This window comes from Syngnathus leptorhynchus, chromosome 1 (assembly GCF_054491065.1).
Source record: "Syngnathus leptorhynchus isolate UIUO chromosome 1, UIUO_Slep, whole genome shotgun sequence".
Taxonomy (NCBI): domain Eukaryota; kingdom Metazoa; phylum Chordata; class Actinopteri; order Syngnathiformes; family Syngnathidae; genus Syngnathus; species Syngnathus leptorhynchus.
Window position 1 is genome coordinate 18,595,779 of NC_141195.1, and position 60,948 is coordinate 18,656,726.

The window sequence follows — 60,948 nt, forward strand, 5'->3', positions numbered from 1 at the left end:
GAGAAATGACAGCTTGCTGTGAAGTGAGTTGAGTTGCGTTAACTGCCACCACACAGTGCTTATGTCACAAGTAAATGCTTCTGAGTCAAAGCAACAACAATAAAAATAGATACAGAGAGGGCTGGTGTCTTGAAACCCCCCCTGTCAATTTATTCGTATCCATCAGTAAGTAAAAATCCTGGCGGTGAAATTTAGTGTCTGGTGTTGTTGATACGCTGCACAATTCAGGCTGTATGCAACTGCAAAAGAAGAAAAGCCGCTATGAACAGTGGCAGTGAAGCTGCTATTCAAAAATCGATGCATAGTTGACATTTATTGAAGTGCAATGGGAAGAAAATAGGAAACATTTGTCACAAAAGGCTTTAAAAAACTATTGTCATTCCTACACCCTTCCCCTGATAAATACCGTCACATTTAAGAGTCTGCAGTTAAAGCAAATCTTATGTCTGTGTCTCAATATTTATGGCCCTGACTGTAGAGTTGCAGCAGATGAGCTCCTCCGCGCAGCTCTATTTGTCTTCCACTGACCTTACCTGAGAGAAAACTTCGAAACATTGTCCTTAATCTGCTGAGATGAGCAATGGGATTACCCGACTTTGGGACCGGTTCTCCGGCTGCAGGAAAAGTCCATTAGCATTACTAATCTTTAAATGAAAAGGAGGTGGACAGCGAGCGTGCGTATTTGCCTCTCACCGTCGAGTGTCTCTGATTAGTATGCTCGGGCCATGAGGCAACACTGACAGTGGGGCCTGTGAGAGCTGCAGCACCATGAATTCTTTAACATGGGCTCGACTGTACTGTCGCGCGTTTCATCACGCCTGAGAGGACAGTCAGAAGAAGAAATACGTGCAAGGTCATTCAGCGCAAACAAGGCCTGCCTGCCTGACTGTCGGTTGGTCTGACCTGAAAGAATTAGCTTTGGTATGATCTCATCAGTACGCCAACACATTTCTTTGTGACTCCCGGATGAGCAGTCAAACATACCTATGCACACGCACGCACAATCTGAGGGAATTTTCGATCTCTTTTGCTCGCCTTCTGCCTGTGGAGAACACTGGCGGGGGATCAGTGAGAGAGGAGCACGGTTGCTTGGCAACAGGTTGTGGTTGCTATGGTGAATTTAAGTGGAACAGCTGGTCCAATCAGCATAAAGTGCGGCGGGCGGGGCCAGAGCCAACGAGCTTCATGCCAACACAGACAGACAGGAAGGAGAAGCTGCTGAGGCATGCAGGACCAGAAAAGGAAGAGGAAGAGGAGGGGAAAGTAGGCTAATTGGGCAAAATAAAAGGAGAGAGTTGAGGGAAAACTGGAAGACAGGAATAGGTTGGATGAGAAAGCATGGGGCTATTTCAAGACATCCTCATCAATATAAGACACGCGTGCCATTGATGTGTCTGGCCCATCCCGAAATTGGATGAACCTCAGCACCCCTATTTTTGTAAGATTATTTGTTTTCTATTATGCGTCCTTTTTAAACAAGATGGAAAAGTGTACGGTATAACCATACAGCATTGATCGTAACCCCGCCATGCATCAAAAATGGTTTGTTCAGCCCAGGCCCGCCCACCGAACCCCGACTGGGATCTGCACAAGCCATCTGCACAGGGTCATTTGCTACCTTCTAGTGATCCACAGTCAAGGTTGAAGTACCTGGCTCAAACCAGGTTATGTGGAACATTTTCTTAACGTCTACCAATCGATGCCAACATATGAAATTCCTCATTTTAGCTGCATGTAATCATAGTGCACTGTTCAGGTTTGTTGGTGTTAGCTGACACTTTTTTTTTCCACGCTAGAAAATTTCTCAGGTAATCAGACACGCACTACTGTTCCGTCCTCTGTTTGAATTGGAATGAGAGAAGCCACTTGTGTCATGCTGTGTTAATAATAAAACCAAGATGCTGCCGACAAGCTAACTGACTGGATGCTAATTAACATTATGACCTCTATCAGAACGCATTTTATATATTGGAATTCAAAGTATTCCTGAAAGTCCATTTTGCAGAGCATAATTTGCAGTCGACGACCAAAATATTGTCGTCCTGATTACGCTTACGTGGCTCCTACGCCTGCTTGGATGTTATATGTCGAGCCGGTAAAGTGGTATCGGTGTGCAGTATCGGAGCATTTTTTCCGAGTACTGATGCAAAGCTTTGGCACAAATATGTGCATCCCGAAATATAATCGTTGACAGGACGTGGAACATTCTCAAATAGCAAAGTAAGATGACAGATGTCCTACTTTTGAGAACCCTTAGATGTGTTTGTAGGAAAAGCGGAACATACGATACAATATTTACACCAAGAGCACTTTATCATTCCTCTGACTAATTTAGTGTCAAATTCTAAGTGGAAAAGCTAATCACACAGACACACGCACACACTTACAGCGGCCAAGATGTCTTGTGCGAAGAGGACATACTCTTCGAGTGTCTCGCATGAGCAAGCACAGAGGGGAGCGAGATGAACACAGGCTGCCATTGCTGTCAGCAATCAATGGCAGCCACTTATCCTTCAACAGAGAACACAATTGTTTCGCTGCTGCACTCTCATACTTGCTTCATTTTTGCTTCGGGAACATAAATTGAAACACGGGAGAGACACTATAATCACATCTTTCACTCTTTGCTCTCCCTGTTGACAGAGCTGACTCGCATCGCGTGGAAAATGTTTCTGTGCAAACGATAACACTGAAATTGTTTGAGGCGAATTGAATCGTGATATGACACGCTGGTAAAATTCGGAGCCACCCGCGAATACGAGCTGGTCCATTTGGCCGAGATGTCCGTTTACACAAAGCTCTCCCTTCCGTCACACCTTCCCCTGTCACTCACACTGAGCATGATGGGAGGCAATGGTTGCCAGGGCGACCGAGAGGCACCTTGCCTTGACAACGCTTCATAATGTGGAGCTGAAGGACAATAGCATTGACACCTCAGGTGGGGCTTAATCACAAACAGAACAAAAAAGGTGCCGCACAGTTTGGTGTGCAGCACATCAGAACTTTCATTAAATCTGAATACAAGTGGCAAATTGTTCCTTAAATGAACGTTGCGTGTGATTGTTTGTACTGAAACGTGCTGGTTACTGGTAAATAAAGTATGTCGCTACACATATAGAGTGATAATTAAAATTACACACACACACTCTCAAAAAGAAAAACACCCTCACTTGCTGTCTTAATCATACAGTCACATATTTCCAAAAGAGTTATCTATCTGCTAAACACATTTTACAAACGCACGCTTCGACACAGACAAGTCAGTGGCAACAAGAAAGACCATAGTCAGACCAGCGCACACAGATCAATGCACAAAACAGTGAGGAGCATGAAGAGGCAGCAACAGCGTGTCGGATAACCCACGGGCTGCACCAGGGAGGCCGGCCCGCACTCGTAAGTCCATCTCGGGGGGGGCAGGGGGCACCAGCGGAGCGAGCGGGCAGGAAATTTTCGCCTATCTGCCAGTTAGGAGATGAAGCGCATGGAGAATTGAATGCACTGGGTCGTGTTTCCCCCTTGGCGAAGGCATGAACAAGCCGATAATGGAGCCTCTTAAAAAGCCAACTAGGATCTCCTCCAAAACTAACTGATGCCGAGTGGCCGGGGCCCCCGTGGGCAGTGGCCAAGTCCCCCCAAGGTCCCTCCCCAGCACAGGCAGACACAACCCCGGTGGCAGGCGCCACAGACACATATTGTGTTTGTCCAGTGAACCACAAGCGATAGCAGTTTATAACACAATAAAACACTACGAGGAGGCATTAATTGGATATAATAGCCGGGGACTAATGTAGATGATTGAACACCTTTTTTCCGCAACCACTAAATAAAAGTGGGAGGAAAGAAGAAGAGGGATAAAGAGGAATTAGTGACAGAGTCACACTATGTAGTGCTGACCTTCGCTTCAAATGTTTCACCCGTTTACACACATACTGAGTAGACATGGAGCACTCGATTGGATTTTTTGGTTTTCTGTCCTTTTTTTGAATTTGAGCGAGAAGCATATCTGCTTTGTCCATAAATATAGAAATAGCTGAATCACTTCAGAGCGTCAAAGAACTGCAACATCGATGTCCACATCTAGCCCTTTCATTTGACTACTAATTTCCTCTGTGAGACTTAGTAGCAAAAAAAAATCCAAATTAATAAAATAGACTTGTTTTTTGCTGGAACAAGGAAACCGCCATAAATAAATTTCTGATGCCGTGTTTGGTTTCCCTAGATGGTAAAAATTATTTTCCTAAGAAAGTCTTTTTCACCACATCATCATCTGACAATGCTCATCATATCCGGGGGATTCCTCTGCTCTTCAGTTTTGTGGAATCACGTTGGATCACGTGACGGGGTTTGGCATGTCTTGAGTATTGGCAGCTGAAACTTTTGACGCTAACACCTATGTTTACTAGAATCAGTCTATCACTAACGAGATACAACACACTAACCGAGCATCTTTATTACATCAACCTTTTTTCTAGCAATGTTTAATTGAAAAATATGAGGACCTGGAAACTAACAAACTCTTTAGCTGCAAATTCTCTCAGAGAGCTCCTCGCTAACCCGACAAAAACTCAGTCACCATCCTCCCTTTCTTTTGCCGCCTTGTCGCTCCCCCGTGGTGCGGAAAGGGAGCGGGTTCTTGCATGTGTGTGTATGTAATTGGCACTTTACTGTCATATCAAATTGATATCAGTGCAGAGTTGAGGCTTGGGAAGAACAATGAGAGTCAGACAAAAGCGAGGCTCGGTGCTCCGACAGCCGCCCTGATAACCGCGGTGCAGGCCAGTCAATAAAAGCAATCATCTCTAATCTTCTTATGGGGGACTAAACAGCTCCCCCAGACACTCTACAATGGCCACTGGGCAGCAGACAGTACAAATAGAGAAAAAGCCAAAACAATATTTGACACATGACACATCAGCCTTAACCACAGCCACATTATTGTCATTTCAAATCGAGCTCTTTGGGGAGGAGAAGGTCAAAAGATGTGCATGTACATAAAATGAGAAACAAACACATGATATATTGAAAGAGAGCAAGAGCAAGGGTTGACCCAAAAATGATAGTGTACCAACTCCTCTATGTGTCGACAGTAAACAACCCCCACCCCCAAAATTGAAATGCTACCTGTTTCGATTCTTCTTTGAAATTGACTGTTTCAAAGAAAATAGTGTGCCCCTATTTAGTGGCCAACAGTGGAATTACACACAAAATAAACAGGAGGCATAAGAAAATAGAATTGTAAAGGGCAAAAACAAAATGGCAAAATAGTGGGATTATGAATCAGCAATGGGGGAAAACTGAATGTCTTCTGATAATGATTTTGTGGAATTAGAAATAAAGGAATTCATCAAGCTTCAACCATTTCAGAGGGTCACCATGTAGACCAATGCTGTCATCTGCTATCGACCAAAATTAACATCACAATTACAATAACTAGTGTTACAATAGCTAATACTAACTGTAACAATAACTAACAACTACGAGTTGAGTGAATGAACGAAACTTTTGCAAGTTCGAGTTCAAGCTGGGGGGTGACTTGGACAATTTCTTTTGTCTTAATACAGATAGAGGTGAGCTTCCGACCCTCACCGATGGATGGCGCTAATGTTGATTTAGCAGTATCAGTAGGTGGCAGTATGTGCCTTAAAGCTGTAGCAACCAGGACAAGGAAGGATAAGACACAAGGTACTGAAGTGTTTTGTGCAATAATTTTGCACGTTTCCAGGTGTTTTTATACAGTACAATATTGTTGAGTGTGATTTTTCTTTTGCATGTTTTAGATTTTTTTTTTTTTTAATCAAGTTGTGTGAGGAGGGGGGGATTGCATCAGATCCATTGCATTACCATTCATTTCCAGGCATAAGGATGACTTGAGATACCAGCAGTCATGAAAATAGTTCAACTCGCATCTCAAGGCATCACTGCAAGTATATATTTCAGCACAGTTTAGTAGTTTATTTTGGAAAAGCAGTACTAGTAAGTATTAGTATTTTATCTTTAAAAACGACTTTTAACCATTTAAGTGCATTTTTTTTCACTTTTAATTTCATTTAATGGATTATTTTATCATTTTTACTATGTTATTTTTATTCTTTATATTATTTATTATTGATTTAAGATCCTTTTTTTTTCTTTCCGATTATTTGTGCAGTGTATACAATGTTACAAAGTCTTACAATACTAAATACAGCAATTAGTAATAAAACTTTTACATTTCATGTATTTAAAAGTTAACGCCATCCAGGTTTTGATTCCTAGGTAATTTGTAAGGATTTTTTGTGCTTCTGATATATATATATATATATATATAATATATAATATATATATATATATATATATATATATATATATATATATATATATATATATATATATATATATATATATATATATATATATATATATATATATATATATATATATATAATATATAATATATATATATATATATATATATCAGAAGCACAAAAAATCCTATAATGATAATGCCATCAATAATATATATACATATAGTGACAGTTTCTATTATATCATACTCTCAACCCACAGAGAAACCATGAGAGAATCGATAATGGGATCAGATCCATAAGCAATATCGATAATGAAATCGGAACCATGATATTTGCAGCTGAACATTTTTGGAGGTATTTCTTGTAAAATGTTTGAGACTAAACCTCTCAACGAAACAAAGGTGTTCTGCTGTGTGAGTTTTTTGTTTTGCTATTCAAACCTAGCGTTTAAACCATTTGTTTGGCTTGTAGCCATTGCATTGCTGCACAAAAAAACACCTTATCTTCTCTACACAAAGATGATGGTTGGCCAGCATCCCGTGTTTTAATTTTGAGACATTAACTGGATGAATTTGAACATTTTAAATGAACAAGTCCCCCATACAGACTTGAATTCAGTTGTCTGCAAAACATCTGATACTCCAACACCCAAAAACCTCTTGACCTGGGCCATTGCAATCCGCTCTGAAAAAAAAAAGAAAAAAATCATGGTGGGTGTGTGAGGCAGAGGTCCCAAGGTTGATGCAATATGGAGCATATGGCTTAATCACTCACAATTTTCCATTTCAAAAGGTAAATATGGCTTATATAATTGGTGCATTACAACAGTTACACTGAATCAAAATCAGACAATAATTCTAAAATATTATTTGGAGCTGCAGGTTAATTGCAGGTTAACTGGTGTCGTCGTGGAGCAGCGTGCACAGAATATGAGACCAAAGACTCACTTGGTTACAGAAAGGCTGCACATACACATGTGTGTGTGTGTGTGTGTGTGTGTGTGTGTGTGTGTGTGTGTGTGTGTGTGTGTGTGTGTGTGTGTGTGTGTGTGTGTGTGTGTGCGTGCGTGCGTGCGTGAGTTTAAAAATATTTTAAAAGAGTTTAAAAAGATTACAAATTTAAAAACATGATGGTGAACGTTTGCTTCCATAAAAAAAAACATATTATACACAACGAGTTATGAAAATGGTTGTTGTTGTTTGTTTTTTTTGCCTTCCTATATGATGTTCAATAGTAAACCCGTTGAATCCAACGCACTGGCATAGTGGAATTGTGCTGCTAATGAGTCAGCAACAGATCAATGGTGGCAGCTTATGACATTTATCAGGCGGCCTCAAGGACCTCCATATTAGCACTGATGCTCACCGTTGTTCAAGTGCCTCAGCATTATTGATATGAGTCGTGTGTGTGTGTGTGTGCATGCGTGTGAGCGTGCGTTCAAATCCATAAATGCCGAAGAGAAATGTGTGCTATTTTGAAATGTGCTATTTGATGACCCATTTTTCATCAGCATATGTATCCCTTACCTGTGACCACGTTAGCGTGTGCTGAGGCTTTTAGAAAACATGATCCTGCAAGTAGAGGAGCACGACATTTCATCCAGAACACAGCAAACGTAGCTTCCGTGCATTATATATGCTTGAAGTGACTGCACCTCAGTGAGGTCCATTTGCAAGCTTCCTAAGCAAGCCCGCTGCTCGGTCCAACCCAGTTGCTTGCTATATACGTATATGTGCATTTCTCCTTGGAGGGGCCCCTTGCATTGAAATCAGCGGCCCGCAGACTGATCGTGGAGGACAGCTTACCAGGCCCCTTGGATTGTTCCAAGGAACAATAGATTCCTTTGTCGACGTGTTTCTCTTTCTCCGCGCGCACAATGCTAAAGGGTCCTTCTGGCTCTTTGCACTTACAAAATGTTTACATCTCTTTATGTACCTCTCAAAACAAATAACAGTGCCAGTAGAAAAGTGTGGGAGGTTTAGAGGGGCAAACGCAGACAGCGGAAATTTTGTTTCTTTTCTTGTCTTACTTTAATATCCTTTTGCACCAAATACCCTGCATTTAACATGCTTCTAAAGAGCAACGGGGCCCCTTGATCACAATTTATTTGTCTGGTTAAGTCCAAATCGCATTTTGCTTAATAAATACTCTGTAAATAGGAAAATGCTCAAGGAGCCTAACTCATATAATCATATAATCTCATATAATCTAATTTGATTGGCGAAACACTCAAATTGATTTTACTAACATTTCATAACTTTTAGTTATAGTTAGTTATGTTATTAATGAACACAGTGAGTTAAAAGGGAAAACCAAGCTCCCCTTTTCTGGACGTCCAGGTAACCATCAAGGTGTGTTGGGTGTGTTTGAACAAGAATAGAAAGAAACAAATATAGAATACGATGTGCATCTGCGTAACGAGCTGCAGGGTCGCAGCTCCTCGTGACCTCTCCCTACTCCCGATGAATAGAAGCAGAAGCAGATGCCCAGCTGTGCCTACTCGGGCCTTCAACTGCATTTGCAAAATCGCAGTGATGTTCCTGGGATACCACAAATAGTCCACCCTTGTACGGCCATCCTGCCTCTTTATAATAATACAAATAATAATAATAATAATACAAATAATAATAATAATAATAATAATAATAAACTAACATTAATAATAATAATAATTATTATTATTGTAGAAATTGTATATATATATATATATATATATATATATATATATATATATATATATATATATATATATATATATATATATATATATATATATATATATATATAATTTGTAGCAGTAGTAGTAGTATACTAGTAATACTTTATATATTTAGATTAGATTTATATTGTAATATTTATATTGTTTAATCAGTATCATTACTATAACATTATTGCTACCAAGAAATAAATAGATTCACATCTAATAAAATCAAATAAGATAAATTCTAGATGAACAGAGTCATCTCTGTTTTTAAAAGACAAATAACAACAATAAAGAAAACTTTGATCAAGGTCCAGGAAGAGACAAAAAGAATAAAACAATAATAACAATTCAAAATAATAAGCATAAGAATTCAGATATAGTGTTGCAGAATGTAATTTGAATTTTGGGGATTTTTGTGTGATGTTGGCATAAAATGGCTAGAGCGCAGTTAGCTATTGCGCGCGCACATTTTGCGCCCGGATGGCCAATGTTTCCCCTCGCGTTTATTCAACATGATTTTTTTCCCTTTTTTTTTTTTTTTTTTATTCTCGCGATTTTCGATCGGTCATCAAGCTGCACCCCTTCGTTTGGTCCATATCGAGAGTTGACTAGATTTCCCCCTGCATGCAGCACACTTCACAAGTCCAGGGGCCACTGCTCGCACAACTGGGGCCGACTCGCCTCTCTCTTTTGTTGGGCCATTGTGGGGGTCTGCGTATTGGGATTGGGGGAGTGGATGAGGGGGGGGGGGGGTGTACTAAGGGGGCTACGACCCCCCGATGGGGGTGCATTTGCTGTCCAAAGACCGTTAGACAGCAGCAGCAGCTGAATGAATGGGGGCCTACGTGTCATTGTAATGCACGGGGACAACTCCCCCTTCTTTGAGCGGTCGAAGAGGAGGCCGCTGAAGAAAAGCTGCACTCCAGCTCACCCACTCATGCCTCTGACGAGTTGCTTTGCGTACACGGCCAGATCGCTTAACGGATATTGTTGGGCTGAAATGACGGCGCATTGCTGTTGCGTGTTGAAGAGCTTTGGTTTTGCGCAACAACAAAAAAACTAAAAAAAGGAGAAGACGAACGCCAGCCTAAACGTATACGTGTGGACGAGGATGCACCTGATGTGACGAGAGCGAGAACTGCACGAACAAAGGACTTCGGCCTAGGATTTTTCCTTTTCTTTTTTTTTTTTACGAGACGCGTTTTCGTGTGGGAGGCTGTTTTTCTGCGTTATTTTGAGTTTTGCAAATGGGGGACAGGCCTTGCATCAAATGTAGACATGGTTTTAAGCTATTGGGAAGGAGGCGGCCAAGAGGAATGCTTTTTAAAATAGTTAATCATTGCCTTTGCCCGAGCTATAATGACGGCATTTGCGATTCTATAGGCTCAAGAATGAGGAGTAAATAGCAGCCAAGCGCTGCTGTAGGTTGGTCCTCTTCACCTCTTTGTTCGTACACCGTGGGAGGTGGACACAAGCTAGAAGACAGCGGGGAGGAAAAAAAAAAAAAACATTTGAAAATCGAATTCCTTCTTCTTCCGGGGCATAAATTTATGTAGTCCTGCATTTGTAGGCGCTTTGTATAGCGACAACTAAAAAAATGACAATGACTAATTCAATTGAGTGAGCTAAAATATATTAGAAAAATGTGATACACTTGACCATTGCACCATTCACTTTTGGTGGAAATATAAAGACCAAGAATGCATGCTTTTATTAAATTGGAATATTTTACTTCATGCAGGTCGTTCCACGGCATGCAAATAAGTAGCCATCAATAAACCCAATACAAAATAATCAGCTCCAAAGTCTTTTGTAATCATAGTGCGTATTTTATATTCGTATTCATTTAGATTCAGGCTTCTTCACGAAGGCTGACGTTCCAGTCCGCCCTCATCTATGTCATAGACGTAATGTGCCGTTTTGTCAATTTATTTCGATGCTTTACGACGTGCGTGTGATCATATCTTCAGCTTTTATCACAAGGCTGCAACATACGGGACGCGTGCACCTGCTCGTGCAGGACGTGGACCCTCTTGTGGTTGGGGGTGTGGGTGCGGGGGGTGTCGACACCGATAGGGACAGGGTCATGTTAAATTTAGACAATCCGAACGTGGAGCAACGGTACGCATCTTGCACGTATGCAAGCGTGACTTATGGGCAGAATGTCACGCACTTTTCAAGGACGTTCTCGGGGTTGATGAGGATTTGCTTTTAATGGAGGGGAGGTGAAGAGGAGGAAGAGGGAAGGGAGAGGCTGGGCCGGGGTGCATGACGTCACTTTGTGCCCATGTAATCCTTTTGCGCTGAAACCCAATCAGCATGAGACTCGCGGTTGTCTAGAGCGCGGCGCTCTTCTCCGGGAGACGGTGGATCACACAGCCCGATGTACTGAGAGGGGAACACGAGACAAGTGGAGGACAAGACAAGGCAATGGACAGCATCCGTGCAGGACCGGAGCCCCCCCAAATGGGTCGCGATTGCATCCGAAAGGATCCACTCGAGTTTTGATGAGGAAAAGGAGGACATGACGCCAGCATCTTCTTCCCGCTCTATTCAGTTTATGTTCCCCCAAAAAAGTAGCCTTCAGATAAGGAGGCATCTTATGCAGTGGACCCATCACGGAACATTCGAGCCAAATTGAATGGGACGTACAGTAAGCTTCGCAGTGGGACGGATTATGACTTTTGAATAGAAACAACATCGTGCTGCTCTGCCGCCAACTCTCACTTTTGATTGTGTGTGTGTGTTGGGGGGGGGGGGGGGGGAGATTTGGAAGCGGGACAATGCAGAAGTGTTGCGTAAAATGGCGCAGATGTGAATTCACCTTATGTTTCTTTTATATAAGCGCAGTTTGCCCAATACAAATGTCAAGCGGCTTCAGCGCCGAGTGATGGCGCAGTTGCACCTACGTAGCTTTGCGTTAAATCCAAAGTGGCGCATTATTTGCCAGTGCGGGTTGTAAATCGGCTTTCGAATTGCTTGCATGTATACGTTCGTGCTGTGAGCGCCAGATTGGAATGCCAAATCGGCTTTCGACGATGTGCGTGTGTCATGCTAATGTGCCTGCATCCTTTTGGCGGGCAGAAGCTGCATGGTCGAGTTTGGATCGAGGCTGACGTTTTTCCTTTTTCCACCCCCGAAAGGCTTTTTTTTTTCTTGTCTACTAAGAAATGGTTATCACTCTGCGTGTTCACAGCGGACCTTGATTTAATGTCCAAACAATTAAGGCACGCGGTGAATGCCAAGAGAGGAATCAACATGGCTTCGTATGTTATATGTGTCGAGGAGGTTTACGCTCCCTCACTTTGACCTCTTTCAACTTGGTCTTGGGGGGGGGGTCGTCTCTGTGTGCTGTCACTGGGTGCGCGACGCGCGTTGCTTTGGCGTTCCAACGGTGCAATGCGTATTATACGTGCAGTTGTTTGGGAATGAGGTCACTGCGTCGCCGCTGATGTTATGTTTCATCGTGTTTGCATCAAAATTGGCCGCAAAGAGGAAAAGAGGTGAATTTGTACGTCACGAAATGTTCTATGATTGAAGAGGTGTGATGTGAAACTTGATTACTGCTTTAAATCTGCGTTTGAAGCCTGCATTAATCCGAATAGCCTAAAAGAAAAAAAAATACAGGCGTCCTTTAGCTCTTTTTTTTTTTTAAAGAAGTGTATTGTGTGGCTGCAGAGCTCAGGGAGGTGTAGGTACAACATGAACTTGAAAGGATTCAAAGTGACGACTGCATTGGTAGAGACGCACTGGAATCGGTGCAGAGAGAACCAAAATCCTTCGACGTCATCTAGTGGCCTCTTCCTGTCAATGCACACAAGAAAGGGATTGGAGATTCTCTTCAAACTAAATAGTCCTAAATTCGTTTATTCTGAGGCAGAGCATGATAAAAATGGTGATTTGGTCGAGTGTACAATTTGAACAGTGATGACATTATCAATACGTTCCGTCTAAATCACAGGAATATATTTCAGTTTTATTCGGGTGTAACTTGTTTCTATTTTGTTTGATCCTTTGCATTTGAAAAATAAAGTCTTGAGCTGCACCGAATCTTCTGTATGTTGTTATTTATACATAAAAAACACATAATGTTCAACGTGCGGAATATGTCAAATATAAAAACTTGGCATGCCTAGGATTTTGAAAGCAACTTTTTCAATTGGCTGACAATTGCCGAGGAGACGACTAGTTAGTTTCATGACACCTGCATAAGTAGGACAGCAGTCGTTCAGCACCACGGATAGCGCCAAGCAAGGCCCACTCTCGTCAACGGGGAGAATCGTGAACAATAAAATAGGATCACGAATTCAGATAGAAAGACAAAACGATCCAACAACTACTCTTCTAACTTCTTTACCCTCTGAGTGAGAAACGCCATAGATGAAAAGTATTTTTTTTAATCGTCTTGATTAAACTATTTTGGATGATTTAAGACTTTAGTTTTATGATTTGCAGTAGCAACGCAAAAGGAAATACAGAAACTGTGAGGTTAGTCGAGGTTAAGGCTTGACACAGAACACAAGAGCTCTAGAGCGAAACATTTCTGAATGGACAGTTTATTAAGGCTTGATTTCTTCTACCAAGAAAAGAAAAGAAAAAAACAAGACACATTTGTTGAACAATATTTCTATTACTACTGTGGTCTAGAAGAGAATTTTCATTTTAGATTTGTCATTCATCTCTGATACATCCGTTCATGGCTAATCCCGCTCCTCTGCCATTCCCCGTTGACGTGCAAGTCAATCCTACATCAACACAAGCATCTACTGACCTTGGTGATTGACCCCCTTCCAGTAGGTTAAAACCAAAACAACATCCCTCACCTTTCCCACTACTCGAATGGAGACAAGCAAAGCTATTCATTATGCAGCTCGGTCAAGCAACCTGACGACAGGATGGAGGCGTGGGAGGGATGCCAAGAGGTCAGTTCCCAAGGAAACCAGACTTGACAGATACAATTATGTTGCAGAGTCACTAGTCAAGTCCACAGACACGCGCGCACACACACACACACACACACACACACACACACACACACACACACACACACACACACACACACACACACACACACACACACACACACACACACACACACACGATCATAAAGTGGCTAAGTTTTCCATCATCTCCGTCAAACCGAGGGTGAAATCAGATGGCAAACGTGTGTCTTATTTAAAGGAGAATTCAAGGCAAGTATTTTCTTTATGATCCATGTGTCCTGACTATGGTCTAAACACGGTGCGCAGAACGATATTGCATCTGTGAAACAAGAATAGATAATCCATCCGTTTTCATTACTCTCCTGCATTTTGTCAATTGTTTGTCATACATGAGGGAATTTTCCCCAAAGACAAAAATAACGTGAAAACAGCTCAGAGAAATGATTGTATTCAAGTATGACTGGCTTAGCAATTGGCAACGTAAGATGGCCGCCGGTAACGTCATTCCATGTTAGTTCTTATGACATCCTTGCTTTGGGCTCGCATTGCAAACGTCACATGACCAAATTCAGAAAATTGGTGAGCCATGACATTCACAACACGACCCTGAGAGCACTTGGACTAAATGGCAGCGTCCTGAGATGGATAACTTCAACTGCTTAACTCATAGCCCACAAATGCAATATTGACCAGAATTCTGTGTTTAGACTAGTAGGGGTACACGACACACATTATTACAAAGCAAATATTTGATTTCCACCTTAAGGTGCAATTGCATTTGGAGCTGCTATTAAATGTGCATGGAGTTTGAGTCACAGTCCAAATGAGAAGTCTGGAATGCACTTCACATGTAGATGGCTCAGAGCTGCGACCAATCGTTGCACATTTTTCCATCACCAGCCTACTGAACGGCACACTGGCCATATGCCAGTTTGACATGCATGAAGACATTTTTGAAGATGGGGCATTTAAGTTTTGTCATCAGAATAAGTACACATGTCATGTGCACAAGCAGACAATGATTTCAGGCTCCTAAACTCAAAAAAAAAAAAAAAAAAAAAAAAAAAAAAAAAAAAGAAGACACAAACCACTTTGCATTCATTTTTTCTCTTACTAAATAGTAAATCAGTTACAGTTATTATTAGGTTATACATTTTTAGGCTTTCTCCATGAATATATATATAGGCTTCTACGTTAAAGCTTAGCATGACCATCAACATGAGAATTGGCAAACTCGGGGGTGGTTGGATGGGGAAGTGGCCAAAAATGCATGAGGATTAAGACAGAACGGTGACAAACAGAGCGAGCCCTCCCCCCGACTTCTTGGAGCAAAACACAAAGCAACATCACAACAACATTTTGATTGTAAAAATGGAAAAAAGCGCAGCATGAGAAACACCGGCACCCTTGGAGACAAACATCCAAAGAACACAAGAGATGTGAACGATGTGGAGCGTACATTTTGATGTTTTCTTGTTTGTTTGTTAAAAGATAGGTCAATGGTTCTATTTTTTCCCCCCCAGAATCCTCCTTTGAAATGTCTTGTGTGATGTCACACGATCCCTGATTTCTACAGCAGTGTCACTGTGTTTGCAGTTCAATTAGTGGGGAGGGGGGGGGGGGGAACCCAACACTAAGGCTTCAGAAAACAATCATCAAAGTTGTCAGTAGTATGCCCCCCAAAAAATAGAGATTTTATCAATGTGCATGAAAAACAAATCACTGAAGTTTCATTATCGCACCGTTTCAAATTGCCTTTCGGATGCTCCAACACTGTTGGCACAGTTAGACCTCTACAACTTGGCAGTTCTGCCCCCACATGGACAAATAGGGGTAAGACATGGCCATTCCTGATTGTACGGAAATATAAAGTGGCTGGCAGATTTATTCTGGAGGATACAGTCAAACCCTGATGCAGCTGAGGAGATCAGACGAGAGGAGATAGTGGGCACAGGAAACAACTTAACCAGTGTGGCGAGATGTTAGGAAAATATTTGTAAGATTTTTTTAACAAACAGTGAATTTAAAGTGGCATAATACACAAAATCAACTCAATCCCTGCACAAGTGTTGCCTGTGGAGTAGAGGGAAGATGGGGGGAAAAAGAACGACAAATTCTTTGATGGCAGAAAATTCCCAGACTTGAAAATGAAAACATGAAGGGTCCATTTGCATTTCGTATTCTTCTGTCTCTTAAATCAATCGTGTCCTAGTGTAACTTGATCAAGCCAAAAATAAACGTCCTCTATTGTTTATTCCTGTTTGGGTAAAGATGACAAACAACAAAAACACAAAATGCTGTTAGTTTCGAGGTACAAGTCAATGACACTAACAGTAGAGAGAAAATGTCTGACCTGATCCAAGCGAGAGCGGCTCTGAATTTGAGCAGGTTCAAACGTCTATGAAGGGGGGGGAGGGAAAAAAAAAAAAAAAGAAGGAAATGAGCAGAAACGGGAACCAAAATGTTTGTTTCATTCCAAAACAACAGCAGGCAAACAATCAATCACTTTTGGGCAACTTCAGATATAAGCTGTGAATCACTTCATTTATTGTAAACTACTGTATGGTAGAAATTTATAGAGTGCTATTTTTCTCGTGAAAAACTTGACAGAAAAGAAATTGGTTGTTTTTAGCTTTGTATTCAGTTCATAGGGATTTTTTTTTTATGTTGTGGCGAATGATTTTCTTGCTGATAGATTCTGTGTTGGCGTGTTGCTGCCAACTTTTTTCCATCCTAAAATATCCTTCCCCATGTAAACGAAAAAGGCGCAGGCTTGGTAAGATGGGCTAACAAGGTGCTTGTGTTTACTGCATTTTGTTACCGTTTGTTCACTAAAGTGATTCAAGCGTGCACCAGCAATTATGTCCATCTTCTCTCAAGTTCAAGTTATTTTGTGAGTTTCCAAACCATAGAGATGAAAATGATTCACTGAATAAGAAATAGTTTCCAAACCATTGAGATGAAAATTATTTGATGAATTTTAAGCTTTACTCATGCTTTTAAACAGCCAGTCATTGTTTCAAACACAAACGTACATCCCAAAAATGTTGGATTCTGAGGTATGTGCACCCACCTTGCGCACCTCCTCCTCTTCTTCCTGTCTCTTCTCATAGTGCGAAAAGTCATCAAAGATGGAGGTGGTGTGTTTGTAGGTGGTGATGATCTTAAGCACCTGCTTGGCCTTCTCCAGAGGAACCTCCTGCGTGTCGCGGGAGTTGGTCACCGGCTTGTTGTCGTTGTTCTCCAGGCGAATGTGACGCAACTGGCTGTTAGGCACGTCCTTCACAAACAACCAGTCCACATCAAACTTGCCCTTCCACTTGTCCTGCGCCCAAACGCCGGCGCTGGTGCCGTAGTCCACGGGTGAACGCATCTCGGCCACGCCGCAAAAATGGCCGCTGCCATTGACGCTGAAGAGCAGGTACACGGGGCCTTTGCCGTTCATGGTGCGAAAGGCAGAGTCCAGTCGCTTATTGCCGTGCTCTGTGCTGCACCAAATGGAGTACTTGATGGAGCGATGGATATCGTCCTCGGAGTAGCTCTTGATGATGAACACGCGGCCGTTCTTCAGGTTCCATTCAAAGTCCTTGGGATTATAACTGTGGGAGGCACGGAGCTTCTCTAGCACTGGGTGGGACTCGCTGCCAGGTCCTTGGCTGGTGTAAGTTGGGGGGCTGCAGTTTGCGCTACCGAGCATACCCATCATCACGCTACCGTCGTGGCCGGGACCTCCCTGCCCGTAGGCTTGGTTGCGGTTGCGCGGGGCTACCCAACGGGTTTGGGTCTGCGGTGGCTGGGTGTGGTTTTGGTAGGGCTGGGGGGGTGGCGGGTGGTGCTGGTGGTGGGGCGGTTGGTGCTGTAAGGCCATGGGCTGCATCTGAGGCTGCACCAGAGACTGAGGATGGGGAGGCTGCATGGGGGCCTGATGGGAAATGGCGTGAGGAACACCGTGCTGCTGCTGCTGGTGGTGGTGGTGCTGCAGCGTGGCCACTTTGGTCACAGGTCCTTTTTCCCAAGTGCCAATGTTCATATTGTGTTTAATGGGCGGCGGGGGAAGAGCCATCCCTGGGTTGGCCAGCCCCGGCTTCAGCTTAGCTTTCAGCTGCTGCGGCTTGGCAGGCTTGCTAGCGATGGCTGCCCAGGAGGCGGGTTTGGGCGGGGGCATTCCAATGGGCGTGGCGCCATTCCCCGCGGCCGCCACTCCGGCGCCGCCAATCACCGAGCCCACAGCCTTGACCGCGGACGCCTGGTTGGTGACGTCCGCGCCGATCTTCAAACCCACCATGCCCTGCTCTAGGCTGTTCATACCAGGTGCTTTGTTGAGTGTGTCGCTGTGAAAGCCCGTCTGACCGTCAGGCACGATCGTACCTCCGAGAGAGCTGGGCGGGTAGCTGTAGCTGCCGCCGTAGGCTGAGCTTTGAGTCTGCTGACCCCGAGATCCGCTTGTCCCCCAAGTGGAGAAGGCGGGGTTTTCGGGGAAAAAATTAAACCTGTGAGGGTAAATGCTGCTTCCCAGGCCACCCGGCTGGCCGAACACCGTGTCCGGCATGAAATGATGGTCGCCATTGCTCAAGGGTCCGTAGGGGGTAAGGTAAGGAATTGGGGGATCCCCGCCTGTGGACCAAGGAGCCTCACTGAGTGGGTACGGAAAGCCGATGGAAGGAGCGTAGTAACTGGACAGGTAAGGATCGGTGATGGACTGGTAGCTGTTGTTCTTGATGCGCGACAGAAGCAATGTTAGAACATAATATTACGGGACATTTGTTTGAGTGTGATTTACCTGAGTTGATTGACCAGTGAGGTATGGCTCAAAGTCATTGTCATGGACAGTCTCCTTCGGATGCAGTGAACCATTTTGCACTGAAACAAAACAACGTTGTTAATACATGTGGCGATAAAGCAGCCAAGACTCACAGATTTGCATGCTTTAAAATATATATTTTTGTTTTAACAAGATTTTCACACATTTTCTCAGTTTTCACAGATAGTGAATGTTGATTGGCATTTTTGGAAGACATTTTACAAGTACACTTAAATCTCAATTTTACGCTCATTGGATAGAAAGTATTTTTTCTTTTTTTAAGAAAGGGATGTTTTTAGGTAGCCGAAGGGGTCTTTTGTTACATTAATTTAGGTCAGGCATGTTGTTAGGCACCCAAAAGGATCCGTTTGCCGTTCGCCACCCACACACATTAAAGTCTGTGAACATTTTATTAAAAGAGAAGTAATACGCAGATGATAATATCAGACAGATTGAGTAAGTCATTTTGATGCTATGTGGATTGGACGGAAGAGAGAATAAAGCAGCCACTTATTCTACCACTGTGTCCGGCCACGCTCTTTGACTTGTGACTGTGTGGATGACGTTCTTCCGCAAACGTCCCCCTTTCCGAATCATAAACCATCATAGCTATCTGTAACACTGTAATAATGCAGTCATAAAGCTCAAATAGCCCGACTTCTTATTCTTATCTTTAAATTAGTCACGGAAATTCAGCGAATCACTAGCTCTAAGGTTTAAGCACTAGTCATTTAGCTTTGTACAGTACTTATATCATCCATTTAAAATACAACTTGAAAATGTATTTATGACAAAAAAATTGGGGTCAATGACCAAACCGCATTACAAAGCCGCGTAGGATCGAAGCAAGTAAAATCAAGATTTAGGTGCATTAGTTTGAATATCTTATCCCCTAAACAAATTTCAATGGACATCAATAAAATGATTTTTTTCCCTATTCACAGGCCACCCAGTCTCTATCCAACATGAATAGCAGGGGTTAACTGTATGTCATATTGAGTATTTATTTTATTTCTTAAAAAATAACATGTTTTGTTTAAACAAGTCCAGTGGCCTGCACACATTTATGTTGGATACTGTTTGCTTTCCAATCAATGCACAGGTAGCGGTTCTAAGACACTACATGCAGAACTCACCTTTAGAAGCTTGTCCCTTTGATCGCTGGAGTCACATCAGAAGAAAGAGTGGGGGGGGGGGAGTGGACAAAGTAGAAAAGTTATCATTACAATCATCCAAGAGTGTACTCTTTAACCATAACCAATCACTATCCAGTTAGTGACAGGTAGAGCAAGAAAAAAAGTTCTTCTGCTTGAGGGAATATGCACCCTGTGCCTGTTGCCTTCTAAACATCCACAACTGTTCTAGCCAGATGGGCTCTGATTTCATAATCCGTCAATTCATAAGTAAATTCACACATGATCATAAGAATTTCATCATGGATATAGAATTGTTTGCAACATTTTCCTTTGATGGTGTGCCGTGTGATTTTTTTTTATGTACCTTGGCTTAATAAAGGCCGGGACACGCTGACCTATGCTCCGATAATAAGATACTGATACCACCAACACGTTCCGAGTAGAATTGTTAACCTAATGCTGGAGATACTTTAAGGCAGCGGTATCAAACTTGTGGCTCCAGGGTCACTTGCAGCCCACAGAATGATATTTTGTGGGCTCCTACTTATTTGCCATGTCATTGCTCTGCGTGTTTTTTTAATCACCTATGGGCTGTTGAATCCTCAGAGAAATTTGGGGTGTTCAAGAAATGAAGCCTAACTACTGAACTAGACATGCCAAAGAGTATGCAAAGTATCATGGGTGAGTACCGATACGGCAGCCTTATTTCAAAGTATCAGTACTCGTGACGGCAACCAATATCAGGATTGGTTGATCTCTTGAGGATGTTTTACGATCAGGAAGTAGAAATATGGCAGTCTTTCTTTAAAATTACATGCCATTGATTTTCTTTTTAATTAACAGTACCAGTTGTTTTGTATTGTATCGGTGACTACTGAGTACTTGTCAATTTAATTGTCAGTTTTACTGGTTTTCTTGTATAATTGTGATTTTAATATTGAACAAAATAATGGTGATTATGATTTTATCCACAATCAAGCAGCCTAACATTTTGCTCTATTTAATGTTTGATGCTGGGTTGTTATTTTTCCAATTACTATGAAAAGAAAAATCTAGGATTCAGTATTTGATGGATATATTTTCTCTGGTAATATTTAAACTTTAGTCGTGTCATTTAGTATTAAACAGTATCACAATTTCATACATATTTTTTTCTCTCATAATTTTATGACTTCATGCACAAGTTCGTTTAAAGTTTTCGATTCAGTCTTTTTTTTCTTTCTTTCATCATTACAACTGCTGTCTTATTTTGGATCAATATGTAGGCCTGCTCCGCGCCTTTATTTTAATATTGTCCATTCTATAGATACCTGGTAGGGGGGTCAAATTTGTTTTTTGGGGTACGACTTGGTGTCAAAAAGTTGGAATAGCACTGTGCTTCATCGTGACTGATACGCTGCGATTTAGCAGCGTTCTGCTGGTTAGCTTTAGCGTTCAGGGAAGTCGCTGGTCTTCACGTTGATGGAATAGAGATAGTAGTATGTCGGGTGGGACAAGTAATTCTTGCATTTATCATTTCAGTGACACGATTTGCGTGAACCGCTTCCGACTTGCTTGTGATGTCTATCGCTTCCCGGGAGCAGGCAGCAGCAATGGCCCCCCACTATAGCCTCGTCGCTCGCTAAGTAGCAAGCGGCTAGCTCGCCAGCTCTCCACAGGCGAGGCGATTTGGCGTGTCCTACCTGAGGGTCAATGCTTGTGGCAGACATAATTCATGAAGCAAGTCCCTGGATTCAATCAGAGCCCGGCCCGCTGACTGGATTTCAAGGTCCGGATGTGGAAAAACGAGTTGGCAGCTGCCGGGCTTGTAGTTGCCACTTCTGCTGCACTGTTAGCTGTGTGGCTAGTAGCTCAGCTGTGGTGCTCTTTTCCGCTGTGCGCTTTTCCTCAACTTGCACGTTTTTCCCCCCAGCAGGACAAAAACTCTTTTAGGGAGTTTTTAAGTTCCGGCGACGAGTCAAAGAAGGGATCTCCTGCCGCGACAATGTCTTTCCTCGTCGCTTTTTTTTTTACTTCGACGATTTGATCCCAGGGAGCGAGAGAGACCCCTTGTGCAACGTTAAAGCCCAGCACGGTACAAGACTTCCCCAATGGCTGCTCCACTCCATCCGGGCTTCGAAACCTTCGAGCATCCGTCAAGGCTGCACTTCCCCTCGTTCGCACTGGGGGCGAAAGTTTTCCTCATCAAATTGACATACCCCGTTCATCTCGCTGGTTACGCACCACACCACCCCCGCAATATAAAAGTAGCCTTTTGAAATACATCATCACATTATTTTTCAACATATTTAAAAAATACAAACACATCTTAAGTAATGAAAGGGAGCAAGAGCAATAAATAATGCAAAAAGATATTAGGGTGGGGATTTGGAATATTTGTATTCAGATGAAGGTGAGCATGGTGTTAGAATTGCCCATTGGGGATATTGTAAAATAGATTAAATTGTTTGTTGTAATCATAAGAGAATGAGTTGGTCTATTTTATTTTCTGTTATTCTAATTACCACTATCTAATAACTCATCCTAATTAAATCGCTCGACCACAATTAATTGAAATGTGCACATGAACAATTGTTTGATTACATCACGATAAATCAATCATCAATTATTTAATGAGATGAATGAATAACAGCAACTGAAGCGTTAGTCACACCATTCACACAGTCACCAGCAGGGAGCACCAATTATCCTTAGACAATCTATAATCACTGCTCTTATACATTTCATTTGGATTTAACTTTTTATGACGATACATTTTTTATTGAATCTGCATAATTTTAGTCTAAAACTGTTTGTTTTAAACTTGGAATACAAAAAGGGGTATGTGACCTTAAATAACAAAAGCAAATGCAAAAGTACTTTTAAGTGCAATACATTTTAGTTGACATTTTACTTCTGTATAGCTTTTTTAATGATGGTACTTGGAGACCAAAGTATTATTTTGGAAAAAAAAAATGCAAAAGACCGCTTTATCATTACAGTGGTAATTACAGAGCCATGAATTTTTTTGGTGGGGGTGGTGTCAAAAGCTTAAGAGCCACTGCCCGATGAGATGTCAAGTGTAGTATCTTTTCTGAAATGTTTGCCATTATTTGCCTTGGAGGCGGAGCAACATGGCATGTTTCGCCAGTCATTCAGTGAGAGGCCAATGAGAAAACATTCCACCATTGGGTGTTTTTTTTTTTTTTTCTTCTTCCAGAATGTAGGTTCCCATAGTCCACCTTGCAGGCCCCCACAAACATCAAATTTCAACGGCTGTGTTCCACTTGCTTTGAGTGTGCACTTCACTATGGACCACAGAAGGGATGCGGGCCACAGCAGAAACACGGACAGGAATTCCCTCCGGCTCCACCATGACAGATGACAGAAGCACTATGCTGTGCATCCTCGAGGAGCCTCAAATGCGGCGAGAAGGCGAGAGGCTTCGAACATTTCACAGCTGGCCGCCAGACGCTCCCGTCACATGCGGGGACCTGGCCAAGGCGGGATTTTTTTTTTTAGGTCCAGGAGATAAAGTCCAGTGTTTCTGTTGCGGCGGCGTTCTGAGATGCTGGGTTCAAGGGGACAGCCCGGCTGCCGAGCACAAGCGGCATTTCCCCACGTGCAGCTTCATTCTGGGCCACGCCGTGGGAAACATTCCGCTGCTGAGCGGATCGCCGGACTCTGTGGACGGACAGCTGCTGAGTCAACTCCAAAGGATGACGATGGACGACCAGGGCACGGCGGGACAAGCCGTCTACCCCGAGATGGAGGCGGAGGATTCACGGCTCACCACTTTCCACAACTGGCCCACAGAGGCCTCAGTCCAGCCAGATGTTCTCGCCAGGGCTGGATTTTTCTACACAGGTGCTCATTGTCCATCATTTCTTTACCTACTATATTCTACTCCAAGCAAGATTTGCATATCCACATTATGGTTGAGGTATTTAGCTTTGACCTAGTTGGTGCTAGAGTGACCTTTCATTGTGAGAGTTGATAATTGTCTTGCTGAGTCATTATGCTGTGAAGAGAACATCCTGGACTCAGCTGGGGCTACTAAAGCAACAGGGACGCTGTACTACATTTTTTTTTTCGCACTCAGACCTACACCAAGACAAAATAATTCTAATTTGCACAAGCGACATATCAGGGGTCATAGGGGGTCACCAACTGTAAAGTCTCCAGCTGAAAGATGCTCAGAATCTTTTACTGATGCTTCACAAAGTCTTCATTCCAGTTTAATCATACTATGAATATATTTGAACGTATTCATGTAACCATCCTTCTACCGTCGGTGAAGGTTTGCGAGTGTATGCTAAGATAGCAAACACGTCAGGGTTCATTCAACGCCATAAGCGGCCACAAGGATGTCCATCAGTTTGAATGGGCACATAAATAATTTTTCTTACTACCAAGATAATTAATGCAAAGGTTGTCCCTCAATGTTCACAGCATCATAAATTGTTGCGATCCTACCTATAACGTGGATTATGGATTACATCGTGGGATTTACCTGTACTTAATTTACCAAATAGATTGCTACTGCAGAGCAATGGGCACTATTGCCAGGAGGAAAGATTCCAAAAAAAGACCCAATTATCATTAATGATAGAGAATGTTGAAAGTTTGGTTCAAGTGAAATGTGCTCATTGCAAAGCACAACTGGCTTAAATCAAGAAACTGCACGTCTAGGATAAAGTAAACAACATGGCCTCGTCTGTCTTTTAGAGGTTGGCAAATAACTTTTGATGCATTGCTGCCACATTCTGAAAAGAAATGTGGGGCTGCAAATACATTTCAAAACGTCCTAAGTTCTAAACATGCAAATTGCAATTTAAAACTTAACTGTCACGAACTTCCTTGTACAAGTTTCTCGTGTTCCTCCCAGACTAACTGGTAAATCTCTTTTAGATCCATACCGCCACCTACTGAATTTATACCGTCAATGCAGTCTACTCAAGCAAACCTGTTAATAATAAACACTCGAGACAGGCGAGGACGTGTTTATGTCACAGAAAATCCATTTGCGTCAGTGCTAATCTGTGATTTTTTTTAAAAGACTGCAAAATCAAATTGAACATAGTCCCTGCTATTTCGAAATTCTATTCCATAACTTGCATGTTTTTTTATTTGAATAGTTTTGGTCTTAAATGCACACTCGTCAAATTGTGATTAATTGCTCAAATCCCCCCCCCTTACCACCACCACTTGCTGTCAGGTCATGGCGACAACGTCAAGTGCTTCTACTGTGATGGGGGTCTAAGGAACTGGGAGCCAGGAGACGACCCTTGGCAGGAACACGCTAAGTGGTTTCCACGGTAACGACACAGGCAATATGACGTCATCTGGATGATTGATCTACATAATACAAAAACCTTTGTGTATTCACAGCAAGTAAAAGGGGACTGTTGTGTTCTTTTCCAGTTGTGAATTTTTAATTCAGTCAAGAGGACAAGAATATATTAGCAACATCCAGGATGCTCATTTCCATTTGGGCGACACTGTTGTGAGGCTCTTTAACTTCCTATTTGGATTACTGTGATTATTATCATCATTATTAATCACTTGGCAACACGACTGAATGGTGATTAGCAGTCAATTATTCAATTTGAAACCTATTCAACTCTCCAGGGCGGCTCACAGACATCCACGGGCAGAGAAATTGGCTCCAGAAATGGTATAAAATGCAATCATTTTTAACCTGACTGTACCTCAAAGTTCAAACAAATTTTGTTGAATTCCGTTTTCCGTCACCTCCCAGATGTGGTTGGCAGCCTGACAGCGTCGTCAGTGATGCTCTCGCCGGTGGTGCAGACGGTGCTCCAAATGGGCTTTGAAGCCAGCCTGGTGGAGAGTCTGGTCCAGACCAAGTACCTTTTGACAGGCCAACAGTACTCGCACGTGTCGAGCCTGGTCAGTGATGTGCTGCAAGCTGAGGAGGAGGACAGGCAGAGAAGGCCGCAGAGCCGAGGTAACGTCTGGGAGATGAAAATAGTAGGCCCATGCACATTGGGGTCTTATTTTTATTATTTCATTCAATTGGTCCAAAAAGTATTATTTACAGTATTGAATTTAGAATTTAAATACATGACTTTATATTATCAGAACCTGACCAGAGGCAAAGATCTGATGCTGCGGACATGAGGACGCTATCACCACTAAGAGACAAAGGTCACAAAAGTCTTTCATGTGACTTAACTTGAACCATGCTTTTTTTTTTCTGAACTAACTTTCTGACATAATGTATCTAGTCTCGGGAGTGAGGGAACCCAGTCCTGAAGAGCTCCTGAGGCAGTTGCAGGAAGAGCGGACTTGCAAGGTCTGCATGGACAAACTGGTGTCCATCGTGTTTATCCCGTGCGGTCATCTGGTGGTGTGTGGCGACTGCGCGGCAAGCCTGCGATACTGCCCCATCTGCAGAGCCGTAATCAGAGGCAGCGTTCGGGCTTTCATGTCCTGAGAAGACATAATCCAGCGTCCACCTGACAAATGTGCATTTTCACTTGCGGGTTGCTACTTTTGTCAGCAGTTAGTACATTAACGAATGACTGAAATGTACAATAAATATTTTAGGCTGCTCAGAATTTCAGATTGAGTTGATTTTCGTGATAGGAAGCTGGGGGGGGGGCACTTTCACAATTTCAGTCAACAACAGACAAAATGAGTGCCCACTTGCAAAGAAAAAAAAATGCTTCAAGATCTACTTTAAAATGACACACCACTACTGAAAGAGAATCATTTGTTTTAATATTATTTACATGAACGTAAAGAATACATATGGAAAAGGGATGAGCGCATTTGGTTAGGGGACAAATTGAAAGAGAAAATAGAAAACAATTTCTATATAAATATTAACAAGGATGTGTTATCTCTTCAGTAGATGGAACAGTTTTAAGAAGTTATATTACAACAAGAGTAAGATGGAAGATTTACTAACATTTTTTTTTTAATACTGATTAAGACACAAAGAGACGCATGCGCACACGCAAACACACACATTACAGTATTGATTCTTAACCAGAGTGCGATGGCAAACTGTCCCGTTTGACCTCATTTGTCTTCAAATGATTGATCAATTACAAACATACATTTGCCAGCAACATACAGTGGAAGATCATCTGTCATCATTATTTCGCTATTTTGATTTTTTCCAACATGTTTCGTGGAGGCCCAATATTTTGCTCATGAAAAATGGCTAAAAAAAAAAATAGGTTGGGAAATACAGTGTGTGTAACTGTACATAAATAAAGACATATTTGTATTTGCATCACACTCAATGCAGTTCATTGTATGGTGAAAAAGCAGCACTGGGCTGGGTTCTTTTGTGAACACCCGGCAGTGAGAATATTACAGCAATCTGATAAGAGCTATTTTCAGCTTCCTAGAAACAACACAAAGGTCAGTGAATAGAACAAAAACAAGGAAACGTCTTTGTTCGCAACTCTTTTTCATCCCGAAGCCACGCAAAAACATTTCAAGAGGTCCAGAGAAATAAATCCATCAACGATAAAAGCAAGTGGACATAAACCGCTGAATAAAACATTTCTTGTGCTATTTCATCTGACTTCAAAATGTCTTTAAAACAAAACAGTACAATATAATGGTTGACTTGAAGTGGGGGGGGGGAGTAAATCCTTCTGCTCTTGCGCATGAACGCAGTAACCACTAGAGGGCAGTAAGGCAACAGTGGATTTGTCTCTCACTAAGTGACTTGAAGCACATTGGCTATGGGGAGATAAGTGCTTTTCAAGTGTAAAATACCTTTATAGAAACATTACAAGAAAATAAATCAGATAATATGTAGCCAGTTGACGAGTTCCATTGTTATTTTTATAGACACATATTGTCCGGTCCATAAATACTGGGACATGGATACAATTGTCACCTTTTTGGCTGCTTGAAATGAAATAAACAATATGTGCTTTAACTGCAGACTGCCATCTTGAATTTGAGGATGTTTACATATGCAAATTTCAGCAGCCAAGTGTCCTATTAGTTTTGGTCCCTTAGATTGTTGGAGGCACATATACAAACTGCTGTCATTCTTACGGCGTTAACTCGTCCCAATATTGATGCACCTGACTGCACTTCGGTTCCTAATGTTTGTTGAAGTCGAGTTCAAACTAGATTGAGATTGTGTTACAATGTCACATTCAGCTACCAGCGCTTTTTCCAAACACAAACACTTGATACTTCACTGATAGCGACTTGTCTTTGGGTGAAAAGAATCAGAAACATAAGACTTCACAAATCAAATATCTAAAATGTGCATGCCATGACTTTTGCATTCTTCATATTTCACACCGAAATAAATTCATTTTCCTGCCATCATTGCTGTATTCACATTGTCTATTTTTGATGTGTGACCCTGTAGATCAGCTTCCTTTTCTGGTACAGTACGTTTGTACCAAAGACCCTGGGCCTGAGGTAAACAGGCAGGGCACAATGGTGTGTTCATTCCACTGTGATTCAGCCCTTCCGGCCAGAATGTGAACCGAAAGCAACAGTGGACATGCAAAATGACTTCAGCTCTAAAACACAGTGCCACACATCGGGAATGCTGAGCCGTTAGAAACTCACAACGACTTAGGTGATGTTCTTTACAGTTGATTGGAAAGCCACAGCACCTCTGCACAGATACAATAAAAAAAATATTCCCCCAAAGTTGCTTGAAAAGAGACATTTGACACTAATAAAGAAGAAGACAATCAAAGAGAGTTTTTTTTTTTTTTCATGCAGCCCACCAGTGAGTGCCATGTACTTAAAAACAGTAAAGTGAGAGCAGGAGGGAAAAGTCCGACACAATGTCCCGTAATTGTGGCAAGTTGACAAACAATGTCAGCATCAAGAGACGATTGATCTTCTATTTACGTAGACCTGCAGAGAAAATATGGAAACAAGTTAAAAAGGTAAGAACAACACATCCAAATACCTGAGTGACAGAAATGTACTCTGAAGTAATCATCGACAAATTAGCCAACGAGGTCCTTGGAAAATTCTCGCTTTTCAGAACACAAAACAAGGAAACCAATAAAAGCCCCAAATCTCAAGACAATGTCCAACATAGGCGTTAGCACCAGAAAGAAAACAACAAAGCGGAACGGGTGAGTTGTAGATTAGCAGCCTTGGCGGCTGGAACGAGCTCATTTTCTTTGTACTCATGAAACTGTGTTCATATGTTCTTTTTCAATCTGAAAATAAAGTGAGGACCCCATTTGGAAACATTTTGCTTGCTCAGTACAGTTACTGAGCTAATTCAAAAGAAAGAAACACATTTATAAATAGAAGAAAAGTAATACTTTGGGATTATTTTGAAAGGGATGAACACTGAAAATATATAAATGTCTCCCGTTTGTCAAGTATGTTGTGGTGGGACTGTGCAAAGGCTTCAGACGTAAGCTGAAATGTTGCCAAGATTTCCTGTGTTTCCGCAGCTTATGCTCTTGGAATATGCTACTAAAAGTAAGAAGGATTAGAAATAGTCTGGTGAACAAAAAGGAGGATTAATTTTTCAACATAATTTAAGGCTTCGTTTCCTCATGATATCCAGTCACAACAATACATTTTGGGGACAAATATTTTGTCTGTACTTGTATGACTCAGAAGTCCTTTGCTGTGATTGATGAGAATTTTTTTTTTTTTAATGTAATTTTATATGTTATTGTCCTTTGTATTAAAACCTGGACGTACAGTACACACATACAGTACAGTACACACACAGTATGGCTGGCTGACAGCATGTCTGTACTTACAGGGAGACCTGCTTTAGGAGGAGATGAGATGGTTTCTCATTGACATGGTAGAGTGGGAATGGCTCAAATCCACCAATAAAATCAACTGAAAACAAACAAAAAGGAAAATCAAAATTATGGAATGAATTCAAATGATGGATGGACAGATAATTGATATCAAAAAGAAAACATGGGAGTGATATGAGCAGAAACAGATGGAGCTAGCACACAAAGATGGCAGAGCTGTGAGTGCCAAACACACTGGCGCCATGAAATACGAGTTTTTTGACAGATGAGTAATCACTTGACCATTTTTTTGTTGTTTTTTGCTTTGACTTGTGTGCAAAAAATTGAGATAGGAGCATTGCATGGAGGTAGTAAACTCAATCCTAGAAAAAAACTTCAAGCTGTTCATTGCCCTGTCCAGCGATTATTTTTATATTCCTTTCAACAGGAAAACAAGATTTTGATTTCAACACACCACTGGAGATATTTTTAGAACCCCCCCCCCCCATCCACACACACACAAAGAGTAGAAACGCAACACTTTTCCTCATCATTTGCTCTGAGCCCGAGGGAGCTCGGAAACAGGTGGAAGCTGTCCGGCTGTCAAAACAGCCTCTGCGTTTTTATCACTCACGCACAGAGGTGACCTTCGGCCACGCGGTGTACGCTCAACCCGCTCGGTCTATTTCCTCGATTAGAAGGTCAGACTGAAGGTGAGGTGCCGATGAGCGAGCAGCAGCCGTGTCAGAAGGGAGAGAAAATTGCTGCTGAGAGACATTTTGGAGATGAAGGAAAAGCCTCTGTGATGCTTGTTGAGGTACAAAGGCGAAGAGGGAGGGAGGGAGGAAGGGAGCAGAGTGATGTGGGGGTCACGCAATGTGCTTTGACTGACAGGAGACCAGAGAGATTAGGTTAAAGGGGGCGCATATGAAAGAGCTTGGTGTCCAGGCCCACGCAAACACCAAATGGAAAGAACAACGGATACTGATGGTAATGCGATTCATCAAAGCACAAGTCAAACAGCCGCTTCCGTTCTCTCGGGTAAAATGGGCAGATACATCCTGCTAAACCAACACTGAAGGAGGGGAAACAGACCCATGACCGCCATGGAAACTACAGTCAGGCCAGATCGAGTCCATTCTGATAAGGAGAGTATCTGCTGAATACTGATAGGTTTGAAGGATGAGGGTCAGAAGCCACAGGGAGCTGCAAGAGGGGCCTGGCCCTTTCCACTGTGACTCACTTCTATCTTCTCATCACACACTCGTAGCTTTCTGCTGGTTTGTTTAACCAGGACGCTCGCTTTGAAGCATGCTTGAACAGAACTGACAACCGTGACATGAGGAAAGTTAAGAGTAACCTCAAAAGTCGAACACCTTCAGATCGTACAATGAAAAATTCAATTAAAAAAAAAAATTCAATGATGAAATATTTTATATATATATGAATAGAAGGTGAAAAACATTTTGAACCCACAGTCCACCTGCTTAATATCCATTCACCAATTGGTCCAGTTTCATAGGTCTGCAGTGAAGGATTTTCTGGGATGTGACTCAGCACAAAGGGCAGCAAATATAATTGGTAGAAATGCTAAAGTGAGCTTATCACGGCGCTCGGTGGCATAATGCTCTTGACCTACTTTACAAAGAGGATTTTCCCCACCACTTGCACTGACGATGTGTCTGCGAACCACCGATAAATGTGCTAAGTGTGTATCACGAAGGACTACAAAAATCAAGTAGTAATTGTCGAAAGGCTCATATCAGAGGATTTGGGCAGTTTGATGACAAACAATGGCTCTAAACGATTACTCGATGATTAATATCGTTTTTGAATAATTTCATAATGAATTAGTTGGCGATTAATTGATTAATTTCTCATCTCCCAAAAAGTTTGGCAACCACTAACCCTTATGCACACAATTGATCACAATCCCTAATCGTCAATTGATTGATGAACTATTCAGCCCATCACAACTGTTAAGCCTCAACTCTATAACACCCTCGAAGCAATGTAAAAGTTTGTAACAATGTGAGGAAAAAAAGTTCCTCTCATTCTGTACAGTACCTACAAGCAGACATGCTACAAAGAGAACGTCTCCAGAGCTACTGCCGAAAGGGACGCAGGGAAAAAAACAAAAAACATGAAAGTCATCAGAGAAGGGAGACGTTAAAGGAAAGAGAAATGCTGAGGCAGACAGGGAGCTTTCACTGTAGAAAGATGCTTTAATCTACACATCAAATGAGAATGGAAAATGAGAGCACCTTTTCTGGTTGATGTGTGTGTGTGTGTGTGTGTGTGTGTGTGTGTGTGTGTGTGTGTGTGTGTGTGTGTGTGTGTGTGTGTGTGTGTGTGTGTGTGTGTGTGTGTGTGTGTGAGAGTAAGCGCATGGATGGTGTGGAGGGGGGATGCGTAGTGGGTGCGCACGCAGACATGGATCTGATTTATAATAACAAGAGGTTTAAAGTTCAAAACGATGTAGCTGCAATTTACTGCAGTTCAGTCTGGATCAAGCGAACAACTACATGTTCACTCTATCCAGAATGTCGTCTCCATTAACCGACTGCAGATAAAAACATGTCACTTTGTGGTTACTGCTCTTAGAAAGTGCAGGAGAATTTATAAGCTTCGCTGAGCCAATGTATAAATACTGCTTACTGGAGACATGAACAGTTCCGTTTTTAGCTAAACGGTTGTCATGTGTTGAACACAAATGGAGAGCATCTTTAGATTTTGGTCAAGCTGACTTTAGCTGAGACGACGCGGGCCTCCAGGCTTGATTAGGGAGTGCACGGCGCGTAATTGCTACCGTTCAAAGCATGGGGGGGTGATCCGCTGGGCAAAATGTGAACTGCTCACAGCCAGTGGATCTCTGGTATGTGACCGCACAGTTAGACATTTGAGCTGTTCCACACGAACATACATGAACCGCACTAAATTACAAGAGACTTCTGGCTGAACGTGCAATTTAGCTTGTGTTGTGTGTTTAAAAATCACATTGGACTTTTGGCTGTCTGACAAAAGCGACTGACATTATTACAGAGAGGAGGAAGAGTTCGTCAAAAACTTCCAAGAAATTTAGTAGACTACTTCCCTTACACACGCACACACCAAACATGAGACACGCCATACAGTCTCAGCTAATCCATTCAGCCAAAGCCTCCATAAAGCAGTGGTGAAAACGAACATGGCATACTTTTGTGCCTAAGGACAAAGCTATTAGTCCTGACTTAGCGCTAATCAGATATTTATGACTCCCATTGACCCTTTGATCAAATTCTTGCTGCTCTGATTGGCTATCCCCAAAGATGCCCTTTGACCCGCTGCCTATTAGGTCACAGCAGCTGTGTCGTTGATCACAAATGCCCCTCTCTGGTTTCTCAGTCTTCTCTTTTGACTCATTTCACTAGCCCTGCTGCGTTTTCCCACACCCTTTTTTTCACCTTCTCCTTGCACAGGGACAATCAAGGTCAATTGACAAACTCCAGCGCTGGAATGATTTAGCCCACAGAAACATGGTTAGAGTTGACTTGCTGAACAATAAGTCTATAAATATTGGGAGATCAAAGCCATTTTCATCTTTTTAGCTCCAAATGATGTGAATTGAAACTAACATTATGTGCTTTAACTGCAGACTTTTATATCCTAATCGAGTGGACGGAGCAGGAACAGTTTGCCAGTGACATGCATGCTCAATTGGGTTCAGATCAGGTGATTGACTTGGCTGTTGCAAAAGATTTTAAGCCTTGCCTTCATAAATTCTTTTCTGGTTGCTTTTGCAGTATGCTTGGAGTCATTGTCCATCTGTGCTGTACAGTGCCATTCAATGATTACTGAAACATTTGGCTGAATATGAGCAGATAAACACAAAATTCAACTTGCTGTTTCTGTCAGCAGTCACATCAAGGGAACCAATTCTACACTCCTTAATTTGAATGTTTATACCCTCAATCTAAAACTGAAAGCTTGCAGTAAAAGCACATTTTGTTTGTCTTGTTTCACATCCATTATGGTGGTGTTTAGAGCCAAATACATGTCAATTGTGTCCCAATACTTATGGATCTGACTGTATTTCTTGGATCACGCATGGGTGGCAGTGCATTTCTGGCACATGAAAGAAAAAGCCAACATACGTCCACATTAGACACGACTCGAATCAAAGGCACACTGGTGAAAAAGAATAACAAAATACATCAGAAGAGCAGAAGCACAGCATAAGCAAGGAAGAAAAGCTTGAAACGAGAAGACATACCAAAGGAGGTGTGAAGACCTGGCTCGTCTGGGTAAGTATGGAGAGAGAGAGCGAAGCCAGTAGGCACGGAGTTTGGGAGAGGTGGGTGAAAGGAAAGTGGAAAGCATTCGGGAGTCTGACTATACTCACAGCTGTCCTCTTCTTCAGTCATGGCGCTGACAACATAGCAGGCGTACACAAAGCCGAGGAGCTGTGAACACAGGAGGAGACGAACTAGGTTAAATAACAGCATCTTGACACAAAAGCAGCAACTGACGTAAAGAAATGGTATAGTGTCTCTAGTCTGAAAATATGCAACTCCTCTTCGCGTTGTTTCTTCTGGTCGGTAGATAATCAACTGAGACGTGAAAGTGATTTTGTCATTAAGCACCTAATCAGTGTTTCTGGGCTGAAAAAATTCACCCTGCCTTTATTTTTAATTATGATTGTTTTGTTCTTGGTAAAGGACAACATGCCAAACACAGACGACAAAGAGTCAAAAATTTGTGGACATAACCTTCGGAATAGCGACAAATAGGAACGATTGTGTCGGTTGATTCACAAGAACTGGTGAAGTCTTTGAAATTTGACACACCACACACAATTCAAAGTGTTGTTAATGACCCAGTTGTTTTAATAATGAGAAGAAAAAACGAATAACAGACATGTCAGTCGTATGATTTAATTGAACTGATTTTAGGCCGATAATAATAATGATTATATAACAATAATATTTGTTATCAGACAGAGTTTTGCTGAGTCAACACCAATATATTTTTAATTTCACTGTCAGGGGAAAATGATTTCTTTCTTAGAAATGATGGCAGAACTGACCCATACATATATTGATCAATGAGTTAAGTCTTCCATTTGTTGAGGGGGTTTGGCAGTGTGCACAAACTGAGCAGTCCACATGGAAACATACCAGACATCCCACAAGTGACTGCAGCTAATAATTTACTGTATGCACACTGAGAGGAGCCCTCAAAGTGGCAGATGGCTGTCATTGCTTGTGAAACAGAGCCAGCGACTGAGACAGCGTGTCTTCACCCATCATTTGGCCTTCTGTCATGCCAATTAAAACAGCCCGGGCAAGCTGCCCTCCTTCCACACTGGCACACCAAACAAGGAAAAGCGCATGGCAGTTATAAGTGCACAGAAGTTGGCGAAAGGGCCAAAAAAGGAGGGCATGGGAGTTGGCACATGTCAAAACAATGCATTTTAAAGGGAACAGTTCCCGAGCCAAAGCTCATTGCGGGTGAAAATTGTTCATGTTGCATTTGCACCTCGGACCTTAATCCTGTCTATCTGTCCAACTCCCTTTAGTACATTCCAAATTTATTCTGCTACAAGTTTCATCACTGGTGAGCTGAATCATCAAATCTCTCAAGTTGCTTCTTTTTATTTAGGAAATGAAAGAAATTGTATTTCTTGAGTTAACAAACTTGGCATTAAACCTTATAACGCTCTACTGCTGCTTACCAACATCAATACAAGACCCCCAAATCATGTTACATCATTTCCAAACTCTCTCAAAGGTCTTAAGCCATTAGTGGGATAAAAGATGGAAAAAAAAAAAAAAAAAAAAAATGAAACATCCAAGACTCTCAATGTTAATGTAACCCACTCATAGTGGAGAAAAGGCAGAGTCTAACAACGCTTCCCAGACAGTGTCGAATTAAGATAATACGTTTGTTCAAAAGCACTGAGGGTGAAAGTTAATTCAGCATGTTCAGCATGTAGCCATAGAATCACTTCACATCCTAATCTTGAAAAGAAGCCGCTTCATCTTCTCTTCACAAAGATGATAGCGGGCCAGCATCCTGGTGTTTTAACATTTTGAATCACTAACGCTATGAATTTGAACATATTAAATGGACAATTTTCCCAGCAGCACTTTGCTTGCTTCAGACTTGAATTCAGTTGTATGAAAAACCTCTCTGATGCTCCAACACCCCAAAACCTCTTGACTATGGCCTTTCCAATTTCTCAGAAAAAAAGAAAGATTGTAGTTGATGCAATATAGGTCATGTAGATGAATCACTCGTAATTTTGAATCCCAAAAGGTAAATATGACTTATAAAATTGGTGCACAATAACAGTCACACTGAATCAAAATCAGACAATAATTCTTAAATATTATTTGGTTACTTGCGAGTTAAAAATTCAGCATGACTATATATATATTTTTTGTCTTAATCTGCTTCTCCTTTATCTTCCCAACGATAATTGGTGGAAGTTCAGGTTAATTGCAGGTCAACTGGAGACGTCGTGGAACAGCTTGCACAAAATATGAGACCAAAGACTCCCTTGGTTACAGAAAAGCTGCACGTACGTGTGTGTGTGTGTGTGTGTGTGTGTGTGTGTGTGTGTGTGTGTGTGTGTGTCTGTATGAACATGGCCCGCTACTGAAGCAGGTAAAAAAAAAAAAAGGGCTAAAAGTGAGGTGGGTTAAAATAAAAAAAAAAAGGGCTAAGTGTATCTGCAAAGGCTAATGAGAGTTGGTGAATAGGCAAAGGCTAATGAGAGTTGGTGAATAGAACAGCTCAGAATGCCATTTTACATTTTCATAACGCACTCAATCATGCAAATGTGTCCACAAGGCATAAATCAATTTCATCTTGCAGAAAAGGCTCTAGACGTTTTCAATGTTGACCAGACGTACATAAGTTTTTAACATAAGTGAATCAATCAGGCATTGAAACTATGATTGCTACTTTCTTCAGCTTCTGCTACATCGTGAACCTGGCCGAGTGCACAAAATAAGATCTTCATTTGAGGTGTTGGTTTATGGAATGATCACGAACTGATTTGAAAATATGTGGTTGGCTTGCTTTGTTCAAAAAGATGTTCAAAATATAAAGCAATAAAAAAAAGACAAATCGTGCATCGACTTTGTGTCAATACTACAATTGCGAATTGTCTTCACTTTTTTTTTAAATAGAGATGTTGCTATTCTTTTTATTGTATTACATGTATTTTTTTTATTTTATTGTATTTCCATTCATCTTTTTAAAAATGTGAACAGTTTTTACTACTGTCTGATTTCACAGCTATCACTTTGTTGGACTGTATATCATATAAGAAAGTCATACATTTATTTGGATTGTTAGTCATAATCTGAAGGAAACTTTGACTATGATGTGGCCCGTGACAAAAAAGAGTTTGACACCCCTGGTATAGTGCATTTCATCCACAAAGTGCATCACATAAGGATATAACATTTAAAGCGATCTACTTTACTGAAATTACCAAAGAACATACAGCGCAAGAACAAGATTATTTTTTTTTTAATAGAAATGCTTTAATTATGGGTATGGCAGGGAAAATAAGCATGATTTCCAACCTGGAAAAGCATTTTTACTTGGGGCTAACTTCATTTGCATTGGCAGCTTACCTCGTTTGCACGCAGCATAAAAAACTAAATGCTGATTCACTACATTTGCTTTGAACTCTGGCCACCACATGAGTCTGCTAACCTCATAGCCCTACAGGGTTTAATTCTAATTAGAATTTCTTAAGCAGAACATTAACCATTGAGTGATTTATATAGCTCAATAACATTTTTTACAAATCTTTCCTACGTGTGATCGGGGACCAAATGTCAAGCCTCTAGGACTGGAATAATATGTTCTGATCTCCTTTGCTTCTATACTGGAATAATATGTTCTCCTTTGTTCACTGGCCCTGTGTCCCTAACCCCCACAAAAAGCTGTAAAGGGACTTTAAGTAAATAATAAAATAAAATCGTAAGATTAAGGGATTACGTCAATGACATACAGCACATTATAGAAGTCCTAACAGATAATGGTTTTTTTTTTTGTGAGGGAGCATGAACACAATATTAGTGATGATGGGAATCTGTGTCAGTCTACACATTATTGATTATGGCTCAGCACCATGAATGACGTTCAAGGTAAAATAGAGCAATAGAGACCAAAGCGAGGGGGTTTTGCAAATGTCTTCTCGGGTTAATTACACAGGCCCAGCCTAACAATGAGGCACAGGCTTCCCCCTTGAAAATGAGATGTTTATGTGTGTGCGCAGCTGAGCGCTTCATGATATAAAACAAGAAAGATAGTCTGCAGAGACCACACCCACCTGATTTTTTTTTTTTTTTTTTTTTTTACTAGCCTTTCTTTCCACTGTCAAAATACACACGCAAGGGCACAAACATGTGCACGACTTCATTTGCATCTTTCACATCTAATAACAGCACGGTATGCTAATAGCCCAAAACACACCTCATCGACACGAGAGCACGCACTACACAAAGAAAGCTCCACAAGCAAACAAAACAGGGCTTTGTCTTCAAATGCAGCACCGTTCAAAAAATCCACAGGCGGGCCGAGTGGGTGAAAGGGGACGGGGAAAGAGGAGTCTTCTGAGCGAGACATGAAAAAAAGGAAGAAACCTCTGATGACACAACTTTCCTGCTGGAGACATTTTTTTTCTTTTCCTTTCTCCTGTCTTTGGGCAGAACACTCACTACTGTAATTTAGTCCGAAATCCTTCCTCATGTGACAATGCGGTATCAATACACAGATCAGGTGAATGGTGTTGGAATGAAATCCATTTGTATATGCGCCTCCCACTTTTGAAAGAAACAACATTCATTTTGCAATTGGTTGAACGGCTGTTCCATGGGCATGCGACCAATCAACCTGCTTCCTTTGTATTAATTACTCATGATGGAATTCTGGAATGTTTTGGGCAATTATAGCTGATCCTATTCAGCCAAATGCTTTAGATCTGATTGGATCACGGTTCATAGTGCAGATGGACAGTCACGCCAAGCATTGTGCGAAAGCAAACAAAAGAGTTTTTGATGGCAAAAAAGTTGAACGTTATACAATGGTCAAGTCAATCACAGGACCTGACTGATGATTGCCAACCAAGTTTTAAGAAGTCTTAAGTTTCATTTTTAACGGTTTATTTGTGCCACTATAAGTCTGTTAAAAAGTGAGAGGAACATAAACAAACTTGTAATTCTTCCACTGAGCAGCTGACTTGGGTACCCTCAAATAATATAAGAATCGTTTACTCTATCGATTATGCCATCGATTATTCCATTGATGGATCAGATACAATTTTATTTGCATTTAAACGGTATTAAACGATGAAAAAACAATTACACAACAATTAAGCAATCTCAATCAAGATAGATTGACGCCAATTGTTTTTTAAAGTAAAAGCCGATGTTTGCAAATGTCCTATTTGGATTAAACACAAAAGAGAAATCAGCTTTGAGAAATCTTAGAGAAATCAGAAAATGATTAGTTTTGAGAGGCTGAAATCAGATTTGGACTATGTCAACAAATGTTCATTCAGCTATTAAAATACGTGCCGCTTAATTTGATAATCGGTTTGTTGTCGATTAACTGATTCAATTTGACACCTCTACCGTCAAATTAACGCAGTTACACTTATCTTGTTCATTTCATATCAAGTCTACAAAGCTGACAATTGTGTACATGTCCCAATATTTATAGACCTGACTGTATTCGCTAGCAGAGCTCTCGGGAGCCATTCGACAGGCCTCAATTTAACACAGATTGGTGAATAGCCTAAAAGTGCTTTGCCCGAGAGGAGAAATAATAACGACAGAGGGAAAGTGGTTTTCAGAGAGTTCATTGCACAGTCCTCATAGACAGGCTTTAACAAACGTGAAGGTCAAATGGTTTGACATCCGGATGGGAAAATGAGACAGGAAGATAGGCTGTACTGATATATGGTGCTGGGTGGGACGAGGAGAAAAAGAGGAAATAAGCAATGGAACAAGGGAGTGAGGCAGACGTGACAAATGTGCATAATCAGCTTTCGCTGGAAAAATCCCATGATGGCTGCCGCTGAATTAAAAATGAATTTACAGTGATGTGTTAATTCACTGTCGTGTGTTTGCGTGCACTTAATCGTTTTAAGAGAACTGTCATCCTAAAGTAAATGTGACATATGCAGATAAAAACAACTATTGACATCTCTGGTATCTTTTTGATCCCTTCTTCCGCCATGAACACTGCTCTCTTTCCTCCCTATAAAACTTGTCTTTTATGCCACATGTTTTATTTAACAATGAATATGAGACAAAGGAGTAAAAAAGGCATACAGTGGTGAAAGAATAATAACGTGCGGCTGATTTAACCAATAAGAAAAGCAACTCACGGGTATGAGGATGTAAGATAAAAAGATGTTCAATAAAAGTATGGATCAGAATACATATTTTTTTGGAAGATGAAGAATTTTAAAGCAGTGTGGGGGAGGGCAAACATTCCCATATAGCCGTTCATTTTTTAGAGCGCTTATAGTAATCCTCATGAGGGTCATGGGTGAGCTGGAGCCTATCTCAGGTGACTTTGAACAATGGGGATCAAATCTGCTCATTTCAATTGAGCGATGACTACTGCTCCACCTGCGCCAAGTGGAATTCGCCCCTCTTCAGGATTGTTTGTCATCATCAGCATCTTGTGAAACACAGTGAATCCGAGCAGACGGTGATTTCTAGCCAGCAGATTAATTTTGCAGTAAAATCACACCAATGATCATCCCTGGAGCCCCACCTAAATATTTCATAGAAATCTTCAAAAGCCCTCTTGCTAAAACTAAAAACCCTGCGTTCTTTCTTTTCTATTTCCTTGCTCATTTGAGTGGCTGCTCTGTGTTTCAAACACGATAGAGATAGGACAAAATGTTCCAGCAATGAGCTTAGAGCAGCATTATGCAAATAATTTACCTTCCCATGACATCAAAAAATAATTTCTTCATGAGCTTGTTGTTGCCACGCTGAGCCTGCACCACATTACAGTTTTGGGAGATGAAAGGGAAAGCATTTTTTTAGTATAACACCCACATGTGTGGCCTGACCAATAGTACAGATAGTATCTATATTTGTGAAGTGAAATGTACTAAATTGTGACAGAGGTTTTGGCCCGACGTCAACAATTTGACACATGACTGTGGGAAGTGCATATTGATACTCACAGCTGCCAGGATCTGAGTTCCACTATGCATGACCTCAATGTACTGGTAGTCCATGAGGCAGCCCATGACAGTGATGTAGGAGTGGCTTTCAGTGGTGAAGACCCCTTCAGATTGTGGCATTTCTCTCCTCACACAGCCTGGCCCATGCTCGCTCCACCACGAGTGATGGGCTGAGATATTAAACGTCAGCAGGTCACTGTCCTGGAAAAAAAGAAAAAGAAAAACATTGGTGAAATTTGCAACATGATTTGTTTCCTACACGCAAAACCAAGATATTTGATTTTAAATAAAAATTCAAGATTGTATGCTCGACCTGTTTTGGACCCTGTTATCGGGATGAATTCACTTAACATACCTCTGATCCAATATTAATCCAACAAAAATAATTTTATAAAACAGAACAACAAAAATTTGATGATTGTTGTAATTTATATATAGTAATTGATTTAGAATTATTTATAAATGTAGCGTGACAAAAGGAATTCTTTTCAAAATATTTTCTGAAACGTCAGCTATAAATTTGAATGTATGATAAAATTTGTACTGCACAAGCTTTTGAGCTCAAACTTAAGAACAAAAAAAGTTCAAATACAGAATCTCAAAATCTTGATGTGCGAGAGAAAAATTAGAGATATTTAATGAAATCAGCATCAAAATGATATTTAGGCCATTACTGATTCAATTTACTGTTGACCAGTGTTCTCTTGTGTGTACCAGGCCTTAGGGGTAGAATTAAAAGTGCTTCTTGTATTTCTTACAGCAAGGACACGCAATTGATTTTAAATGCTATCCGACACAAGATGATTGAGTTGTAGCTGCCTTCAAATCAGCATATTCAATCTCACCATTCAAACAGTCATCTAGGTCAGCGGTCCCGTACCACTGGACCGCAAGACATTTGGTACAGAGCAGAACGAAGAGACATGTTACTGATCATTAGTCAGAAAAGAGTTTTATTTTAGTCAAGTGATATGGTATTTAAAAATAAATTAAAAAAATATTCGCCTGCAAGCTTTCAAAAATCAGTAAAAAGGCTTTGGCATTTTTAAAAGGGAAAAGGTCAAATGATGAGGCAGAAGAAGAAGCACAAACAACTTCTCGAAAAAGAAAAACAGATTGCATGCTATCTTTGTCAAGCGGGGTTTTATGAAATGAATGGAGTAGAAGTGCAACAAATATTCCAATAATTGGCAAATAATAAATACGAAATTAATCAACATTTTATCGCGACTTGCAATCTCCAAATACTCAAAATTCCAGCATCTTGACAGATAAATATCCTAGATTTATTAGGTCCTCTATAAAAAACAAAATAAAATAAATAAATAAATAAATAGTTTTAAAATCAAAGGTTTTAAATAAATTTTTATTATTAGCTCAGTGGCCTAGTAGTAGAGTGTCCGCCCTGAGACTGGAAGGTTGTGGGTTCAAACCCCGGCCGGGTCATACCAAAGACTATAAAAATGGAACCCATTGCCTCCCTGCTTGGCACTCAGCATTAAGGGTTGGAATTTGGGGGGTTAGATCACCAAATATGATTCCCGCACGCGGCGCTGCTGCTGCTCACTGCTCCCCTCTCCCCCAGGGGATGGATCAAAATCACATGGGGATGGGTTAAATGCAGGGGACAGAGCCCTTTGAGACTGCTTGTGATTTAGGGCTATATAAAAACTTGACTTGACTATTTAAATATTTTGGTTCAGGGTGTCCCCCGCCTGGTCAGTTCGTAGTCAGCTGGGATAAGCTCCAGTGCATTCATGAGGAGAAGCAGTTCAGAAAATGAATGGATGAATGGATGTTTTTGGAGGCGGGTTCTTTGCATTCACATACACACACACACATTTTCTCCCTGTTTTTGTGCAAATGAATATTGAACATTATCTGCATATTTTTAAAAAACATTTGGGATCTGAATACATCCCACCACCTGCATATAAATGATCTGTATTTACATAAATGCCCATTTTTACTATTTGCAGGCCGTCCGGGTCCCTATCTCATGCAAAGGAGATTGGCTGTGTTAGACAAACATTGACCAGTAAGGATGTGGGCGTCAAACAAACAAATAGACCACGCTGGACGATTTCAAAGTCAGCCACATCGAAATGAGGCTCTTCAATCGTCTTATGATGTCTAATCAGCAGGTATTTAATCCGGCACGTATAGACGCTTACACCAGTCAATATTCCACTTTGGCGATCCAACCTCCCATGTGCCCTACCGTGACAAGCCATGCATTATTAACAGAGCCACATGCTGTCGAGAAGGATCTCATTAACCCCACACTTTCACACACTTAATTTGTTCCTATCTTATGCAACCCTCAACAACAAACTGCCTGCCTAGCTGAACACGTATTCTTCTTTAAATTCTAACATTCCGAAGGTGGTGTTAAGGTCATAGGAGAATGAGAACACCAATAGTGAAGAGAAGTCATTGATTGTGCTCGGAAGCTTCTGTATCCAAGCATAGGATACTCTCCATGATGGAGCACTCCAGTTGTTGACATTCACGTGGCTTTTCTTTTTTGCCACAGGTCACAAATCAATCTGATCTCAGATATTCAAGGTTCGTCCTCGTTACCGGATTTCTAGTAACAGACGTTGAAGGGATCCGCTGGTTTGCTGTATTTGTGTATCTGCTTTTTGAAACGATGTGGTGGTGTAAGCAGCAATTTTCGAATCTCGCTTGAGTGGTTTGCAGCCAAGTGTGAAACGGTTGGGATGAGAATCAGCACGTCCAGAATGAGGCGATGATAGTCACTCAGAAAAAGATTGGAGTGCTGCCTCCGGGTTGGGATGAGATCCTGCGCCAGGTGAAGGACTTCAGTTTTTCCATTCCTTTAACTTGACCTTTATTTTGTTGCTTTTAATTTTACATCATTGTGTAAAGAAGCTCACATTGCTTTGCTAAATAACGGCAAGAAGAAACAGTAGCTGAATTCTTGTTTTTTTTTTATGGGCGTTAGATTATTTCCTCCCACATCTGCTGATACAATAATTAATGTGATGAATCAGCTGAAGGTGTCATAACAATCCATTCTCTTGCTCGGGGAAAACAAGACTCATTATCTTTATTACACTGACATCAGTCGATGATGTTTTCATATGCCATCAATATGAGAAGTCAAATGAGAAAAGAGGTAAATGATCACCATGTTGGTCAAAGGTTTGTTTAGAGAAGCACGGGCCTGTCTGTTAGTCAGTCTTGCACCACAGGGGACAAGATAGGATCAATAGGAGGTGACGGACCGTGCACCATATGACCTCCCCCCTGCTTGAAGGTTTTAACTTGCTTAATACAACACACACACACACACGCTTCCAAAGCGTCCTGTCAAGGTTGTGCAAGGATGGTCTGACTGAATTAGCCGTCGCTGTCTCATGATAAAAATGTGTCAGGGGTTTCAAATAAAGCTGTGTGTCAAGTATACGTGTGTGTGCCAAGTGTTTGTGTGTCCATGCTCCATTAGCCAACTCTACTCCTGGCCACCATATGCGAGGCTGGGAGCCCAGGCTGGCTCCATCTGTTGGGTTAATGCCCAGGCTCACTCCTGAGCAGCTGGCCCCTAAGCGCTCCATTGTACAGCACACACAAAAAAACACATTCATAAGAGACGCACGTAGTGGAGTGAAGAGATACGTGATGGATGGGACGTCCATCACACAATGGCAGATTCACCAGTGCTTGAAAAAGGTGCTTGTTAAATTCATTTTGGATGTCTGAGAAAGTGTGAGATTGGCTGCTTGTATTAATTATTCTCAATGGTCAGGCAGACAATTGGGCAAAAAACACATCTATGTGAGGAAGGGGTGGAGATCATGTTATTTGGGAAGAGAGGATGAAAGGTGGGACGGGGAAATATTTTAGCAAACATTAAGGGGATAGACATGTTGAGGATGTGTGGGCGGGTGTACAGTACGGCGGCACGTGACGTGTTTATTACAAATCACGCGTATTGGTGTTAACTCGAGCAGCTTTGAGGTTGTAAAACTGGCATCTGGTGGAGTGCATCACATTTACGTTGAAAAAAGAATGTTTCACGCTCGTAAAAAATTGACAACACTCAATTATGCCTTTGAAAGTTTACAACACCTCTGTGGCAATGTGTCACCTAAAACGCGACAAATAAAAACGTGGAGGGATTATAAGAGGACATAAAACTAAATGCTTGTCTTTGCACTTGAATCCCCAGAGAGGACACAGTTGAGCACAAATGTTGGTGACTAATTCTCTTCTGTCATTAACAGCATTTGAACCTATCCCTTCGTTTTATAGATTAGACTTCCCAACTGAACACTATATATCTTGGGTTATCTGCTTATAGGTAGAAATTTGCCGATGTTTCTTCAGCATTTGTGGGGCATATAGCGACCTTTTGAGCGCCAGACCAGCGCTTTTGAGCACCAGACCAGCGTAGAAACAAATAGATGTAGCCAAAGGGTTGTTGTGTCTAGCTTGTCTAGAAATATTACTGCTAAAAATAATCGAATCAAAACTGTTTGACTAAACTTAAGATGTTGGATCATTTCTGTCTTTAGGTTTCAAACATAACACATGTAACAGATGACAAACAGATACTACAACCCAATGATTACTCAAAGGTTATTATGAAATCCAAAAGATAAAGAATTGCATCCATTTTTCTGCCTTTACGAGCGTAAGTATTAAAAGTAAAGTTTCACCACATCGCGTGTACTAAGCTAATATTTTGCGTATCCAAATAAGTTGGATGAGAGACAACCATCTTAAAATATTAGGAAGAAATCAGGGTGTAAGAATCATTATACTGTGCCAGTGGCTGATCCGTGTACTTGTCAATGCTCAAAGTCTCACCTTGGACAAGCCTCCTACATCCAGGTAAAAGCAGATGATGAAGACATTCCAGGCCACCCAGAGAGCCACCCATACTGCGTACTGAAGGGAGGACATCAATGTTACATGCACAAATAAACAGCCTTCAAAACATAACACACTGTTGTTACTCTTTTTAATATTGAAAAAGGCACCTTACAATTTAAAGAGGAAATCAACCCCCACATTTTCTCTATATTAATATGTTCTATGCAGCCTAACTAGTCAAAAAACTGTGTTCTAATCAATGTTTTGTTTGTAGAATATGAATTAAACTGGCAAATTCCACCTGTTTACCAATCACACCGCAGCATTAGATAATTGGTGAACTGTGATTGCTTAGGATAAAAATGGGTTATTTCTGCTGCTTAACTCATATTCCACAAACACAGTATTATTTGTTTTATTGTAAAGAACCTTTATGGGTTGACTTCCCCTTTAAGTGTGTAGTCCTTGTGGCATAAATAAAGGGACATTGTTTGAACATTGTGACAACTCTTGCAATGGCTAAAATGAACACGAATAGCATGAAAGTAAACTTACCAACTTTCCCTTGATTGATACACTATCTTTAGAAAAATGGTTGATTTGATATTGAACATTAACTTCAAGTGATCATTCAGACGATGTAAATTTGTGTTGTCTTTGTTTTCATTTTTAGCAAACTATTCTCCGTCTCTGGCTGAATGTCGGAGTCTATCCGAACCCTCAAGGAACAAGAGAAATTAAAGTTCTTAACGTGACTTCAACAAACTCTTTTGACTCATTCTGTGTCATGTGTTAATAATGTGTCAGAGGAAATGTAGACAGATAAACAGTCCTTTGGTGAAAACATACCGTACACGTTGAATCATGAAAATGTTCTGACTTGTTCAACTCCCTATTCTGCGTCAAACAACTTCCTCTTCTTATCATGCGTATTTCTTTCCCAGAATTGCTAGTAAAGCATTTCTAGTCATCGTCTATGTAGGACACATCTGTAAACCAATTTTCATCTGATTTACAAAGATTTTAATCCTGTGACTAAGAAGAATAAATTTCAGGTATTTTAAGGCTAATTGTTACATAGACATTACAATTGTTTGCTTTATAGTAGCAGCTGTTGAATGTCTATAGAGAAATTTAAATGAGTTATCAAAACAATGTGCCTTTGAATATTTACTCCCTTCCCTATCCTCCCAGTGAATCTGTGCATGGTTATTACAGTCATGATTTGTGCACCAAAAGTGACCTTCGCTGTCCAGAATTGTGATGAGCCGTCCAGCCCCCCACGCCTAGCCCACTTTTATTAATTAATTTGACCAAATTACCACAGATACCATGACTGAAGGGTGTCGCAAAATAATACACTAGAGAGGACAACATTTGATGAATGAAACACCATGTGTCAGTTGTTGTATAATGCAAGGTGAAAATAAACTAAAACTAACAAGAAACAAGAATTGCTGACTGTCTGCATGTGCACAATAAAGACAAAGTTAAAGGAAAACTTGGCGTTTGCATCAAAATAAAAGGGCTGCTTTGACATTTTCGTTGAATTCATTCCGGGACAACATTTGTGACTGACTTGATCACGTGTTAACTCAATTATCATCATGTTTTTATCCATCTGACACAGATGTCTAATGCAGTTGTTCACAGAGTATCAAGCCTGGGAAGAATTGTAATGAGGTATAATAGCCAGCAGACAGAATACTGATTAGAATAAACCCAGAAGGAAGAATTTTATCCAATTAGTTTGTTCAAATAGTCCAGATTAACTGGGATATGTGAATCTGCTGTCAGTTTCATGAACTCACCACCACAATGTAGCGCGGTCGGTACTGAATGGTGCCAAAGAGGCCGAGGATGACGATGATGATGTGGAAAAAGTTGACTAGGATGGGCGCCCACTGGTAACCCAGGAAGTCAAAGACCTGCCGTTCTAGAGCCAGAACCTGCAAAGCAATATGAAGAACGGAGAAACACATTAGTTTTAAAAACATAATGCATTTCCTGCACCTGGGAACATTTTGGGTTTGGGAAGACACACACACACGCACACACGCTGTTATTGTCTCATCGACTGAAAACCATTTGTACTCAGGCTCACGGCAACTGGCCGACAATCCAACACTGAGCCAATCTGGCGGAGTGGCTTGAGTGATTTTCCTCCAACAGTGGGAGTGCCCCAAAGGCATAGACTTGAAGTTGAATAAAATAAACAATGGCAGATGTATTGATTCATCTACTACTGAGCTAAAGAGAAGCTCACCATTTCCTCTTCTTGCCAACAGTCTCTTAGAAGCATAAAACTTCATGGGAGGTGAGGACTATCGACAAATATATCGCCACAGGGAGCTTAGGGGTTTTAATAAACTACAAGATGGCAGACATTGTTTTCACATGCATGAACAGCTTGCACACATACAAGTAATCTAAATCCACTACAGTGAGGGCAAAACATTTAAAGGTCTCCCGTGACATACTCCATTCACACATTTTTCCATTTAAAATGTATCATTTACATCATTTCCCACTGTCCAATCTCCAAAGCAATTTGTGGGATCGCGGGACAGTAGGGATTTGCTGTTTGCATCAAGTCAAAACTGCGGGTGAAGAACGTAAACCATTTAATTAGGATTCCATCTCCCTTTTGATTCCATTGCACTGCCAATTTGTGTGTACACGCATGTGTGTGTTTGTGAGAGCCTGAAATGATGTGTTTGAGTTTGTGTTGACATGTCATTTTCAGCCACACACTTGAAGATGGATGAGGAGGGGAGGGAGGGAACTTTGCCCCACTGACACTAGCGCATGAGTAGCACGCACACATTTTCTACACAATCGAGCAGGCTCCTCTTACTAAAATGGAAATGTTACCAGGCAACCCAATGAGACCTTGTGACAGACAGAGAGGGGGGACATTATCAAATAGAGTGTGATAATTAAGAGTGAACGGTCCTCGGCATAGAAAGCGAGAGTAATAAATTCTCAGACGCAGTGGGTAGTGACAACGAACAAAGTGAGTGACCGCCACAATGAGAATGAAAATCGTGGAGCTGCTCACCCCAACATAATAGCTTCCACTCTACTGACAAGGGCAAAATGGGCTGATTGGAATTGTAAAGTTAGGAGAAAATGTTCAAAGTATGCAAAGGACAAAGCAAGACAAGTCATAGATTGCAGGTTAATAAAGAATGTCTGAGCGCCATCTTTCTTAATAAGTTCCGTCTATCGGCTGGATGATCTTCGTGTGGATTATGTAGGTCAGCAGACAGGGTCCAACTAGGATCCTAAGGAATGATGCGTTCACACTGGGAGCTTTGAATTCAATTAAAGCCGCAACGAACAATTATTTGAATAATCAATTAATCTGTTGATTATATTATTTGTTTTAATTTCCATTGCTGTATTCAAAACTTGGGCGTTATTTTAAATTGTCGACGCATATGGGATAAAACGCAAATATGAATTAATTAGGATTCATTGATCATTTTCGTTTTCCTCAGTAAAAGCAGATGTTTACGACTATCTTATCTGGATTCAATACAATGACAAAAAGTCTGCTTTCATGGAGTACTAAAGAAATCTGACGATATTTACTGTTGAGAGGCTGACATTTTGAGGATTCGGAAGTTGCACGCAAAAAAAAAAACATTAAAAGTGCCGATTTAAATGAAAGAAACAAAAAAAAACAAGCAAAGTCCAATCGTGCAAAATTTATTAGCTGGTTTTGGTCTGTTTGTCTGGAATAGTGTACCAAGATTGAAAAGATTGGTTATGACATAAAAAAGTGTACAGGCATGAGAGAGGTGTGCATGCATGCCAAATTCTCCTCTCAATACTGTCGTAAGACTCTCAGATCGCCACTAACTCAATAGTCCATCGAGATGACGGCAATCGATCTCGGGGAGAGAACGATCTTACTCACGCACCATCATTCATGTCCGTATGGCTAACATCTCTGAGGAAGTAAATTACCAGGGAGTGGGGTGGAATTTGATCACCAACACTCTTCTATGAGTTGTAAGCCGGCAACAAAGTGGCTCGTAAAAGCCTCCTACGGATGGATCGCCTGATCGTGCACAAATGACTCCCTGGAGGCAGGCAAGTTCTTGCTGTTTTAGTTTGGGTGAGCATTGTCACCCACACATTGGATTCCTCCTGTAAATACTTCACTTAAATACTACTTAGTAAATCAACTGGACTCTCCGGCTGATCGGAACTCATTCTTGTATTGTTTGGAACCAACTCTGAGGATGCACTGATGGCTTAATCCAAATGATTCCATCTTTTTATGGATCGCTGGATCACTCAGGTATATTCGTGTACATAGTCCTCCGAGGCAAATACATGGTGTCTTCTTTCTGTATTTTATTTCAGGTATCAATTCAGACAGATATGAGACCATCATGCATCATTTGACAGCAAAGACTATCCAGTTTTTATAAGCCTATCAATCTCTTCCCATTTGACATTGTTCACGTAAGGCCAGATAAAAGCTCTTCAGGCTCCAAGCAGATGATTATGATGCTCAACAACCTGAAGCGTAAATAGTAGTATACGTTGAAGCAGTGTGACACTCATAAAGCTTCTCAAACTGCCGCTGAACAGCAACCGGGGACAGAAAATGATCTATTTATTTATTTCGAGGTGGCAACTGTGCAACGCAGTATCAATGTCAAGTAGTGAGCCATGATCAAGGGAATAATATGCTTGGAAACATTGCAAAGCCGAAGCAGTCAAATGTTGATGGCCTTCCGTCGGTTCAAACAATGTCCGGGGTAACTGGTCTCTTCCTGTTTTATTTTCAAAAATGACTTTTATGTAGGAGTGTCAGAAGTCAGAGAGAGAAGTAATACAGCTGGGATTTGACCCCAAAAGATGCAATGTAATGCTTTCATTTTATGACCACATATTATTTGACAGATCAAACATGACAGTTATTCTCAAAGTGCTGGATAAACCTGCACACAACAGCGATGAAATGAAAGCAGCCTGTCAATCTCTCTTGTGAATCTTAGCTAAAACCAAAATCGTAAAGTGCCACCCGACTGACCCCAATTAACAGGCAGCAATTTAACTGTGACAGAGTAAATTCTCATTATGCCTAACAGCAGCTGCTTCACTCCAGCCGAGTGACTCAATAAATGTTTTAATCCACGAACTCGTGATCGTAACAATTTAATGGAATAAAAAAATAGATCTGCATTGTTTGAGCATATAAATACACACTCCCAATGAAACACGGCTTAATGCCCACATCATTGGTTGATAGAAGGAGGATGAATATCAACAAAGTAGAATCTGTCAAGGTTGCTGATACTCCCAAAGCAATTTCTGTGATGCCACCATTGAACAAATGACACCGCAACACCCGTTGAAATGGAAAAAGACAAATGGGCTTGCAAACGGGTTGAGTTTTATCTTCATTATAAAGGAAAATTGCAGTGTCATTGATGTGGAACACAAACACGCGCATACACTTATTCAACCTTGTGCATGGACGTCCACAATCTGGATTTCCCCAGTAAAGCTCATCAAAATTAATAGCCTGGTAAATTGATGACATTAAAAATGTAAATGGTCATCTCAAGAGTGGTAGAGACAAAGAGATTGTATTGTCCAGGAACACAAACGTTATTAGAATGATGACAAGGCTGAAAGAGGCCTGAAGCCCAGAAAGACCACCACCATCTTTGCACATTAGTCGACCAGTAAGCAGCTGAGAATTTTCAAACCAATATCGGCGGTTTCCATTGTCAATCACACGTTTCAAAGTTGTAACAAACACGTTTTTCCCCCCCAGTATCTTGCCACTATTCCTGTTTTTGCAATTCAATTCAGGCAGGCTGGGCCACTCGGAAGTTGGTTCTAGGCCACAAGTGGCCCACGAGCCGCTCATTGAAAAGTTTAAGTACCTTGGCTTGTGACACACACACACATTACAGGCCGTTGTTGAATCAACTTTATTTGGTGCTGCTGCTCTTGTAGTGGTCAGACCTTTTTGTTCCTCAGAGGATGATGAGGGTGTTAGAGTAACGTAATCAACGACGGCTCGGTCAAGGCCACTCAGGACACAACACGGATGTTCTGACAAAGAGGGCAAAGGGAGAACTCATGCTGACCCACACTGTACTGTATTGTACATAACTAGGACAACCTACAAGACCTGGCAAAATGGAAGTGGTTTTCCAGTTAGCCCATCAAAAGTAACATCATTTGCCTGTAATTTATATATTTTATTTGTAAGTGATAATGGACCAAAAACAAAGTTATGTCATTCATGGAATTTTCTTTTCAATTTATCTGATTTTTTTTTCTACCAATTAATGGAATTTACGTATGAGTGAAAATAAAGGAACGTTTTGGAATACAAAATTTCTTGAGCTTCAGGAACGGCTTGTTTTTGCCCCATATGAGTATAAAACAAAAAAACACAATCAAAACCTGTGTTCTTCATACGCTGGTAACCCTGAGCTTGATTCGGAAATAGGCTCATAGTCTTCAGAATATTCTACAACATAGTAAATGGCAGGAAACACCCATAACACATTTCATATCTGTGTGGATCATTTCAATGGGTCTGCTATATATCTCTGCCAACAGTTGACAGTGGAGACAAATATTATTTATTCTATTCAAAATACTATGAATCACTGTCCGGAGAAACGTGTGAACTTAATGGTGGTAAACCAATTATGCTCTCGTTTGCAAAGGCCTGCTTAACTAAATCCAACTGACAGCAAATCATAAATTCAGCTAGTTGCCATTATGGACAGAGCAGAATGTAGTTGCCAGCACACTCGCAAATGAGCAAAGTGGCTGGAGAAACCAAACATTGACCGACGTCCAAAATTCCTGATGAATATTCAGCGTCAATTATGAACGTTCTATTGAGCAAAAGAATTAGCAGAAGAAGCACGTTGGGTTGTGTGAGGCAGGGGGAGATAACCAAGCCTAAAGCCCTTGTAATGTGTGGGAGATGGCAACAAGCCAAAGGATAACGTTTAGTCTTTCGAGACAATGCTATTCAGGATCTTCCTCATTGGGGGAAAACTTTCTCGGAAGCACTTGAGCTGAACCCTCCCGGAGGTTTTCACTACAAACTCAATTTAGCTGCTGTTAGTCATCAAAAACTGAGGGAAAAGTGGACTGTCTGACTATTGAGAGTTTCTTGGGCTGCCTCGGGAACACGTACACCTGCTCGTCAGAGATTAAATAACATGCCATATGGCGGTGGTGGGCAAATAGGGGCCCGAGGACCAATCTTGGCCCGCCATCTATTCTGTCTGGCCCGCGAGATGACGTTAATATGATGTAATAAAAAAAAAAAAAGACTGCCATTGTCTGAATTTTTTTTGGCCCTCCTACAAAAGTAATTGCCGACCCCTAAACTAGGTTGTCAAAGTAGGGTTAGGGTTTCCGACTAGGGTTTCCAATGAGTTTTAGGATCGCTAATTAGGGTTTCAAACTAGGGTTAGGGTTTCCGACTAGGGTTTTAAAGCGCGGTTAGGGTTTCAAACTAGGTTTTAAAACTAGGGTTAGGGTTTCCAACGAGGGTTTCAAACTACTTTTAGGGTTTCTAAGATTAGGGTTTCGAACAAGGCTTTCAAACTAGGGTTAGGGTTTCCGACTAGGGTTTCCAACCAGTCTTGGGATCGCTAATTAGGGTTTCAAACTAGGGTTAGGGTTTCCGACTAGGGTTTTAAAGCGCGGTTAAGGGTTCAAACTAGGTTTTAAAACTAGGGTTAGGGTTTCCAACGAGGGTTTCAAACTACTTTTAGGGTTTCCAAGATTAGGGTTTCGAACTAGGCTTTCAAACTAGGGTTAGTGTTTCCGACTAGGGTTTCCAACCAGTCTTGGGATCGCTAATTAGGGTTTCAAACTAGGGTTAGGGTTTCCGACTAGGGTTTTAAAGCGCGGTTAGGGTTTCAAACTAGGTTTTAAAACTAGGGTTGGGGTTTCCAACCAGGGTTTCAAACTACTTTTAGGGTTTCCAAGATTAGGGTTTCGAACTAGGCTTTCAAACTAGGGTTAGGGTTTCCGACTAGGGTTTCCAACAAGTCTTGGGATCGCTAATTAGGGTTTCAAACTAGGGTTAGGGTTTCCGACTAGGGTTTTAAAGCGCGGTTAGGGTTTCAAACTAGGTTTTAAAACTAGGGTTAGGGTTTCCAACCAGGGTTTCAAACTACTTTTAGGGTTTCCAAAATTAGGGTTTCGAACTAGGCTTTCAAACTAGGGTTAGGGTTTCCGACTAGGGTTTCCAACCAGTCTTGGGATTGCTAATTAGGGTTTCAAACTAGGGTTAGGGTTTCCGACTAGGGTTTTAAAGCGCGGTTAGGGTTTCAAACTAGGTTTTAAAACTAGAGTTACGGTTTCCAACGAGGGTTTCAAACTACTTTTAGGGTTTCCAAGATTAGGGTTTCGGACTGGGCTTTCAAACTAGGGTTAGGGTTTCCGACTAGGGTTTCCAACCAGTCTTGGGATCGCTAATTAGGGTTTCAAACTAGGGTTAGGGTTTCCGACTAGGGTTTTAAAGCGCGGTTAGGGTTTCAAACTAGGTTTTAAAACTAGGGTTACGGTTTCCAACCAGGGTTTCAAACTACTTTTAGGGTTTCCAAGATTAGGGTTTCGGACTGGGCTTTCAAACTAGGGTTAGGGTTTCCGACTAGGGTTTCCAACCAGTCTTGGGATCGCTAATTAGGGTTTCAAACTAGGGTTAAGGTTTCCGACTAGGGTTTTAAAGCGCGGTTAGGGTTTCAAACTAGGTTTTAAAACTAGGGTTACGGTTTCCAACGAGGGTTTCAAACTACTTTTAGGGTTTCCAAGATTAGGGTTTCGGACTGGGCTTTCAAACTAGGGTTAGGGTTTCCGACTAGGGTTTCCAACCAGTCTTGGGATTGCTAATTAGGGTTTCAAACTAGGGTTAGGGTTTCCGACTAGGGTTTTAAAGCGCGGTTAGGGTTTCAAACTAGGTTTTAAAACTAGAGTTACGGTTTCCAACGAGGGTTTCAAACTACTTTTAGGGTTTCCAAGATTAGGGTTTCGGACTGGGCTTTCAAACTAGGGTTAGGGTTTCCGACTAGGGTTTCCAACCAGTCTTGGGATCGCTAATTAGGGTTTCAAACTAGGGTTAGGGTTTCCGACTAGGGTTTTAAAGCGCGGTTAGGGTTTCAAACTAGGTTTTAAAACTAGGGTTACGGTTTCCAACCAGGGTTTCAAACTATTTTTAGGGTTTCCAAGATTAGGGTTTCGGACTGGGCTTTCAAACTAGGGTTAGGGTTTCCGACTAGGGTTTCCAACCAGTCTTGGGATCGCTAATTAGGGTTTCAAACTAGGGTTAAGGTTTCCGACTAGGGTTTTAAAGCGCGGTTAGGGTTTCAAACTAGGTTTTAAAACTAGGGTTACGGTTTCCAACGAGGGTTTCAAACTACTTTTAGGGTTTCCAAGATTAGGGTTTCGGACTGGGCTTTCAAACTAGGGTTAGGGTTTCCGACTAGGGTTTCCAACCAGTCTTGGGATCGCTAATTAGGGTTTCAAACTAGGATCTTCTTTGAAGCCGCATCAATCTCAATAGGGGTGTGTTTGAAATATCAATACCTAGTTAAATATCAATATTGATAATCCTCCTTGACACTAGGGGGTGCAGTGGTGCCAGTGACTCACATGAGAAGGAAGCACCTGAATGAGGAAAACATTTTTTTTTTTTATTGATGACATTTGCACATTTTCTCATTTACGATTACATATGAGTAGACAGCACAATTTACTGAAAACCTTCCATGACAAAGGCAAAGGGAACCTTTATCAATCCTTACAGACTGACCCTTATCTCCACTCAACCAATGTCATGGCTACTCACTGACATTCGCATTGCAATGCATCCTGATTGAGTTCCTAATACCAACGCTTTTATGCCAGGTCATCTTTAGTTCAACTATTCGACTCTGAGCACAAACAAATCATTAAGCAGCCCAAGCTACCCGGCCTGCCAGCCACTATCTGGGTTGATTTGGGGTTCTGCTAGCATCCAGTCCTGTTGTTTGGAATAGCTAGGCTGACGACCGAGGAGCGAACGAAGGCTTCTCGATCAATATAGCCTCATTATCAGCTGGCTTCCGTCGTGAAGAGTAGGGGCCACGCGCTAGGCCAGCTGATGAAAAAAATGCGCAGCGCAATTCAATTAGACGATGCCTGAGATGGCGAAAGAGGTTTGATCAAAGCTCTCAGCTCTCAGATAATTAGCACAAGAGGTGCTTCACAGGGGCTATTTTTTCATCTAAGCGGCCGTCTATGTTGTTTCGTTAATGTTACTTGAGCCTGTAATGGTCTGGGAATAACCTGGTTCATTGTCAATGCATAGGTTTCCTCAGAGGGAGAGTGCCCCCCCCCCCAATACTTGCATGGATATTCACGCAAACGCACACAGATACGTACTCAACCTGGTTACCTTTTGAAAGGTCACACAAGGTTTAACGCAACCCCTTATTTGAACTCACCAAAAATCTGCAAGCGTGCACATGTGTTTTAGCAGACAGGAAGTGTTAGGTCATCGAGAAATAGTGCCTTAGGGGAAATAAAGCCGTTTCCTGGAGTCTTTAGGGACTTTTTAGGCAGCTCGCTGACAGTTTCATAAACCTTTTAACAAATGCTCCTCTCTAATGAGATCTGATGTCTAGGAGGGAAGAGGGTGAAGAGGGAACAGGTGTGTCCTTAAATCAGGGGTCGGCAAGTCCGGTCCTGGAGAACCGCTGTCCTATCTTTTTGAAAAGTTTCCCTCCTTCACACACTTAATTCAAATGATCAGTGTCGTTTCAAGTTTCAACAAAGCTTGCTGATGATTTTTTTTTTAATCAGGTGTGCTGCAGCAGGGAAAACTGGTAAACAGGCAGGACATCAGCTCCTTAGGACCGGACTTGCCTACCCTTGCATAAATGCCTTGATATAACAATCTGAGGTCAGACGTCGGGAAGTGTCCAGGCATCAGATTGCACTGTCTGATAAACACAAGTGTACCGTCATAACATCGGATCCCGTTGGGAAGCATTTATGGGGTTGTTTTCGGCATGTTGAATCGGTGTCGTAACGTTACGACATTTTATCACACAGACGAGTTGTTGGCGAGTGATTCGGCGCACAGGGCAAGAACAGGAAGGGATGAATGCGGAGAAACAGTAAGTGTTGGAAAGCCTTGAGAATTTTGCTCATTTTACACATCATCAGCCTCCACATTTTGACGTACAATGTCTGTCTGGATAAAAATATAGCAGAATGCAGAATTGTTAACGTTTTTATAACCCGCCCCAACAAAGAGCTTTCCGCTTGTTTTTTTTCTAATCATGAGGAATGGTGACTACCACCGCTGGTTTGGTAATTTGAGTATTGACACGAGGTTGATGCAAAATTTGCCTTCGGGGGCCACATAAAATGATGTGGCGGGCCGTATCTGGCCCCGGGGACTTGAGTTTGGCACCTATGATCTCGGCCTGTGTGATTGTAGAGATTTTTCATCCCAGCAAACAGACTCTCCAATATGACTGTGTCTCAAATGCAAGTGTCATACAGTGACAAGCTTTAAACAAGGTTTCTTCTCAACGGCCCATCCGTCTTAATGTGCCAATTCAAGTGCAGCAAAGGATGAAAGCCACCATGACAACATATAAACAGGCAGCCATCAACGTTGCCCCCGTTTGACCTCGTAAGTGAAGACATTATCTTCACCACCTGCTAGGGCTCCACGATATTGGAGTTGGAGTCGATATTGTGTGGAGTTCACATGTTCTCCCTTTTCTACTCCGGTTTCCTCCCATATTTAAAAAGAAAAACATGCATGGCACTTCGAATTACCCATGAATGTGAGTGTGAATGGTTATTTGTGTGTCCTGCAATTGACTGGCACCCAGTCAGGGTGTCCCCCTACCTACTGACCGAATCAGCCCGTGACCCCCGTGAGGATGAGCAGTTAAGATGAATGGATGAATGGATGACATTGACATGTCAACGTCAAAACAATTCAACCGGATCACAGTAAAAAGTGAATGTCACATCTTTTTCTAATTGTCCTCATAGCTTACGACTTGACAGTTAAGTTTGCTTGTCATCTAACACAAAGGGATAAAGATATGAAAGATCATCAAGGTTTCAACGGCAACTTTAAAGGCATAGTGATCATCATTCGAAAAGGCAGAGACGTCACTCTATTCATACAACAAATAATCTTCACTTACCAACTGTAAGGTACAAATAAAAATGAGCGTGCACCGGCCGCTGCAGCAGCCCATCGTGTCAGTCCGCAGTGACAAACTCTGATCCGGGAGAGAAACACTTTTAAAAAGCTGGTCCAGGGAGCTTCAAATATAGCGAGCAAATTCAGTCTTGATGGAGAAAGCGGAGTCTTCTGTCTCGTTATTTTTTTGTTTCCTCCTCAATCGAGTCGTTTTTTGCAGAGAACACGACAGCGTCTCACTTGGTGTTTCTGTCCAGCTTGCTGAGGTGACTGACTGGCTGCCTGGGAGACGACGTTGGTGAGTTGGTAGGTGAAGGAGGGAGGGGCTGGTGTTGGTGAAGCGATCAACCCGGAGGCTGGATTGGAATTAGGAGCGTCAATTGGCAATTCCACCATCTTTCATTTTCTGTCTTGATCAGAACATTTAGATAAATGCTAAAATGGACAAATCATGTGCCAAATAGCGGTGAGCGCTTATATTTGGGAGTTTAAATGTGCAAGGAAAAAAAAGTTATTCAATTGCCGGATGTCTCAATTCGGGGATGGAAAAGAGGCGTCATCTTGTGGCCAAAAAATGAAACACAAGTTTATAACGATGCCATTCGTGGTTCTTTAATCACGCAATCACATAAAGTGACAATGCAATAGAAAAAAAGAAATGTCTGTCCGTCCGTCTGTCTGTCTGAAATGAAGAGAAAGAGACATGGCAAAAATACAAGTGTAATTGTTTCTGATCCATAAAGAACCCCGAAAAGAGCTCACAGATTTGGGCCTGAAGCTTTTCACCCTGATAGCAAATGTCAACATGTGGTGAATCTTTCTAATATAAAGAAGAATTGTTTTTTTTTTCTTAGTTCTTGGATCTTTCTTTAATGAGTCAATTTTATCTTTCAATTCAAGTACTGCATGAACTGAAGTTGATCATTGCTAGTTACTTATAACATGATGTCCAGTGTTGGGCAAGTCATGTTCTTCCAAAATCTAATATAGTAAGTACTACATATTAGGAGTTACTTGCATTTGAAAGTAATGTTTCTTTACAATGTTATTGCTTTTATTCTTTTATTGATTTCAGCCTCTAAAAATAAACTGCAAAATTTGCAAAGATACTGTAGCTGGTAAAGTTGCGGTGCAATACAATACAGAATAATGGAAACAATAAGAGCACCTCCCCACCCTGCACTCAGTGCATAGAGGAAGGACCCACCTCTTCTCAGCTTGATAAATGTTTTACGCCTCTGGAGCCTCAGCCAGAGAACACTTTATATTTCATTTCATCACACACCCTTACAATACGTATGTTGTGCTACTTTTTGATGCCTCCATCCCACACTGCATTTCCTATCTGCATCAATTTGTACTCGGGAGGAGCTAGTCCCAGTTACTCAAGGTATCCTTCCGAGATTTAGGTCTACCACCTTGAAAATTAGGTGTTGGTAAAACTGTGAGTTCACACACTACAAATGAGCAGCATGACTAGTTTGAATAATGGACCAGCAGGAAATGCAAATGTGCACCTCATGAATCCATTTATAAACGTTGCAAGTTGCATGTTTTCCTTGAGTTGTGTTTCCGGTAGTGCATTGGACTACAAAATTGACTTCCCTTGAGCTATATAATAGGTAGCTATGAAGTTTTGTTTGCTATTATATTAATCTAACTAGAAGAATATAATTTACAGTGGCTATAAAAGGTACACACCGCTCCCTGTCTTAATCCCAGGTCAAGATAAACATCTCAAACCTTTTTTTCCACCACTAATATGACTTATAACCAGTACAATTTAACTAAAAAAAACCAACATCTTTTCAAGAGGGAAGTAAAAACCACACCGCATGCTTTTGGTGCACATATCATCATCATTATCATCATTTTATTGTATCACAATAAATGTGTACATTTTCTACATTTGAGTATATTCCATATCCTGTGAAGACTCACCAAGCACGTGACTGCATTTGAGATTGCTCCCTCCTTCCCTCCTGCATATGTTATGAGAGCATTTTGTGAATGTGTGCTCTGTGAGAGTGGTTCCTGCAGTACTACTTGAAAGGTGAAGCTGAGGTCATCGTTCAAGTTCCATTCAAACCCTTGAAGTAGGCGTTCATTGGGTTTATTCATTTTGGCCAGCACCTTCTATTTGTGCATGTATTATTTTGTGTGCGTGAGTGTCCACTGCTCTTCTTTCATGACAATTGTGTCCAAGTCCCCTCGCGGGGCAGTCGTTCTGTGCAAAGACGCTAATGTGAAGCGACAGGTCAGCCAATGGCGCTCTGCTCTAAGGGGACCCGCATTGTGAAGGAGACCCAGCAGTCTGGCTCTGAGATGGACAACAATAGAAAAGAGACTTCAAAAGGATCAGCTTTTTCCTCTCGTTTGGGGGATATAGTGCGTAGGGTTATTTGGCCTCTCACTTTGTGTATGTGTGTGTGTGTGTGTGTGTGTGTGTGTGTGTGTGTGTGTGTGTGTGTGTGTGTGTGTGTGTGTGTGTGTGTGTGTGTGTGTGTGTGTGTGTGTGTGTGTGTGCGTGCGTGCGTAAGTGCATGGACCTTGGCGGAGACCCGCTCCTCTCCAGAATTCTCTGAGTTAATAATGACATCATGCTTTTTAGAGCGTCAGTTAGCAGTCGTTGTAATGTCTCACTTTGGCCGCTTGGAGGCCAGCGTGAGTGAGGTCGATTCTCAATGAATGGATGCCTCTGGTGCTGTCAAGCCAAAACTAAGATGGCGAAAAAATACAGGATATGAGTTGCTTTCTGTCAAAATAAGCAGAAATATTGACAAAATATTTCTGTTCACAAAATGTAACTTTGTCCCAAGAATTTCGTGTTTTGTGCTTCACTTTCTGGTTTAGACTTTGTCTTGGCTAGAAGAAAATGCAAACTACACACAGTAAGGGCAAAATTGTGTCAGTAAAGAAAAAAAATTATTATCATCAATAATAATAATAATAATAATAATAATAATAATAATAATAATAATAATAGTAATAATAATAATAATAATAATAATATTTAATATAATATGGCCCATTGGGTGACTGCTTAGCACATATTGACCTCACATTTGGTCAAATGTTGGTCAAATA

The 60,948-nt window shown here is 41.4% G+C and overlaps 3 protein-coding genes and 1 long non-coding RNA gene across 5 annotated transcripts in view; 1 reads left to right on the plus strand and 3 right to left on the minus strand.

Annotated features, from left to right (window-relative positions):
- LOC147062480 (uncharacterized) overlaps positions 1-1,087 on the minus strand; it is a 2,377-nt gene extending 1,290 nt beyond the window's left edge. The window contains exons 1-4 of one of the 2 annotated variants that reach the window (XR_015067334.1): positions 985-1,087; positions 694-818; positions 534-614; positions 1-239 (exon numbers count right to left, since the gene is read on the minus strand). The exon at positions 1-239 is cut by the window's left edge and continues 1,290 nt beyond it. This is a non-coding gene — a long non-coding RNA (uncharacterized LOC147062480). Of the gene's footprint in view, positions 240-533; positions 615-693; positions 819-903 lie in introns of both variants that reach the window. The other variant, XR_015067335.1, reaches the window with a different exon arrangement.
- Positions 1,088-13,273: 12,186 nt separating this feature from the next.
- Positions 13,274-22,073, minus strand: LOC147062481 (YTH domain-containing family protein 1-like). The gene is made up of 6 exons (XM_085905882.1): positions 21,554-22,073; positions 19,872-19,896; positions 18,715-18,794; positions 17,008-18,648; positions 16,288-16,332; positions 13,274-16,191 (listed from the first exon to the last, which is right to left on the minus strand). The coding sequence occupies exons 1-6, from the start codon at positions 21,578-21,580 to the stop codon at positions 16,186-16,188; spliced, it is 1,824 nt and encodes a 607-aa protein (XP_085762008.1). The 5' UTR covers positions 21,581-22,073; the 3' UTR covers positions 13,274-16,185.
- Positions 22,074-22,779: 706 nt separating this feature from the next.
- On the plus strand, positions 22,780-26,423 carry birc7 (baculoviral IAP repeat containing 7). Its single transcript, XM_085905894.1, has 7 exons — positions 22,780-23,717; positions 25,069-25,168; positions 25,275-25,356; positions 25,482-25,527; positions 25,612-25,821; positions 25,956-26,021; positions 26,102-26,423. The coding sequence occupies exons 1-7, from the start codon at positions 23,177-23,179 to the stop codon at positions 26,308-26,310; spliced, it is 1,254 nt and encodes a 417-aa protein (XP_085762020.1). The 5' UTR covers positions 22,780-23,176; the 3' UTR covers positions 26,311-26,423.
- A 350-nt stretch (positions 26,424-26,773) lies between these two features.
- Positions 26,774-58,227, minus strand: nkain4 (sodium/potassium transporting ATPase interacting 4). Its single transcript, XM_085905905.1, has 7 exons — positions 57,863-58,227; positions 47,450-47,587; positions 45,633-45,713; positions 40,797-40,997; positions 33,969-34,029; positions 29,603-29,687; positions 26,774-28,727 (listed from the first exon to the last, which is right to left on the minus strand). The coding sequence occupies exons 1-7, from the start codon at positions 57,914-57,916 to the stop codon at positions 28,718-28,720; spliced, it is 630 nt and encodes a 209-aa protein (XP_085762031.1). The 5' UTR covers positions 57,917-58,227; the 3' UTR covers positions 26,774-28,717.
- Between the last annotated feature and the right edge of the window lie 2,721 nt (positions 58,228-60,948).

What these genes read in the sequence shown, in the direction of transcription:
- LOC147062481 (XM_085905882.1), bottom strand. Translation starts at nt 21,580, where the DNA reads ATGTCTGCCACAAGCATTGACCCTCAG. An exon ending in AAAGGGACAAGCTTCTAAAG is followed by an intron (nt 18,795 to 19,871) that starts GTGAGTTCTGCA and finishes GTTTTGTTTCAG; the next exon opens with TGCAAAATGGTTCACTGCAT. An exon ending in TCACTGGTCAATCAACTCAG is followed by an intron (nt 18,649 to 18,714) that starts GTAAATCACACT and finishes TCGCGCATCAAG; the next exon opens with AACAACAGCTACCAGTCCAT.
- nkain4 (XM_085905905.1), bottom strand. Translation starts at nt 57,916, where the DNA reads ATGGGCTGCTGCAGCGGCCGGTGCACGCTCATTTTTATTTGTACCTTA. An exon ending in TTATTTGTACCTTACAGTTG is followed by an intron (nt 47,588 to 57,862) that starts GTAAGTGAAGAT and finishes ATTGCTTTGCAG; the next exon opens with GTTCTGGCTCTAGAACGGCA. An exon ending in ATGTAGGAGGCTTGTCCAAG is followed by an intron (nt 40,998 to 45,632) that starts GTGAGACTTTGA and finishes CTTTTTTTCCAG; the next exon opens with GACAGTGACCTGCTGACGTT.
- birc7 (XM_085905894.1), top strand. Translation starts at nt 23,177, where the DNA reads ATGCGGGCCACAGCAGAAACACGGACAGGAATTCCCTCCGGCTCCACC. An exon ending in GGCTGGATTTTTCTACACAG is followed by an intron (nt 23,718 to 25,068) that starts GTGCTCATTGTC and finishes ACTTGCTGTCAG; the next exon opens with GTCATGGCGACAACGTCAAG. An exon ending in TCCATTTGGGCGACACTGTT is followed by an intron (nt 25,357 to 25,481) that starts GTGAGGCTCTTT and finishes TCAACTCTCCAG; the next exon opens with GGCGGCTCACAGACATCCAC.